Consider the following 72,089-nt stretch of genomic DNA (forward strand, 5'->3'; position numbering starts at 1 on the left):
TGTTAAAGTATTTGATGTGCTCTTGCAAAATCAATAAACAAGTAGTTCATAATACACAGATAAATATTTAGGGTTTTCTTGAATTGATACATGATAGGTTTAATAATATTGAAAGGCTACCTCCACAAGATCCAGGCGACGTAGCATCAAGGATATTTAATACTTCTTATTCTAGCCTAGCATACAACAGATTTGCTCTAGCAAGTCCTCATACTTCATCCTAAATAGGAGAGAACCATATTTGAAAGGCGAGAACCTAAGGTATGGCTTGAAAAATGTGAGAGATACTTTACACTTTATAGAACGATTAAGAAAAAGAAGTAGAGGTCACTACTCTTTAATTGAATTGTTTAGGTAACACATGATACCATTCATTAGTTTTGAGTAGGGGTGTAGGACTTGGACTGAATTCAAAGAGGAGTTATGTAATAGATTTGGTGTAGAACACTTTGATGATATCGTATATGTGTTTAATATTTTATAATATAATGAACATTTGAATGTGTTATAGCGCAAATTTGATGACCTTAAGGATTAGATGCTTGTGAGAAATCCTGCTCCTGTTGAGTTTTATTCGGTTTCGAGGTTAATGGTGGCCTCCAAAGAAGATATAAGGTATTTTGTGAATATATTTTATATCACCTCTCTTAGGTTTGGTATTTATAAAGCTAGAATGCAAGAGAAGTCTATTGAGGTTGCCTTTACGAAAAAAAAACAGCTTTGACCCATTTTGAAATGTAATTGTTGTAAAGAGCGGTAGTATAACTTTAAATAGGACTACCACTTACAGGTCAATTCCTGAGGTTTATGAATACAGGAAGAACAATCACTTGTGTTTTAGATGTGGTGATAAGTATGGATGTGGCATCAATGCAATAAGAAATACCAAAACTAAGTAATAAGAGAACTTGAACCTAATTAGGTAGTTGACGAGGATAATGTAGAGGTTGAGTATGTAGATTATGATATAATCATTGAAGTAAGAATGAACAAGAGATAGAATAATTTTTCGTGTCTGATTACACTCTCTGGAAACATTATGGAGGTAAACACTAGTTTGGTCAAGTAAACAGTGAAGAATAGGCATTAGGACATACTTGTAAACTGTGGAAGGACATAAAAATTTATTAATGAGAGTATGGTTAAAGATACTTCTCAAAAAATTACCGTTGCGAATAGAAACTATGTCATATGTAGTTCACATTGCTAACGGTTTTCTATGAAGATACAGTACAAACCTAATTGTATTCTTTTAGGAATATAAGACATAGTAATTGGTAATGATTGCATTAAAACTCACAATTATTAATAAGAGAATATAAGAAAATATTGATAGTATTACATAATCTTAAATGTTAAAACTGTTATTAAAAAATTATTCTCAATAATACATTTGAAATGTAAATTTCTTTTGAGGCATAATAATGTTTTAGAAATAGACAAGAACTCTTAACATTTTGGTCTATAATCAAGAAAAGAAAAGTTTTATGCTCCAATCAGTACACAATAAATACAGACGCATTCCTGCTGGGTCAAGCTCCCAAAAAAGCTTGCAAGCTACCACCTCTCTCTTCTGTTTAGCAAAAAATGAGAATTTGATGAGAGAACCTGAGATTCTCTGATACACATATTATTACTATATTTTAGCTTCTTCTTCCACTTTATCCTTGTAGAAATATTTGAATTCATATCTACAAAATTATCAGCAACATCCACTATTTCAACAATCTCACATTAAAATTTTTCTTGATTGTTACCTTTCATCAGCTGAGCACTCTAGTTTTTATGTACTAACTAATCTTTACCTATCCTGGGGAAGATCTTGTATAAACCATTTTCAAAGGTTCTGCAACTATTGTATGTCATATGTTTTTAGTTACAACATATTTGTTCAGCTTAGTGCTTCAAAACTTAAATAGTCCACAACCAGTTGGCATTGTTTTATTGTTTCACCTTATTTTACTTTTAGGGACAGGAAATGCATAAGACCATGCCACATGCAATACTGACGCAGGGAGAAGATCTATCTTTTTTATCTGCCCATAGTATCGAGGCATAGTATCTTCCTCGTTATATATCTCCCAAAATTGACCAATGTTAAACTTCTCCGGTGATCTCTCAGTAGAAAATCTCTAAAACTCCGATTCAAGATCCTGATTAAGTATTGATGCAACCCAATTTTCAATAGAATCTTGACTCCATGAAATCAGTTGTCTCTCACCGACTAAGAGTATTTGCTAAAACTCAGTTCATCCTTTACCACTTACTCACTAATATTTCAAGGTCTTGTAAGTTCAAGTAAGACTTTCAGACTTAGATAGCTGAGAGAATGCTCGGAAAAACATAGAAACGTCAAAAGAGAGAACTTTGAAGAAGGCTTTGATTTATTTGGAGAATGGTTTACAACATTGCTTGGTGCCTCTGCAAATTAGGGGAACCTCTATTTATACTATTTCATAAGAAATAATGTGCAATTAATATTTAATTTACAAGTCCCTATGATATTTACCCTATGTCCTATTTCTAGAGAATTCTACATACTCTAGGATATTCTAAGACGTTCTTCAATTATCTATGGAGTTATAGAATTCTCCGCATGCCTCTCTTTAATTTTGAAGTCTTATACACCTTTCTAGATTAATAACTTTACATGACTGGTGGCGGAACATGAAACTCTCCCCCACCTAATCATGTGATTACCCCGGCGCACTGCTGCAACAAAAACTCTTACAATTGTTCTCGAAACTGCCATACGTCTTCATATTTCTCCCATGTGGCTTTCTCCATGTTTTTCCATTCTAATGCACAAGGAACGTGGTAGTGGCTTGTTGACCTCACTTTCGTTTTGCTTGATAACCTAAAATAGCCTGAATCTCTGGGTCACACGAGGTCGTGACAGTAATGGGTGCCCTTTGAGATTGGTATAGGCGAGGATCCTCATTGTCCTCATTGTAAGGTTTGAGTACGCTAGCGTGAATGACTGGGTGGATTTTGAAGTTTTGAGGTCTCTCCAACTTGTATGATATCTTTCCCGCCTTTACAATGATGTTGAAAGGACCATTATAGTTTTGCAATAAGTTTTGATGAACGCCCCTAGTGCATTGAACTTTCTTGTATAGAATTTCACCAGGACTATTTCGCCTTCTTTACAATCCGTGGGACAATGCTCTTTGTCAACAAACTTCTTTATCTTCTTGACTTCTTTTTCATAGTAAGACTTAAAAGTGTCAAGGTTCTTCTCTCATCCTTCGGCAAGATGGTATGATCCAAAACACTTTCCTTTAAAAGCAGCCGGTAACGAATATGGAGTCTGCGACATTTGATCTATCACTAATTCAAAGGGTTTTCTCTAGGTAGACTCATTCCTTTGCAAATTGTAGGCATATTTTTCCATATATATGATTCTAGACTTATCCTTTTTTTGTGCACTAACATAGTTAATTAGGTATTACTCTAGTAAGGCGTTCACACCTTCGGTCTACCCGTCAGTCTACGGGTGGAACTTGTGAAGAAGTGATCTTTTGTGCCATGTACTTTAAAATACTCCCTCAAAAAGTTCCCAATAGAGTGAGGGTCTCAGTCGCGAATGATATGTTTCCGCAGTCCCCAATATTTCACCAGGTTATTAAAGAACAATTGAGTAACCTTTTTTGTTTTACAATAAGATGTTGAAGGCAGGAAGGTAGCATACTTTTAAAACCTGTCCACCACGACCACTATTGTTTTATACAAATCAAACAGGGGTAGGGAAGTAATAATGTCCATAGTAATATTTTCTCATGGTCGTGCTGCAACGGGTAGTGGCTCAACTAGTCCCCCAAGTTGTCTTTTCTCCAATTTGACTTGTTCGCATACAAGACAAGTGTGCAAATAGCACTCGATGTAGTCTCACATGCGTAGCTAGAAATATATAGCCTCGATGAACGCCCTTTTCCTTCTCTTCCCTGGATGCACATTTTAATGTGTTGTGTCTTTCCTTAATTATACGCCGCCTTATTAATCAAAAATTGGGTACGTAGGCACTTTGACCTACGTTAAGCAAGAGGCCTTCTTCCACCCAATAGCGCCTTGTCATGCCTTGGGCAGCCAGCTCCATTAACTTTTTGTCCTGTAGAACGTGTTGCATGCCATTCTTGATTAAATCTTGAATGTCACAATGAGTTATGGTGATGTCAGCAACAATGAGCTTTCTTTTTAATGTGTCACCCACAAAATTGGCTCGCCGCAACTTATACTCTTAGACATAGTCATATTCTACTAGAAAATCTTGCCACCTAAGTAGGTTTAGGGTTATCTTCTTTTGTAAATGGAAGTAGCTAGTGGCCACGTTGTTGGTCTTGACAACTAACTTGGAGACGATTAAGTTGTGTCTCCATGTGCATAGGTAATGCACGATGGCCGTCATATCCTTTTCTTGCATTTTGCATCGCTGTTCGACCTTGTTTAATTTATGGCTCTCGAATGTAATTTGGTGTCTATATTGCATTAAGACTACCGCAATGGCAAATTAATATGCATCTGTATGTTTTTCGTTGTTCATGGAGAAGTCTATCAGCGTTAAGGTCGGGTATTCCGTTACTTCAACCTTCAGACTGTCACACACTGTTTGGCTCTTCTAGATCAAAACCCTCGACTTATTCTTTTTAACAACTCGTTCAGTTGAGCGTCTTTAGAGAAGTAGCCACTGATGAAACTACGATGATAGTTTGCATTACTAAGGAAGGATCACAGATAGGTCACGTTTGTGGGCGCCTCCCATTCTTGGGTTACCTATATCTTCACCTTGTCCTTCTGTAGTTCGCCTTTGTTGTTGATATGTCCTCTGTTGATATGTCCTAAGAAGTGTGTCTCGTGCTAGGAGAACTCGCACTTCCCCCACTTGATATAGATCTAGTTCTCCTGTAAGATTTTGAAATCTCTTGTAAGGTGTTCAATGTGCTCCTTCAAGGAGTTGCTATAGATGACTATGTCATCCAAGTACACCACGACGAACTAGTCCAAGTTGACGTGAAATATCTTGTTCATCACCATGCAAAAGGTGGTGGGTGTATTGGTTAAGACGAAAGGAATCACCAACCACTCATATGCTCCATATTTTTTCACGCACGTTGTCTTTGGCTCATCCGCCTATGCAATGCACACTTTGTAGTAGACTTTCCGGAGGTCCATCTTTGCAAAGTACTTGTCATGTCCAAGTCTATTGAATAAATGTGCAATTAGTGGGATAATATACTTTTTCTTGACAATTATATTATTGAGCACCCGATGATCGATGCATAATCAGAACGACACATCCTTCTTCATCTTGAATTGCAATCGTTTGTCATAAAGTTCCTTCGATGGACAGATGTTACTAACCTCAATGAACTCTTTTAAAATTTTCCTTAGATCTTTAAATTCATCAGGAGACAAGCGACAAGGTGCATGTGCGGTTTGCTGGGCTCCCACCTGCAGGTCTATCTTGTGATGTACCTCACGCGTAGGAGAAAGAGTCTTTTGCAGCTCGTTCGACATCATTTTTTTGTTCTCTTCAATGACTTTCTCTATGATTGCTGGAAAGGTATTCTCTCAAACTTGCAATTATATCCAGTATTGCCAGCTCTCCTTTCTACAGGACCTTCACATCTGCATGGCTGACAGGTGGGTGCGTCTTGCATCTTTTGGTACTTTGACTAGTGATATAATGCATGAACATTCCTGCTCCATCACAACGATTTTTTAGAGGTAGGGGTCGATCATCATGTGACATCGCCAGAAGAACTTGTGTCCATGAATGATATCAAATATATCTAAAGTAGTGACAATAAAGTTTGTCTTACCTTTTCACATCCTAATGTGACGCTCACTCCTTTGCCAGTTGCGCACACGGGAGTGGGTGGGTCATTAATCGTCTTGCGGTGGGTGCTACTTGGGGCGTAGTTTAGCCTAACCTCTCTGCTGCCACCTTGGTCATGATATCTGCTTCAGCCCGAGAGTCTACCATTGCACAAGTTGGTCGTCCATTTATGGAGGTGTTTGCATACTACGTGTTGAAGTCTCCTAGCTTCTCTATCTACTTGGCTATAGTACCATATAGTTCTACGATGCCCAGTTGCATCGTGGTCACGTCATGTCCTTAGTATTGTGCATCCTTCTCCTTCCGTTCGCTTTGGATTGCACAAAGATTCTTCATCTTGGGGAACGTGACATATTCATGCGGTCCAGCACATATGTAGCATCCATCTAATCTATTTGTATGCGCCCGCTTCTCTGTGTAGTTTTGGTGCACGAACCGTTTGTTGTCTTTTTGTGGGGGTCTGCTACTTGGCATGTTCCTGCTGCTCCTTGTCTCGGCTACGATCTCCCACACCTTTGGCATGACAACTCCTATAATCTTTTCCATTTTCCTTGTCATGTCAATCGTGCTTAATGTTTGTCATGGACTTTGCTTGGGTGATGGCTTCATCAATGTTCTTGAATTGTAGCTGCTCGTCCATGAAGTGGAACAACATATCCTAGTGTGTGAGGTTTGGAATTAGAAATTTTTTTATTGTGAACTCCTTAATGTACCACCGAATACTTGACATTGTTAGGGAAGAAGGCTTTCTTGAATTCCTCGCTCCCATGTGTTGATATTGCACGTCCCCTTCCCAATCTCCGCTTCTTCGCACCTCCACCATAGCATTGCCATCTTTGAAAGATACAACACCGAAGTGTTGCACTTATTCGTCACTTTTCACCCGACTACACTTGAAGTGATTCTCCAAGTGCCATAGAAAGTTATTCACCTCTTGGGCGTCACGGATGCCATAGAATATAGGTGGTTTGTTAGCCTCGACCCTGGCCTCCCTATCATGGTCAAGTGATGTAGATCCTCTAGTTTATGTACCTTTCTTGTTTGGTTTTACTTCAACATTCAGAGTTTTGGTCGTGCTTAGTGTCTCCGTGAGCTGACACTCCATGGAAGTGATGGCCTCCATCTCAAACTCGGCCCTCTGACGACCCTCCAACTCCTTAACATTTACTTTACAAGTCCTTAGGATATTTACCCTTTGATCCCCTTTCTAGATAATTCGACATATTCTAGGATATTCTAAGACATTCTTGAATTATCTAAGAAGTTCTAGAATTCTCCGCAAGCCTACTAATTAATTTTGGAGTCTTCTACAACTCTCCAAATGCAAAATATTACTAGACAAGTGGAGGTACATGACATGCCCTCTTTGGTATTGGTAAGTAGGTAATGAGGCAGGATCTCATTTAAAAGATCCTTTAGAAACATCATCTTTCTCCATGCCTTTCATCTTCATAGAAGGCCCTAAATAAATACTTCCTTTTGCAGTCACATTATCGACATTTGTATTCTGCAATCTCTCTTCACAGGACAAACTATCCTTTAATTTATTTTCTTTCAATTGAGAGTTTCATCATGAAATAAAAGTTTTACCTCAGAACCCTTAGTAGGATATGTATATCCAACCACCTTACATCACTAAGAAACATCTTCTTCATCTCCATCTTCATCTTCATTCTAAGATTATAAAATAATTGACACAATTTATATGCCCCATATATCATAGTTTGTTTTCCTCATAAATACACTGAAATATTCCCAAAAAGATGAGCAATGACTTCACAATTATCACTTGATTCTATTGATGTCCTTTTTCTATTATTTCCCATCATCTCTTCAGCCATGTCTCTAGCCTTGATCGCCTCTTCTTTGGTGCATTCCATCTAGCTATTAATGAAAAAAAATCAATCATTACTCATACTGATTATAAATTTATACAGAAATCAAACCCCAAATCATCAGATTAAAAAACCCTACAAATAAAAATAACAGATAAATGATCACTCTTTGATTTATGAAAATAAAAAAGAAGATTCCTTGACCTCTATACAAAAAAAATAACAAAGAGTTGATGAAAAAACTAACAATGAAGTTGGTAACTTGGGTTTTTTGAGAATACAAATGAAAAAGTATTGGAAGCAATGGAGATCGATGAAATTTGTATAGATAGGAAAATTAGCAATATCAGGGAAATACTTTATGTCTTGATGAGTAGGATCCATGAGGATTAGTTCTTTTTGATAATTCTTTATAATATTTTATTTGATTTATTTTGATGAGTAAGAGTAACGAGGATAAATTTTAAACTTTATTTTTTATTAAATGAGTGGGAGTTAAAAGTAGAAATTTCAATTTTGTTTCTTGTGATATTTTCTTAAGCATTTGAGTTGATCAGTAGGGGCTAGGAAAGTTAGATTGAAATCATGTTTTATTTACATTGTCGTTAATACATACATGAAATTTCATAAGTTCACTCGATGTGTATTCTTGAAATCAATTTCTTGGATCCCATGTAGGCAACCCTTTATATCTCGATACTGCTACTGATATTCAATAGACCTGAAATGGCAAAACTGCGGATTGAAGTTGACCTCACTAGGAATAAACATAGATCTGTTTCGGTTACGCAAGAAGATACTGATAACCTGCTAAAAGGTTTCTATCAACATTTGTAATATGTAGGTGTGCCAAGTATGGTAAACTTTTGGGTCATTCAATCCTTCAATATAGAGGGAAAAGAGTTAAAGAACAAGAAGAATGGTACTATTTCTATAGATAATGGGACCAATATTTCTATAAGGATTAAGGTTGCTGATTTTAATTAGACTTTAGCCAATAACATTGACAACACTATTGCTTCTACTTCAAAAGTTTAAATACCAAAACTTCACAAAATCACTAATGCCAAGCTGATAAGTTCAGAGGTTAATCCTTCCAATGTTAATGTGACAAAGGCTGCTGATATTCATACTACTCCTACACAAGCCAACATGATAGGTTCAAAGGTTAAGAATTCGAAGCCTAAAGGGGATAAGACAAACCAACAACCAAAGAACAAAGCCAAACAAACGGAATCCCAGAAGCACAATATTGATAACAAAACAAAATCGAACTAGATTAAATACGAACAAAGGATAAGGAACATCATAGAGAAAGGAAAGGTACATGAAAAGGAGAAGAGTACCATGCTCAACGATGAACAAATGTATTTTATGAACATTTTTCTTGAGAGAGGTCTCAGGATTTGCTTCAGAATAATTCCAATAATAAAATGAAAGAAAAGAAATAAGAAGAATAATACTTTTACTATATCGTATTCCATTTAGGCAATGAAATGTACAGTGTGGAACAAGAAGAGTACTAAAGGAAAGAAGGAGAAAAAGAAATATAATAAAGTATTTTAACATTGAAAAATACACTACTAAGATTCTAGAAGTGCATCACTTCTCCGACAATGAGATGTATGTACGCAACACAAGAAGAATTCAAGAACACAACAATAGCAATAGAGAGATTCAAACTAGATCTCTAGGAAGTACCAACCTAGTAGAAGATCTATTTGACTAAGGATTACATGTTACTCTATCAGGCAGTAATAGTTTTGACATATTAACGGGGAACTTATAGTGACTTGAGTTGTTGAAATATTATTATATGAGTGTCCTTTATCAACCCCGGCAAGGCTAATTTAGTTGTGGATGCCTTATGTCGGATGTCTATGGGCAGTGTAAGGCCCTAGCAAAGGAATTGGAAAAGTTGCCTAGGTTTGGGTGAGGTTGGAGAGTGCTCTAAATGGGGGTGCCGTAGTTCATCATAACTTTGAGTCATCGTTAGTGGTTGAGGTGAAGTCCAAACAACACCTTTATTTATCCTTGATGGAGTTGAAAGAATCGTTTCTTTGCAACTTGAATGAATCATTCTCCTTAGGGGGAGATGGTTTGTTAAAGTATCAAGGGAGATTATGTATTCTGGATATAGATGGGTTGAGGGTTCGGATCTTAGAAGAATCACATGGGTCCCGCTACTCAATTCATCTGGGCTCGACAAAAATGTACCATGACCTAAGGGAAATATATTGGTGTGAAGTTCTAAAAAGGGACAGCGGAAATTGATGCTAAGCGTACGAATTCACAAAAAGTAATGGCCGAACACCTTATGTCGGGTCGCCTACTAAAAGAGATCAAAATTCCAATTTGGAAACGGGTAGATATCAATATGGACTTTGTAGTTGGTTTACCTCAGACTTAAAGTCCTATGATTCCATATGGGTGGTTGTGCTTCGATTGACTAAATCCGCTCGCTTTATCCCCATCAAGTCTACATATTCGGCAAGGGATTATGCAAGAACCTTCCCATATGATATTCTTTATCGCCATGGCATTTCGTTATCTATCATATCAAATCGTGGTGCACAATTCCCATCTAGATATTTCAGGTCATTCAAAAATGGTTAGGTACTACGGTGAAGTTGAGCACCGCTTTTCATCCCAAAACAGATGGTCAAGCGGAGTGTACGATACAAACCCTTAAAGATATGCTTATAGCTTGCATTATTGATTTCAAAGGGAGTTGGGATAGGCATTTACCTTTAGTGGAGTTTGCGTGCAACAACAACTATCGTTCATCCATTTCCATGGCTTCCTATGAAGCCTTGTATGGTACATGTCTCCTATTTGATGGTTTGAAGTAAGTGAGCCATCACTTCTTGGTCCTGAGTTGATTTATACGACTTCAAAAATGTTCATATCATGTGAAACCAGTTGCGAACGGACTATAGTCGGCAAAGTCTTATGCCGATAATAGGACAAGGGATATATTTGGAGTTTTAAGAAGTTGATAAGGTGTATTTAATAATTTCACCAATGAAAGGTATGTTTAGGTTTGGAAAGAAAGGGAAATTGAGTCCTCGTTATGTAGGTCCCTATGATGTCTTGCAAAAGGTTGGTAAGGTTGCCTATGAATTGAAACTTCCTAGTGAATTGACTTCAGTTCATCCGGTCTTCCATGTTTCTATGTTGAAAAAGTGTATCGGTGACCCCGAGTACATTCTTCTTATTGAGGGTCTTGGTGTCAAGGATAACCTCTCTTATGAAGAATTCTCGGTTCAAATTCTTGATAGGCAAGTCTAGAACCTGAAGAATAAAGAGGTTGTTATTGTAAAAGTGTTATGGAAAATCAATTAGTTGAGGTTTCTACATGGGAGGCCGAGGCCGATATCAAATCCTATTATATCATCTTTTTGAGAATTAAGGTTAGCCATTCTTTTTAATTATACAATAATGACAAAGATTTGTGTTTTTAGAGTTTTTGGTGAAGTGTTGCAAAAATGATATTTTTTTGAAAACCTCTCAGTAAGTCTTACAGTGAAGTCATTGTACTATTTCTATTAAAAACTTCAAATTTTGCTTTTTTCTTGATTTTAGTTATGTTGTGCATTTTGATATGGTGAGTCTTCGTAAAATGATACGTAGCATGTTTTTATGTTAAACTTTGTGCTAATCGACTCATTTGATGTATGTTGAGCTTATAAGTATTGTGTGAAGGAAAAGCCTCATGATCAAGTGTTTTTATCCTTAGGTGTGGTAATATGAGTTTTGGTATTTCCTTTGTTGAAGTGATATGATTTATGTTAAATGGATATTGTAGATTGGTTGGGCTGCTAGTCCGCGATGTTGGTTCAAGGAGATGTTAGTGTGCCTTAGTCTTTTCACTAATATTTAGAAGTCGAAAAGTGTATGAAAATGGGTGAAAAGATATCTAATGGGTGTTTTAGTTGTTTAATGATTGGAACATTTGAGCAAAGACTTCCTAAGGACAAACCAAGGGCCTTGGAGGAGAACCCCGACAGTTTGATGCAGCACTGACTGGCAGGGTGCATCGACATGGCAGAGGACAGTCCGTAAGTGGCTCGATGGGTAGTCGAGGCCACCGTCGTCCCACACTTAAAAATATTTGATAAGGAGCTTGTTTGCCTAGCTACTGTTAAACTTGATGGAAAGGGATGACAGAGCATAATGGGCTCGACAGAGTGTCGAGGCCACCGTCATCCCACACTATGAAATGTTTGAGGAACCCTCGTATGCAAAGTTTCTGATAGCGACGACGGAAGTGCAGGACGGAGGAAGTTCTATCCGTCGATCCATCGATGGACCGTCATCAGGGTCTCGTCGGTGAGGGTGGAATTTCACTAATGGATTTTAATGATTTCATTTAAATTGATTAAATATTTTAGGAGTTAGTTAGTGCTTAAAGGGAAACGAATTAAGTTAATTAATCCCCTCTATAAATACCTTTAACACACATTAACAGAAAGTAAACTCTCAAAACTAAACTCTCTTACTTCTCTCTGTAAGAGAACTCACCATGGAAGGGTAGCAAGAACTAGGGTTTGGGGGCTGAAAAGGGTGGATTTTTCATCCAATTGTTTATAAACATTAAGTTATGGGTTCTACTCACTTTTGAGATCCTTTACTCAAAGGGTTACTTCAAAATGGATTTCAAAAAGTAATGTTCTCTTATTGATTTCATTCAATTACGAAATTGAAGTTATGGATTGAGTTGTTAGTGAATTCTTAGGGTTATATTTATTAGATTTACATTAATTCAACTTGTTTATAATAATTGTTGATGGTTTGTTAAAATTGAAGAACATGATCCTCTATCCATAACCCTAGGTAGTGATCTTTAATTATATTTTATGTTGATCATTCATTTATGTTTTTTGTTGATTAGATTACTATCCTATGGTGCTACTATTGTGTAATTAAGATGAATTATAGGCCTATAATGCTAGTTCTAGAGATGTGATTTAAGTTATGAATTATAATGTAAAATTAGTCTATGTATCTTGTCTCATGTTCTGATCTAAAGATGAATTGTTTTATAGATATTAAATTGGCCTTATTATTCGATTGATTATCATTGTTCTATGATGTTACTCCCCAAGTTGGGTTGAGTTATGGGTTGATGGTAAGACCTTTATGATAAGCTATGAGAAAGACTTGGTAAGTCTTAGAATCTTTATCTTTACTTCCAATTGTGACTAATTGTTGTTAAGTCATGATATTACATTAGAGTATACCATATATTAGGATTATAGGGTGGTATGATGTTTAATTGAAAAGTCTTGGTTATGTTGGGAGGTTGATTAAGGTATATGTGCCAAAGGACTGTGAAAACCATCAATGTTTCTTAAAATTTTATGAAATGTTGAAGTGTTAACCTCACTTATATGAATTGTGATGAAAGGACTTAAACTCATACAATTCTTATTGAGCTATTGAAGATGATGATTATACAAGGGGTAGACCGTGTAACCTAAATTAAGTTATGATTGATAATTAAAGGCTTAGAGACATTTCAAAAAGGGACTCTAGCTTAGCACCAAGTGAACTAGATAGAGTAGTGTCCATTCCCACATAGGGAAGGTAGGAGCACTACATTACTCTTGAGATTCGAGATCATAATGCATGACACATAAATAGGATACCAACTAAATATCCTAGTTCTTTAACTATGTTACCCCTATAAAAATTCAAGATAGTGGGTATACGTAGTTGCGATGTTTTATCTTTCTGTAGTACCTTGGCAAGTAGTCCACCTTCTTTTGGTGTAGGGTTTTATGACACCGGATAGCACACTAGCTCATATGGTTTGTGTCGGTTAGTGCAAAATGTTCCCAAAAGTTTAAACGAATTAAAGCACTTTAACTCTAACTTGGATAACCTAAGGGGTCTAGCTTAGTCTAGGTTGGTGTATGGGACTCTACCTAGACATTGCACTTGTTAGTCTTGAAGGCAGTCTTAGGAGGAGGTTCTTATATGTTTATGTTATGATAATATATGATGTATATATATGACGAATGTGTCATACTATTGATACTATATGTTTATTAGTTCATTTATGAGTATGCCTTAGATTATAATGATAATATAAGATGAAATGTAAGCCTAAATGCCATAATAATTAAAGTTGGACATTGGTGATGTTTTCTTGCTGAGAATACTTGATTAAGGTTATGGAGCTTTGCTTAGTCATTTGCACTTGTTGACTTGATAAGAACTTGTGAGTAGTTGTTTTGCTTATTATGATATGTTTAACTCTTATTCATTCTTGTGGTATTATTCCTTGATGTTAGGGTTATAGTAACTCATGATTCTAAGTTTGTTGAGATAAATATTACTTGTTAAAATAGTAAGCATGTTCGGTTGATTCGTATGATTTACTTGACTTTGCATTAAGCCAAAGAGGGGTAAAATGACATGTATTGATAAAAGCCTCTTTTTAGCATATTTACCTTGTGTATGTGCATAAGATCTCATAATTAGTGCATGTGCAGTACTAACCCCATTTTCTTCCCTTGTCCCAAAATTTTTTTGTTCTGGTCTTTGAAGAGTTTGGAAAGCGATATCGTTGAAGGCTTCAATTCTTCCTTTCATCCAAGTAGAGTAGGTCCTCAACTTTCGAGGGAAATGACATATTCTTGATTTGGTCTTTGTTATGAGCTTAATAAATTTATAATTCCTTTCCTTGTTAATTGAATATTGTACTTTCGTATGTCATATAAATAGTCTTGTTAAATTGATGTAAGGGTTGTGCCCATATTGTGATATTCGTCTAGATGGTATGAGACGAGACAATTGTTGAGACTATTTATATATTTATATATATATATATATATACATGGTCTTGTTAAATGTATCTAACGACTATGCCCATAATGTGACATTCGTTTAGATAGTATGATATGAGACTATTGTTGATACTATTTATATATATGTGTGTGTGTGTGTGTTCAATAAAAGTAGAATGCTATGTAACCTTGCTATATGAAGGCTGTATTTATACTCGATATGAATATATTTTTTGTGTATTTAGAGGTCTGTGTAAACCTCAGAGTAGAGACGGTAAATTTTTTAAATTTTTCCACATTTTTCAATCTATGAATGTAATGATATGAAACGAAGAGGCTAGTCTTAGTACTTAAAAAGGATGATGAAACCGGTTACATCTAGGGCGTATACCAAGATGTGACAGATGTGATAGATGGCTCCTAAATCAACAATCCACGAGGTTTGTTGCGGTAGTAAACCGAATGTATAATTGTCTTTGGTTTCGAATTGATAGTGAGACTTCGAGCGGAAGACATTGGTAGTGTGGCCAATCCTGTTACATAGTTGAGAGCGATTAACATTGTTTGTATTTAAGTTGGATTGCCATTTTGGTGAAGTATTTTGACTTGATTTCTGGCGGCATTGTTGAGAATTGTTGCACTACCTACGACTATTACGATTATTAATCTACGATTTGGTGGAAGTAGCAAGTGAAGTTGTGATAGTATTGGACAGTTTCTTAGCATCGTCATGGTTTAGGAAAAGTTCATAGTCTAGTAGTTTTTCAAACAATTCCACATAGGATATAGTCGTATCACGTGCACGAATGGCACTGGAGATTTTAAGAAACTTGGGACATACACAAGTGTGTATTTTGAAATGGGACAAAGGAGTACCAGTAGTGGCTATCTCATCTGAAAGAGACCGAATAGCGTGAATATAATGACTAATAGAGCAGGATTCGTTAGTGACACATGCAAGCTTGTCATATAAAATATAGGCCTGACTTTGAGACCTATTCGAATAAGTGGTATGTAAAGCATCCCAAACTGATTTAGCTAAGTCAGTGAGAACAACAATAGAAGTAGTAGTGGGTTCAACAGAATCCATGAGAGAATTCTTGATGAGTTTTTCATTATTGAACTTAGTTAAATGGTAGGATTAAGATATGTGTTTGTGCCAAGGGTAAATGTGCTACTGGGGGCTGGACTGGTCCTATCGACATGGACGAAGAGGTTGTTGCCCTATACAAAATGGAGAATAAGACTATCAAGGTGGCGAAGTTGTTACCATCGCTTCATTTTACTTGTAATCGGGATGCTAGATTGAACTGAATTATAATATTTCTACAAATAGTGTTACCAGCATTGACAACTCTAGGATTGTTGCCATAGTTGTTACAATTGTGATTGTTCATGTATCCCATCTTCTGTGAGGAGAAAAAAGGAAAAAATTGGATTGTTCTCGTTAAAGCCTACACTTTGATACCATGTAAAGACTTGATACTTTATAATGAAGGCTGAAATTTATTAAATAGAGTTACAAAGAACCAAATAAGACTCCTAAACTAACTATCTAAACTACATAAATAATATCTGCTGATACAATTAATGTTGATTTCCGAACAAGCAAGGACTATGAAAAACTAACAAATAAATAATTATTAATTACCATCTGAACTAACTATTGATTCTCCAATAGAAATACAAGATTGCAAAGTTCCAACAATGTATCACAAGACTCTCTTTGCTGCCCGATAATGTGCTTTTGAAGGTTGTTTCATAAACCTAGATATAACACCAACATGATATGAAATATTTTGTCTAGTATGCGTCAAATATATTAGAATTCCAACCAAGCTTCTGAACCTCTTTGCATATGTCAATTCTTCTTAATTTACCTGCTGCAATTTCTCACTGATATTCATTGGAGTAGCCACAAGTTTTGCAATTAAGCATGACAAATTTATTGAGTAGGTCTCTACCATATACTCTTAAGTTTGATGGACTTGAATGCCAAGAAAGTAATTTAATAAACCCATGTATTACATCTCAAACTCATTTATCATTTGAGACATCAACTCTTCCTGAAGAGAACATGAAGAACTAGTGTAAATGATATCATCAACATAAAGGAAGACAATACTGAAATCATCATATTCCTTCTTCACATATATGGTTGGTTTGTTCTCACATCTTATATATCCATTTTTGTGGATGTATCTGTCAATCATGTTGTCCAATGCTCGAGGGGATTTCATCAAGCCATACAAAACCTTTTTCAGCTTGAACACCTTTGTTTCATCTCCTTACTTTGTGAAACCTTAGAGTTATGTGACATAGATTTTTTCTTAAAAGTCACTATTCAGGAATGTCGACTTGACATAAAATATATATATATTTCCCAGCAATTGTGCAGCGAATGCTAGAACAAGCCTCAATGTTTCAAATTGAGCTGCTGAAGAAAATGTTTCTTCAAAACCAACACCATAATGTTGTGCAAAGCCTTTTGCTCCAAACAAGCTTTGTGATATTTTTGGTTACCATCTCCAACAAATTTTGTTTTAAACACCCTCTTCAGACGAACTGCGTTTTCCCCTTTTTGTAACTACATCATTTCTCATGTTTCTTCAATTCTTTTTTTTCCTGCATGTTCTTCATAATTTAATGGATCAGAAACATAAAAATCATTTTGAAAAGTCGCATAAAAGGTTTTAGTATACTTGATCTATCGTTCTAAGCCTTGTTATTCTTCTTAATGGAATTTTTAAAGACTTCTCATTAATAAATGAAATCGGGTGAGGTTGATAACTCCATGGAAGAACCTCAAAGTGAATTTGCAGAGGTTGAACCTTTTTCTTATTCTTCAGTGATTCCAAAAGGCATGGAAATCTATTGTCAAACAATCTTTTTACTACATTCCTAGCTTGTATTTTCATCAAATATTACATCTCTTCTAATTGATATCATTTGATTAAGAGGATTATACGATCTAGATGCTTTAGATTGCGTACAATATTCTGATTTCTCATAAATCTTTTGACGATCTTGTGAGTATAACAATTCATAAGCTACAAATCAAGAAACCCGTGAGTGACATACTTTTGGTTTCCTAAAATGCCAATTTTCATAAGGAGTTTTTTCATAAAAGCTTTTGGTAGTGAAAGATTCAGCATTTAAATAGATGCTTCGACAACTTCTGCCCCAAACTGATTTGCAAGTTCCTATGCTTGCAATATGCTCCTTGCACTCTCCACCACAGTAGGGTTCTTCCACTCAGAGACACATTTTTTCTCCGGGGTATAAGGAGTTGTTAACAAACCATGGATGCTATTTTTTTCACAAAACAAATTAAATTCGTTGACACAAACTCGCCTCTTCAATCTGTGCAAAGAATAGTGATTCTGCAGCTATTTTGTTTATCTACAAAAAGTTTAAACACCTAAAACTTTTTCAAAAGTTTCTGTCTTGTTTTCCAGAAAATACACCCAACTCATGCGACGATAAACGTCAGTAAACAATTAAAAAAACGATTATGGTGATGGTGATGTGAAACTTTTTGCCCTTGCAGAGCTTCTAAATGATTAGAATTAGACAATTCCATAGCTTCGAGTCGTGCTTTGCCCTTGCAGCGAGAGCAAAACTTTCCATGTTAGATACGTCCACTGGAAACGTATTATTCAGTGTCACGGTGATGTGAACCTTTTTGCGCCACTTTTTGTTTGTAATTGTCACATTCAGGAAAACTCCATAGAAATAACATGGCGTACTTGACCTGTCGTAAGTCTTATAAAATCCCATAGCTATCATTCATCGCATTGTCATATATAAATTTAGCATATAATTTAAAAATTTCTTAGCACATCATATTCTAGAACATTACTTCATATATATATATAATATATTATTAAATATATTTAAAGACTCTAACCCCTTTGACATCCTACACTCAACATCATAAGAATACTGTAAGGACACAACCCTTATAACATAATACATAAGTGTAATAATTTAAAACCTTGCAGTAATGACATGACATCACGAATCCTTATACTGAAGGATTCCTTTCCTTGAGAATGAGAATCATCTATCAAGATCTTCACCATTTAAGGCATCCTTTACGCATCCATAACCTATAGTTTGTGTAAAAAGTAGAGGATAATGTAGTTGGTTAAAGAATGCACTAATTATGGTAACCATGCAAAAATATGCATTTGAAAGGGACATTTTCTTTAAAATCATACTTCTTTCCTTTTCAAGTAAATATTCATAAAACCTTTATACAATAGCATTTAAATCATTTACATACTTCATATATACATATTCTAGGGCCAAATATCATATAAAATCACATATACAATTTAAGGCACATTTGAGGTCACTTTACAATGAGCTCTTTTCTTTTTACAGTAAGTATTTTTCTTTAACAGTGAACATCTTTCTTTTAACATCTTAATCTCCTAAGTAATCCTCTAGTGATACTTGGTGCAATAACCTTAAGGCCATAAGGAATCATTCATACAGTTTATATAGGCCAACACATACCATCATATAAGTATAACATATTAGAAGTCACATTGAAGTCAAGGTCATAAGTCATTACAGTAAGCTACATAAACTTGCATATATTTTTGTTTCACTTCACATAATTCATTATAAGATCTTCATCATATAGTTATTTAGACCAACATGGTGCATATAAGGACAAGACCATATCATATGGATCTACTACGACTCATACCATACACTCCATCAAAAAAAGAAGACAATTACTACAAACTCATGCATAAGGAACATATACATAGACACATGCATTAAAACACCTTCCTAGGACTTCCCTAAAGAGTCGCTTGTACGATGCATAGGTGAAATCCCATACCCCCACCTATACTAAGAAATGACTCTTAGGTCATCGTAGTTAAAGTCTTTACTTACTTCCATTGTCCATCTTACTTAGGTCATCGTATGATCATCATGACGACTCATTCACTTATTAATCCATTTCCCTTCAAGGAAACGGTAAACACATATATCATGTAAATAAAGTAGACACCACCAAAGTAAGTCAATCATACCACACAATGTCATACAAGGCTTAATCAATTATAATAATATAGAAAAATAGAGAGGAAGAATAGATTTACCAATTCATAAACCCTTTTTCATCAACATTGATCAATACACCCTTTCATCAATAATACATGTATAGGGAACTAGCTAAATGTACATTATGAATGAAATAAACCATGTGTAAGTATTCCAAAGATCATGATACAACTAGTGCAAAACATCATCATTGTTTTAGAGAATAGATAGGCATATATCATCAAGTAACTTCCCTAATTTTTCTCATCATGTCTTAATCATCCTTTATTCATCATAGGATATAGGTCACATCACCTACATAACATTTTCATTTCTTAGACTAGGAGAACCTAAATCAACTCATGCTAAGCCTTTTTTACTTTGATCATGCAACATTTATACTTACAGTTAAATCATGATATTAACATAAAATAGTAGCTACAAGAATCTCAATATAATCGAATTCCACTTCTATACAATTAAAGACCAATTTTACATTGATAACCAGATTAAGAATGCTGAAATCATCATATATTGATCGACATGTATCCTTTATCATCAGTTCATCATCAATACATGTAAATAAAATTGTATATAAATAATTCAACATAACAGAATCGCAATTCAACCATTAATATGCAACGAACGCAATACCTATGCAAGGGCTAAATTGATTTTTGAAAGGGTTATGGCGTCATAATTTATTTGGGTTAAATTGAACGTTAAAATCAATACATTAACATCAATTCATCAGTATTAGGCCATTAAACACGTTTTTAGAAAGAACCCCAGGCTAGATTGAAGAAGAAGAAGGTTGATCATGAAATCTCTTTTGAAAATTTGAGAATAACTCTCTAGATTGAAGGATAACTAGAGATTAAGGATAACCATAACATTATCTTATTTAAAACCTCTAAAAATTGATGAATAATTCATGATAATCCAAGCTTTAAGTTGTTCTTTATCTTCACGTTCAACGGAAGTTTCTAGGGAGAATTCGTTTTGGGAGGAAAGTTTATTTTGTTTTAATTGGATTGTAAATGGGTTGATTAATTTTTTGGTCACTTATATACTCCCAGAAATAGATAAATAAATAAAGTAGGGTAAGGTTATGACGTAGGGTGAATTTTCCATTCACCCTTTTAATGAGCATTCGTTAGGAAGTGATGTACAACCCTGCATCGACGGACCCAATGACGGGGTGTTGATCCATCGACGGGCCATTCAATGCCCTCCCTCGATTGGATCTGAGGCCTTCATGTAGTCAAGAGTTCTCAAGTATAGGTTCCCATCGACGCCTCCCCATGGACGGGGCATAAGTCCACCAACGGGGGCAGTGTCTCGACAACCCTAGGGTTCTTCTTGTGGGCCCTTTTGCAGGGCCCTTGAGATGTTGTACCCGTATGTTTATGACGTAAATATTCAGATTGACAATTAAAGGACCTTACATTCAAGTTTCAAAAAAATGAAAACATAAAACACTTCAAAACATTCTGGGCCCCATCAAGAAATACTTCACCGTCTCAAGGGCTAACTTTCTAACGTCTTAGACATTCTTGAATGTTTGACCTATTAACTTTATAAAAATTCATATACTTCATATAAACATCATTATAGATAACTTTAATACTTCACAAGCTCCTTACATACAAATCTAAGTACGTACAAATCTAAGCACGTATAGACCTAAAAGACACATAGGTGACTAGTCGTTGAACGTCTTGGTCGTCCCTTATGGTTGACTTCCAAATCACCTAAAACTTTACACTCTAACTCAAAACAAAATTATAAATAATTTTATGACCATAGACATTTAGGATGAACATGTAATTCTCTAGACACCCTAACTCAATTTGAATGTCTTACAGTAATGTCACAAGCATCAAATTAAAAAAAAGAGAATATTACTCAATCAATAGTTGTCCATCATTTAGTAGAGTGAATCCTAAATTTTGTAGGAATTGAACATCATCCAAAAAATTTACTTTGTCGTGGCTAGTGTCTATAACCACATGGCCTTTTGCTACTACTTGCGTCTATTTTGTGTTGCCAAGTTGCACCTTGTTCTTTTGTTTCTCATCAAGATCTCTGAACATAGATTAGGCCCCAATCATATAATTTGAACAAAAGCTGTCTATGAACCATCTATCAATTGCATTATTTTTTGTATCAATTCAAGCCATAAAATTATAATTTTCTTCCTCCTTTCCTTCTGCTGCAAAATTTATCTTTTTGTCTTTAAACAAACTATCAGCCTTTATATGCCCATATCCGTTTCAATGATGACATTGAACACCATTTTTTGTGTTTCCTTGATCATAAAATTTCCTATTCCCATTATTTATTCCTTTTCCTCTTCCATAACAATGCCCTGGACCACCTCAAAATCCTCTTATTCCTCAACCTCTACTTGTGGGACGATTCTTATCTACATATTTAGTGGTTGCATGTTTCACTTGAAATGACTTATTTTCATTCCTATATACTAAGCGATTGATTCTCGCCCCATGAAGCTTGGAGATATACCATCAGCTCAATAAAGGAAAAAATTGGTAGATACTTAGATTATTTTATTACCACAACAACGTAATCATATTTTCAATTTAAGATTCTCAATACCTTTTCCACAATAATCTGATCAGTAACCTTCTCTCCATATGAACGTATTTGACTGACAGTTGTAATTGCTCTTGACAAAATAACTAGCAAGAGATTATCCACTTCCCATGATCATGGTTTCAAAGTTACATAGAATGTTATTGCAGTCTCAGCAAAATGACCTTTGAATTTCCTTGAAACTCTTTTACCGGAATGGACCAGGATTGTTTAGATGGAGTTGCTATTGCGACACTTGAAAAAATGTTGTCATTGATAGCCTACTGGAAAAATACTAGCGCCTTAGCATTTTTCTTATTGTTGTCTCTCAAGCTATTTTCTTCATCAGGATCTTTATATCCACGTTTTGAATGTCCCAAAGATCTTAAGTCTTGAGTATATTTTCATACGTGTACTCTATAATATGTAGCTTTGTCCCTTGAAGACATGAGTAAGTTGTGGTGCGAAACTCAATGAACTACATTAATTTGCCATGAGTGGCTCTGAGGCCAAATTAATTGGAAAAGAAGTACAGAGAAATCTTTAAATACTTAAAAAGAGAAAGAAATTGTGACTGTGTGTTATTTTTTCATTAATTGGAAGTACTAAAATACTAAAATACTCGCACATGATATATAGGCTTAGACATAAACAACTAATCCTAAAATATAGGTCATACAAACAACTGCACACTTAATCAACAATACTAATTAAACTAGAGTAAGTATAGGAAACGACATAAAAAAACTCGAAGACCTTTTCTACTAATCTACCCATGACCAAATTAAGTAAATCATTTTGAATCACTTCTTAACATAATAGACAAACATTTTTATGCTACAACATTTATTTAGTTGATTTAGAACTGCAATATCTATTTCAATGTTTTATGCATTTCTTTTTTCAGTTATTTAGGAGTAGTTACCATGGTTAGCACCATGACATAAAAGTATGTTTTATGTCTTTCTGGTTCTTTTTCACCAAAATATAACTCTCTACATAAGTTTTTCTCTTAGTAATTTTTAAATTTCAATTCCTTGTATTCTCCTACATTCCTTTTTGTATCAATCTAGACATTGTCTTTATCATGTTATTTGTGATCAGCCTTATTGAAACTAGCAATTCGTATCCCAGCTCTCGTGATAAGAGATCTGTGACCATCTTGGAGAAGCGATGGATGTTGAAACAAGTTTCTTAGTAATTTCTCCGCTGGTTTTTGATGGAGATTATTTTGAAGATTTTTGTTGTACGAATGGAGACGTACTGTGATGCTTTATATATCTGGGTAGCTTTAGAATAGTTACGATATCCTGTCCATACCTAATAATTCTACCTTTGTTCATCTCAAAGAAAATAAGGAAAAGAAGACAAAGAAATCGAAGGCTAAGGCATGTTTATTGGTTCTTATATCTTAATAAATTTACATGCGAATAATGTCTCTAAAAACTGTTAAAGAAGTAAGAGAATATATCAAGGAATATTATTCTTGAGTTTAGCGAACAAAAGGTATGCATGTCTTAAACATAATTTGGAAATTTGAATTGAAAACATGAAGGAATCTAAAATAGTGAATGAATATTCAAATAGACTTCTAAATATTGAAAGTAAAGTGAGGCTACTAGACTTTGCATTTACAGACTCGAGAATTGTTTAGAAGATTCTTGGAACAATTCCTTATAGGTATGAAGCAACAATTACAGCCTTTAAAAGAATTGAAGTTATTCAAATTTTAGGTTGACAGAGTTTCTCAATTCCGTGAAAGCTCAATAGCAATGAAGACTCATGTGACAGGAGTTTACAACAGAAAGGGATCTTTTCAATTAGCATCAAGTTAATAAAATTCAGAAGAAGAAACGGAATCAAGTAATGTGTGAAGCAGAAACATCAGCCAACAAAAAAACTCAGGGAGGAAGCACGAAGAAAAGTTATCCCTCTTGACCTTTGTGGAAGAAAAGGCCATGCACCATTCACGTTCTGGAGGAAACCTGATACTAAATGCATCAAATGCAAGAAGATTTGACACGAAGCAGTGATTTGCAAGAATAAGACCCTACAGCAGGAAGGAAATGCTCAGGTTGCTTATCAAGAAGAAGAGGATCAGCTTTTTCCTGCAACATGATTTTCAAGTAAGATCTCAACATATGCTTAGTTATTTGATAGTTGTTTCATAAACCACATGAATCATGACGAGAGTTTATCCACGGAGTTGAAGCATATTTAAATTTCCAAGTTTCGGATAGAAAATGTTGATCATCTTCCTGTCAAAGCAATTGGAACCGTAGCTATCAAAACGAGTAGTGGCACAAATAATGTTTAGAGGTTCTTCATGTTCCTCAAATTTATCTGAATTTGCTAACCGTTTGACATCTAATGAAAAAATGATTCAAGATTTTCATCGAAGACCATCACTTACAAATCAAGGATACTACTGGAAATGAAATTTTAAGGGTGAGGATGAGAAGGAATGAGTTTATATTTTGATCCAACAGAGAAAGAGAAACTAGTTTATTCCATGAAGGCAACTTTAAAAGAAACCTGGCACAAGAGATGTCACATCCCAAAACAACACATTAGAAGTTAAGGCCAATCTTACACTGCCACCGGTGTACTTTACCTCTCGGAGGTCATGTACAAGCCCTTTTCGTATCGTTCATCGCATATACATAATGAAAGTAGTGCAAAATATTAATTTTTCAAAAAATATTATAATATCTTTAATAACATCATTCATTATAAAGCATAGGAAGTACTAAGTCTTAATGTCATAAAACTTTGACACAAGAATAATTTGGGACACGGACAATACTTCAAAATATAAAAAACTTAGTCTATTACAATACTTTGAAAAAAAAGCAATATATGTATGCCTCTAGTCAATTGAGGACATACTTCACTTCACTTGAACGAGGGTAGAATCAAAAGCTTTCCTTCACCGTACTTCTCACCTTCCACCGACTCCTTTAGAGATAAACAAATGTATGGAGTTAGTACAGACAATTGTACTAAGTATGCTTTTATTCATGAAAATAGACATTTTGTTAGCAAAGTGTATCTTTCATTTTAAAATCATATAATAATTATAACAACATTTACCAACTTAGAAACACATAAGTGAACCCTTCAACCACCTATTATATTTGTTTGGAAGAACTTTACAGTAACTTCACTTCATTGTACAGTGAAGTTCTTCACTGTTACAGTGAAGTTACATACCTTCACCTAAGACACCTTCTAGTATGTACTTACCTCACTACAAGCTATCCAAAGACTCACTTAAGTCATAAAAAGAGAGACCGCCCATAAACCCTCTCTAAGCATTCCTAAATGATCCTCAAGACTACTTATAATGAGACACGTGCACATTTACAAGCAAACATACACATGAATCATGAGATCCTTCTACCAAAGGTGATTTTAAGTGTCACTCTAGTGAATTGTAACGCGACCTCCCATACAATCACTTACACACACATCGACACTCATGTCATTCTCCTTACAAAGACTATGAAAAGACTTACTTAAGTATATACAGAAGATAACATCCATGATTGGCCTCTTCAAGATTACCTAAATAATACTTAAGACTACCTAAGTTTAGATCATGTCTACATATTCAACATCTTCCCTAACTATTAATCATTCTTGATTCTTATCTAGGTAAGATATAAAGTGATCATTCCTATGCCCCCTTCACACCTAGACAACCCTTAACTACTTTAGGTAAGTACTTATTTATTTAACATGCTTTCTTAACCTAAGTCATTATATTCATTAGTTCATTTAATACTCATTCGTCACATAAAGTTCATTTAAGTAATTGTATTGCACCAGACTTAGGGAATCCAACTAACACCTTCAAATCCTATTGTACAATGTCTAGATAGCGTCCCATACCATCACCTAAACCTCATAGAACTTATCTAATGTTAGTAGGTATCCCATGTGATGAGAATAGGCAATAACTGATAGAACCATGTAGAAAAGCATGGAATCCGGAGTTCTATCCTACTCTAATGAGGTGCTCTACTGGCCCATGGTAAAACTTGGACACATCCCATGAAGGCACATGGTTCAGGAATATGAAGGGTATGCTTTATACTCTAGTCTCATTCTTTCACGAGAACTACTTCACTTATCATACTCACTTGGTGCTAGACTGTGTTCTAATAGAATAATTTACATTAAAGGTTCATATAATGGGGTTCCATATCTAGTTTATAAACCAATCACATTTACCCTACCAAAGAGGTCCACTAGGGCTACCTTACAATGGCGACAAGAAGCCCATAATGACTTCTATAATGTTTGATATGATGTCGTTCCATCCAGTCAACCTTAAGTATATTATTCCTTTACTTGAAGGTACTATTAATGATTTCGACTTCAACATTCCTATCTTTACCACTAGGTTCTAGGTTTCACATAAAGGACTCTCTTAACATCTTTTAAGGTCTTATGTCATTCATACATACAAGACTAAGAGGATTTAGCATCCTAAGTCAAGGCATATCATATTCACATATCACTCATACATGTATCAAGTAAGGGACACGAGTTATGAAGACAAGACACGACATATTTAATTTTAACACATATTACATCTCATTATAGAAGCACATAGGAATAACCATTATCATCTTTGAATTATCCTATACACTACCATACCATCATCAGTATAACCATCATAGATTCATATAGTCAAGTAGGAATAACAATGCATTAAATCTAAGACTAAACACACAAAGACATAGTCATAGTATAACATGATCACCCAGATAGCATCAATAGAAGAACATATATATTTTCACATTACTTATCATAAAGATTGATATTATCCAACTTCACATTCTCATCATAATACTTCAAGTATTTGATGACAAGTCCATGATCATCATATTAGATTAAAATAACGTTTACAAGGATACATCAATTACAATTAAATAGATAAAACTGCCACCATTAGTGGACCATAACAATTAAACATAATTGAAGTCCAATAAACATAAAATAAAGGGAATTAGGTGTATTAAAACCACTCCATCCTCAAAACTCCAACCCAAAGCTAAATCATCAAATTCAATATCATAAGTCCCTTACCCATGACCATAACCATTCATTAAATACAATGATAGCAATGCTCAATGAAACTAGGTAAATTAACTACATAGTCAACAATCTAATACAACCAATATATTAATTCAATATAAGTATCACATCATTCAATAACCCATAGAAAACTACAATAGAATTCATGAACGTTACATTAATATTACATTATCGATAACTTAGTCAAAATCAAGGGTTCATCAATTTCATGATTTCATACGTTAATTGAGTTAAAATAATCTAATTAATAACAATTAAATCAGTATAAAATGCTTTAAAACCTTTAATGCAAGAACCCGTTGATAGATCTTTAAATTGGACAATTCATCTTTGAAAATTTTTAGAAGACATCTTCGAAAGTTGGGTTTGGTAATGAGTAGAGTTTCAAGTATCAAAAACATACCTCAATGAAGCTAATTATTAAATTTGATGAATAATATCCACTCAATTCCCCAATACAAGCCATTCTTGAGTTTTGGCTCCAATGGAGTTCTAGAGAAATTCTAAGGGAATTTAGGTTTTGATTTTGAAGAATGAAATCTTATAATTTTTTAAGGATTATAAACATATTTAAAATACCCAAAAGAACCTTTAGGTATATCCCTATATATTATTTTGAATGTGGGTGAATTTATAATTTCACCCCTAAAATTACAGTGAACCTAAGCATAAGAGAGTCCTCACAGGCAGAGGACCATCGACGGCCCGTCCCTTGACCAACAGACCAACCTGTTTGTCCATGGTCTGGGACTGAGGCTGGACTTTGTCCTCTCCTCTCCAATCATTAAATAACAATAGATGAGACCTCACCTACACAGCGTCGATTTCCTTCCGTAGTTAGGCTGTCTTAGCTAGAAATCATAGGTCCTTTCTTAAGTACCCTTCGATGGTACATGGGAATCTTTACCCGAGATTTTCAAAAGCAAAAATGAATTTACATGAGTTTAGGACGTCTAACATTAATTTCATACAAAATTAACACATAAAACTTGACAAAACTAGCAAAGACACACAAGGTCGTTTCATGTAAAACCTTTCGAATGTCATGCACGTTCTTGGTTGTTCGACCTCCAAACTTCACGAAACTAGACACACTGCCTATATACACCATAATAACTCATTTAAGGACCTTATAGCCTTATTAATAACACATAAATACATAAAACCACATATATTTCACATAGGTGACTTAGTCGTCAAATGTCTTAGTCATCCCTTGACATTGGACTTCCAGTGCACCTAAACCTTTAGGCACTGCCTCGAAATCAAATTTAGACGAAGTTAAGAAATTATAACATCATGTAAAATATGTTAGGATCTAGCTTCACCTAAGACATTTTTGGATCTTACAAGAGACTTGGCCATTATTATCTACAAGCACTATTGTTGCTGAAGAAGGAAGATATTACAAGAGGCTACCAACTCTAATTGATCACTTACCAAGTTTTCATAATTGTTTTTTGTAAGTAGAATAGGACGTCCATTCCTAAAACGACATGGCATACTTCTCAAAGGTTGCAACTAATTAACACATATGTTGTATGACCTCAAAGAACACTATCCCTTAATTGTTGTCTATAGTATGTTATACATATGTTTTATCGGATAAATCGACAAGTTTATTTTGTTTTAAGAGATTTCAAATTTTAGGGAGTCGCCACTTAATTTTTTTTAAAAAAATAAGAAAACATGTTTTCAAATAACTTAAACAGAAAATTGTTTGAAAACCTTAAAGGGGTTCGGGGATTCTTATTAATGTCTTAGGAAGGTTTTGAAGGCACCTAAGACATTCCGCTTAATGCAGATTTTCGACAACTAACCATTTGACTAATATGTTTTTAAGATTTCTGAATTTTATTTTGAAGTTAAACTTCCTAAAACATAAATTAGGCGAGACTTACGAGTTTGTAAAAATTATCGCTTTTACATTCAGTTTAATTTCAGGTTTGATAAAATAGTATGGCGTTCGATGGGGTTGGAGTTCTATTAACTCTAAACTAACGACAATTAAGAGAAAGCATATAAACAAGTAAAAGAGGGAGGGAGAGAGAGAGAGAGAAAGGTAGGGTCCAATTTCGGATTCTCTCCGCCTTGACTGAAATTTGAACCCACCTGCTTTTAGGGTTTTTTAACCCATTTCTTGTTTGGGTTTTCGACCCACTTCACCTGTCCTAATCTAAGCATACAAGAATAAATTAATGAAATCAAAACGACAAGGGCTTATGCCTAAAATAAATACATCATAATAAATATAGAAAAAAAATCTTCTAATCCGTATTCTTCAAGTTTCTTTAATCCTCATGGAATTTCGAATTTTGAATGTTTGTCTTGATTGTTTGACTCGCTAAAGTTTGAACCTTAATGGCTCTTCCAAGATGTGCGGAGTAAAAGGGAGTCCTAAAGAGGACTCGGGAGGAATTTCACATGCAATCAAACAGAATGGAGTAGCACACAAGAAAATATAACAACGGAACGAGTCATAAACAAAAGCAACCTTACAGATCGTTTAACAATAAGCAATTACCAAGGATATCTAATTTCGAAGGAAAACCAAGCGCCAAGGTGGCATCCTTTAGACCTCAAAACAAGAAAGATAACAAAAGAGAAACAATAATAATGCATATACTGTCAATGTATAAGGGTAACATAAACTAGAAAATGGCCAAACGTATATTTCGAATAAATACTAGGCATGGTCATGAAACATCAAACATGCTATGTATGTCTTGTTTTCACTATCTAAACAATGCAAAACAAACACAAATAGATAACCACTTTAAACCATACCAAGACTTAGACTATTCAAACAGAGGCTATGACTTCCTTTAAATGAAGACTCACAAATAAGTTATACCAACATTTACCAAACCAATTCTAGACAGAAGATCATGATACGAAACTATACCAGTAAGAAATAAGAATAGAACATCAAGAAATCACGAAAACACTGACTAACATGAAGCTTACTCGATTTTTTATTTATTTATTATTATTATTTTTTAAAAAAAACATAAAAACACAAGAACCGTTACATCAAAGAAATGAAATATGCACACCCTTAGTAGCTTAAAGAAACTTTAGCATCACTAATAATCCTAAGGGAAAGAGGCAACGCAACATTACATTATCGAACTATGGCTCTTCAGGAACAGAACGAACTACGATTAAAATGATAAGATCGATTGCAACTAACCATGAAAAACTCAAAACAGAGAGCAACACAAAACCAGCAAACATAACAAAAAAGTAGAACCATAACGCAGGACATATTTCGGATTCCAGCCAGCAAAAAAGGTGTAATGTCTCATATTCACAGCAACACACGGTTCGAACCCCATAAAGAAAATTGATAAAAATGAAAAATATACCTTCTTTGGAGCAGCGAAACAGGGCCAATCAAGCAGGGAGTACTTCTTTGTCACACCATTCGAGCTCGAACGATATTAAGAACTCAACAACAACTCGTACTCGAACGATATTCAAACTCAGTGGGATTTCTAGTTTGGACAAGAATCTGGTTGATATAGATGTGTATAGGTGCTGGAACGAATGTAAAATCTCCCTATGGAAAAATTTAATTCCAAAAACTTGTTCCTTCTCTGTAAAAGGAAACAAGAAGATTCTTCCTTTTTTTTGCTAAATATATCCCTATAACTACGTCTAGACGAATTTCTTCCAACCTAGATTTTTTACAACCCCTGACCTAAGGATGGTGGGAGGTTTATATAGAGAAATCGTCAGGGTTTCTTAAGGGAAAAGGCTTCAAGGCGCCCTTTCAAGCCCAAAACAAAATTTGCAATTTCAATAACCAAATCTTATCAAAAACTGAGGAATATACCAATTGGATGTAAAATTCCAACGGATTGGGAGGCGAGTTGGATAGGAGAGATCATTTCGTGGTACTAGACAGGCGACGTGGAGCTATCTCACCATAACGAGGACGAAAACGCGTCGGGTTGTGCGCAGAGTCGCGTACGGAGCAGCAAGACCGCAAGTGTCCGTTGCACTGCCTCATTCCTCCACACGCTAGAGAGAGGAGGAGCGAGAGGAGGACATAGGAGGGAGAGAGCGTGGGGGAGACGCGGGGTAAGGGAATTTCGCGGCTGATGTTTCTGGGAATTTGACGTTTTCTGGAAATTCCGTGGCTTCTGTTCTATTTTTCTAGGGAAAACGGGTAGGGGAGGAAGAAGGTTGGGTCAGGTTTAAATTTAAGGGTGTTGGCTTGGGTTGAAAAGGGGATTGGGTCGGGGACGGGTGAAATGAATGAAGGGGGGGAAGGAATGGGCCTTTGGTGATTATATTAGGGGGGTGGGTTTCCCATGGGCTGAGGATTTAAGGTGGGAATGGGATGGGCTGGAGGAGGCAAATGGGGTGGGCTGGAGGAAAGAACATAAAGGCCCCACTTTGGTCTTTAATAAAATCTTGACGGAGGGTGTTGGGCCGCCTTGGAAATAAAAGAATTGGGTTAATGTTTAGCTTTAGTGAGCCGGGTAAGGGGGAAAATAATGGGAAAAGGATTGAGGTGGGCAGCTGAAAGGGAGAGATTGGAGTGGGCTTGGGAATTAATGAAAATTGAGAAGGGAATTGGATTAATTTAACAAATAGCCAATTGAATTAAAATGATAAATTTAATTAAACATTAAATAAAACTAATTTTCATTAATTATTCAACAAGTTTTTTTTATTTTAGTAATATAATTATGAAATAGCGATTCAAAATATAATCATAATCTTAAACTAAGAAGAAACTTACTAAAATTATAATATTTTGTGATAATTTTTTTGAATAATCATAAAATATACCAATTATACACATAACTATGTAAACATACATATTATCTAAAGTTATGATAAAAGGTAGCCGAAGTGACATAAAGTTCATGTGTTAGATTATTTATTTCAGCAAAATTTATAAAACTAATTAATTTAAATTGTTTGGAAAAATTATGAAGCTCGATAATTAATTTATACCGATGCGGGTCAAAATTGGGTGTCAACAATTGTCCCTCATTTAACATGGGTTGATGCAAGCAATTCGAGGAAAATAAAATTGACCAAACCAATTTTGACCAACCCCATTCATCTTTAAAGGAAGGATTTGGCGAAGGGTTTAGAAATTATGGTCGAACCCTTGAAACGGGTTTCCTACATATCTAAGACTATATGAGAATTCAGGCCACTTTTAGTTCGATAAGCATTATTTACCGCATGATTTTGAAATAATCAAAATCCACGTCGATACTGAATTATAAAGGTAACGAAATGCTCGAGAATAGAATTCGAGAGAGAATGTTGGAATGCAGTCGAGTTTTAAACCTCGAATCCGCCTACATATCCAAAAACCTTCAGAATCAGGCTGTATGTAGTTCGACTCGATCAGTTGAAAAGGAAATCTATTATGCTAGATAACCTTCGGTTTTGTACAAGGGACAAATGTGGCGCGCTTCACACCCATAATTAAGAACTTACACGGACATAATTTCCAAAGCTCTTGGCGCATTGTCACTTAGATTGGAAACTTTTTGCTGACAAATCGAAACTTCCGGATGCGAGACTGAAACTGTCAGAACTAAAGAAAAAACCCACATGCTTCGATAGGGGTTGTTCGATTGTTGTGGAAGTCGCTCCTCTACTCGCGTCCTAAGAGTTTGAAATCCTCATTGTACTGTGTCCCAGTTCGCTGCTAAGAAAAAGTTTCATGTTGTGCTGCATACTTTTTTGATGTCGTCCGCACCTGTGTTTTTTTGGAGAATTCATCCTTTTGGATTCTCTCGATAAAGACTGAGATAAAACACGTCAGCTTAAAAAAGGCAATTAGGATGGGAGACAGTGTCTTCTACCATATCGACACTTCATTGTTCTCCTCCATATTCGACGTCGTTTCGATCGGTGTGACGTATAACAAATAATATTTATACCTTGTGTTTTGCAATATAATCTTCAATGTACTCTATACTTGATGTCGAAATAATTAAATCAATAAATGCTGATGCGATATTGATATTTCTTTTGTCATCATCTTCGACGCTCTTCTTGATGTTTACTTTTATCAAAAATAACTCAGTTGAGGACGAGAGATAAATATTGCTCTTGGGATACACGAGCTCCCTTTCTTTATCCGTGTATGTCCCCTTGCGGGGCATGAATATCTTCCCGCAATACGTAGATTCCTGCGAGTTATGAAATCTTTTCGCAATGCATAACTTTCATTGAGGCATGAAATCTTCTCGTCGCGCATAAATTTCGGCAAGGTATGAACTCTTCTCGCGATGTCTAAACTTCAGCGAGGTATGAAATCTTCTCGCGATAAATAAATTCTGACGAGGCATAAAATCTTCTCGTTGCACACAATTGTTGACACGCGATGCATGATTTTCGGCGATGCATGATTTTTCGCGATGCTTGATTTTCAACGAGGCATGAATTCTTCTCGTGATGCATAAATTCCAGAGAGGTATAAAGTCTTTTCGTGATACATAAATTTAACGAGGCATGAAATCTTCTCGTGATTCATAAATTCCAAACTCGCGATGCATGATTTTCCTCAATGCATGATTTCTCACTATGCATGATTTCCGCAATGCATGACTTTCCGCAATGCATGATTTCTGCGATGCATGACTTCTCGCTATGAATGATTTCTCGCTATGCATGATTTTTCTACAATGCATGATTTCTCGCTATGCATGATTTCCGCAATGCATGACTTTCCACAATGCATGATTTTCGCGATGCATGATTCTCCGCAATGTATGGTTTTCTGCAATGCATGCTTTTTAACTCGTAATGCATGAATATTTATGACGTCTATGTTGAGATAAAGGCAAGATGCATTATCTTTATTGACAATAATTATCTTGCTTGATAATGTAACACAAATAGCGTCCTTTACGGAAATCATGAAATCTTTGTTGAGGTTTTTGTTTGATTCAACTTTGAATCTTGCTAGACACTCTTTGTAAATTTCATATTGTTGGAAATTGTTTGAAATAAACAAACCACATTACCAAGTCTCATGACACAAACGATATGAACTGTTTCCTTCTCTCAGTAAAATTACTGATTTTGGGGATAGTTTTCTACTCTTTGGGAGCTTTCCATATTCATTCGTCTGGAGAATTTGGCCGATTTTAAAACAAAGATATTAACCTGCATCCACAGAAAAATTTTCAGTTTTAAAACATACTGATCTGTGTCGATTCCTTTGGTTGTTTGCCCCCTTGTGTTGATATCTCCGGTTGATCTCCCGATTTCCCAACTCTTGAAACTAAGACAAAATATTTTATGCTAAATAAATGAAACATAAAAGGGAAAATTTGAGAGAAATGAGAATCTTTAAGAAATAGTATCTTAAAAAAGTCACTTCCAAGTCATGTCATATCAGGCTTAACAAGCTTCTTTGAAGCTGACACTCGAAAGGTCTATCTGATCATTCGTTGATGGGTTTTAGGGTCACTCCGGGCTTGTAGTGAAGATTCTAACGGAAGTTTGAGACCATTCTCAAAATTTCTGTCCCAGTTTACTATCTTTCACATTATTCCACTGTAACTGAACAGATCGCGGAATTTTTGAGATCTTCTACAAAATTCTGTCCCAGTTGCAGATCTCGAAATGTTTTTAGTTTGACTTGCTGAAGAGAAGGCTTCTTCTGGAGAATTTTGAGTCCCTCTCAAAAATTCTGTCCTTGTTTATTGTGAAAAGGAATGGAGCTTACGAGAGATATGAACAAACCCTTGTGGTGCCTACGTATCCCATTCAAGCAGGAATTAGATTAAACATAGTTCCCCTTAAATGTTAACAAGAATAAAATTTACAAAGAAACCGACCGAGGCCGATATAGGCCGCCTACGTATCTCCTTTTTGAGAATTTAAGTCGAACGTAGTTCAGATACAAAGAAATAATTAAAGGGAATAAATGGGGTCACTGAAGCCGACTTCGGCTGCCTACGTATCTCGTTCTTGAGAATTTAGGTCAGACATAGTTCATTACAAGAGGGATAAGAATTCAAATTGAACAAATAAAAGCTAACAGAACGATTACAGGTAAATGATAGAAAATGCAAAAATGAAACTTCACACATAGTATCTCTTGACAGCATCTGAGTTGATAGGTTTAGGCCATACACTGCCATCCATCTCTGATAACACCAAAGCACCTCCTGACAGTACTTTACAAACCATGTAAGTACCATGCCAATTTGGCGCGAACTTTCCTTTGTACTCGTTTTGATGAGGAAAAATACGCTTAAGAACAAACTGACCAACTTCAAAATCTCTGGCTCTTACTCTTTTGTGAAAGGCGCGAGTCATTCTCTATCTATACAACTGGCCATGGCAAACGGCAATCATTCTCTTTTCATCAATCAAAGTTAGTTGATCCATCCGTTTGCTAACCCATTCACCGTCATTTAATTCAGCTTCTTGGATGATGCTCAATGATGGTATCTCGACTTCAAGAGGTATACTGCCTCTGTTTCGTACACTATCAAGTATGGCGTGGCACTTGAGGATGTTCTGACCGTCGTTCGACAACCTAGTAAAGCGTATGGCAACATTTCATGTCAACCTCGATGTTTGTCAATCATTTTCCTCAAGATCTTTTTGATATTCTTGTTAGCAGCCTCTACATCTTTGTTCATTTGGGGGCGATAAGCAGTTGAATTTCAATGAATAATCTTCAATTGTTCACATATCTCTTTAATCAAATGACTATTGAGATTTGCACCATTATCAGTAATGATGGATTCTAGAACTCCAAATCTGCATATCAGATTATTGCGGACAAAATCGGCCACCAATTTCGTGGTTACCAACTTATAAGAGGCTGCCTCCATCCTGATTGTGAAATAATCAATGGCAACCAAAATGAATCTGTGTCCATTGGAAGAGATCGGCTCTATAGGACCAATGACATCCATTCCCGAAGCTACAAATGGCCAAGGTGAACTCATAGCATTAAGTTTGTGAGGTGGAATCCATATCAAATCACCGTGCACTTGACATTTGTGGCATTTTTGCACGAATTTGCAACAGTCATTCTCCATAGTCATCCAGAAATAACCGGCTCGTAGAACCTTTCTTGCAAAAGTAAGCCCATTCATGTGTGTACCGCAAACTCCAGCATGTATCTGTTCAATAAGCCTCACAACTTCAAAAGCATCTACACATCTTAAAAAACCCATATCTGGAGTCCTCATATACAAGACTTCTCCATTTAGGCAGTAATTGAGAGCCATACGACGTATCGACTTCTTCTGATAAGATGTAGCATTTTCTTTATATGTCTAGACTCCAAGTACCTCTTTATATCAAAATACCAAGGAAAACAGTCTGGTTGTGATTCTACATGTGAACAATGGACTGGATGTTCTTTCAACTCTAAATCCAGCGGGTCGATTTAATCAGTATACGGATGTTTGATCATCAAAGCGATTGTGGCAAGAGCAACACCTAATTAATTCTGTATTCTGGGAGTATGTTTGAACTCGATCTTGTGAAACCTTTTACACAGATTTTGCACATACTGTACGTAAGGTATAATTTTTTGGTTCTTCACAACCCATTCACCTTGAACATGATGGATCAAAATATCTGAGTCTCCAATGACAAATAACTCGTAAACATTCATGTTGATGGCCATTCTGAAACAAAGAATACAAGCGTCGAATTCAGCCATGTTGTTTGTGCAATTAAATCGGAGTTTAGCTGCCATAGGATAGTGCTGACCAGATTCTGATACTAAGACTGCTCCAATACCTTTATCTTGGTGATTCGCCGCTCTGTCAAAGAATAATCTCCAACCTGGATACGCTTTAGAAATATTTTCACCCACAAATGACACTTCTTCATCTTGAAAATACGTCTTAAGTGGTTCATATTCTTCGTCAACGGGATTTTCTGCAAGATGATCAGCCAAAGCTTGTGCCTTTATTGCAAACTGAGTCAGATACACGATATCAAACTCACTCAACAGCATTTGCCATTTATAAAACTTTCCAGTCGGCATCGCTTAATGGAAATGTACTTCAATGGATCCATTCTGGAAAGGAAATATGTAGTATACGAAGACAAATAATGTCTCAATTTCTGGGCAAGCCACGTCAGAGCACAACATGTTCTCTCCAACAGAGTGTATCGAGACTCATACGGAGTAAACTTCTTGCTTATATAGTAGATAGCCCTTTATTTCTTCCCTGTTTCATCGTGTTGACCAAGTACACATCCCAACGCACTATTTGAGACTGACAAATACAGCAACAAAGGACTCCCATCTCGCGGAGGGACCAATAGCGGTGGGTTAGACAAATAGCTCTTGATAGCATCAAAAGCAGTTTGGCATTCCTCAGTCCACTTAGTCGGGGCATATTTCATCAGCAACTTGAAAATAGGCTCACACACCACTGTTGATTGTGCTATAAACCAGCTAATATAGTTTAATCTCCCTACGAAACTCATCACCTCTTTTCTTGTTTTTTGCGGGCGTAACTCTTGAATTGTTTTAATATTGGAGGGGTCAAGCTCAATACCCCTTCTGCTGACTATAAATCCCAACAACTTCCCATCTGGGACTCCAAAAGCATATTTGGAGGGATTTAACTTCAATTTGTAACGACGCAAACGTTCAAAGAATTTTCTCAGGTGTGTCAAATGATCTGAACTCTCGCGGGATTTGATTATGACATCGTCCACATACACTTCAATTTCCTTATCAATCATGTCATGGAAAATAGTCATCATGGCTCTCATGTAAGTTGCACAAGCATTCTTGAGGCCGAACAACATCACCCTGTAGTGATATACACCCCAAGGTGTAATGAATGCATTTTTATCCGCGTCTTCTTCATCCATCAAATTTTGTGATAACCTGCGTAACAGTCCACAAATGACAGCATCTCATGTTTGGCACAGTTGTCAATCAAAATATGGACATTTGGCAACGGAAAACTATCCTTCAGACTAGCCTTGTTGATATCTTTACTATCAACACAAATCCTGATTTTCCCATCATTCTTGGCGACCGTGAAGACATTGGCTAAAAAGGTTGGATATTGCGTTACATCCACCAATCGAGACTCTATTTGCTTGGTGATTTCTTACTTAATCTTCAAACTCAGTTCAGGCTAGAATTTTCGAGTCTTTTGATTCACCGGATTGAACCCTGGGTTGATTGGTAGCTTATGAGATACGACATCAGTACTTAACCCCTGCATATCACTAACTTCCCAAACAAACACATCACTGTATTGGCAAGCAAATGAACCAGGCTTTCTTTCTGAGTTCCATTAAGGTAGGTGCTGATCTTAACCTCTTTGACATATTCTTAATCTCCCAAATTCACCGTTTCCATCTCCTCTAAATTCAGTTTATGCTGATTCTCGAATTGTCAAAATTCCTCTGCAACATAATATGGTTCCCCACTTTCTTCTTCATAGTCTTCAACCTTGTCATCATTTGTCTCATTTTGTTCATGCAGCTCATGACATGACGTTGGCAGGTCTGTAACTTATGTTACTGAAATCATAAATGGACAAAATTAGGAAAGTAAAGTATAACAAGCAACTAAACAAACAAAATTTAAAAATAAAATAAGGAGGCTTTCATTTAAAACAAAAAATGCAAACTTTGGTCATTACAAAGGGCCATGTTGCCTTTTTAAACATCACAACGAAAATTCAAAATTCGAAAAATTAGGAAAAATGCAGAAATGATGAGCCTCAGGACTTTTCCTGACAACCACTGATTTTAGTGTGCATAAAATAACTCTTTTATACCAAAGAGTTCGCGGCATCAGGATCGGCGTGGAAGTCCAATTCTGCAGCATCTCCCCTGGTTCAGCATCACGAATACAAGTTGGCTCGACCTCCTCTTCGATAATAGCATTGATCTCCTTGAAGAGGTCATATATTCCTTCCCCATAGTATTCAGGCTCGGCGCACTCCTTGATTGGAAAGGATTGAGACAGATGCGGTATCGGTTTATCCAACTCTTGATCCTTTTTCTTCTTCATCTTCATGCCGTCATTTGTGGGGATGTACCCCAAACCAAATTTGGATCCTTTAGCAAGGACCAGAACAAGTTCAATAATCCGTTAGAATCTTTCTCAATCCGAAACCTGGATCGAACCCATTCTGTAGCATTACCGTGGTGATCATTTTGTACACGATTGGCATGGGGGTCTGCGGGGCCAAAACCTCATCGATGGCATTTACTAACTCCAATGTGTAAAATTCCGCACCTTGCGGCATCTTGTCAAACACCGGAACCTGTTTGCCTGAGTGACTTCTCTCACCGTGAACAGCTAACTCCTCATTTTTCCATACCAGCTTCATCATTTGATGGAGAGTGGAGGGGACGGCTCCAGCCATGTGAATGAACGGCCTTCCCAAAAGAAGGTTATAGCTGGTGTCGATATCCAACACTTGGAATTTCGCATTGAACTTCACGGGGCCCATTTGGAGGGTCAGGTTCATTACCCCTAATGTATCTCTTTGCACACCGTCAAACTCTCTTACATTAACCTGGTTTTGCTCCAATTTTTTGAGGTCAAACTTCAGTTGTTTCAATGTCGACAAAGGGCATATATTCAAACCCAATCCATCATTTACCAAAACACGATAGACGACCTCTCCACCGCATATAACAGTGACGTACAGAGCTTTGTTATGGGATCTCCCTTCGGCTGGCAATTCATCATCACAGAAGCTTATGTGGTGTCCTTGAATGACTTGATGAATCATGGCAGCTACGTTATCGCTGCTCGTACCTAAGGGCACGTACATATCATCAAGAGCTTTCATCAAAGCCTGCCGGAGGGACTGATAACTCATCAGTAGGGCCCACACGGAGATCTGAGCCGGAGTCTTCTACAAGTGTTTGACAATGGAGTAATCTTTCTGTTGCATCCTCCTCCAGAACACCTTCGCTTCTGCTTCGCTTATTGGCCCTTTGGCTTGGTATTTCTTTTGTCCTCCGAGAGCAAGCTCATAAGGAGTATTGCATCCTCTCGACCTAGTCATGCCTTGGGCAACGATAAATTCTATTACAAACATGGGTTTGGCGAGAGTTTTTCAGGGCACCAAGGCAACAACCTTTGTATGTGTCAGAATAAAAAACTCTTTCTCTTCCTTGACGCTTAAAGAAGAAACAGCCCTTTCCAAGTCATCTTGGGCAACAAGAGTAATCCTCTTGGTTTCACACTCATCTTCATCTGTTTCTATCATATTAAGGTTTCCACCCCCATAATTTGGCAACGGATTTGTATTGACGTTCGGAACAGCAGGCTGGAGAGAGACTACTTCCTGGTCGATCAGATCCTTGATCTTGTGCTTAAGATTGATACAGTCTTCTGTGTCATGTCAAAAACTGGTGGAATGATAAGCACATCTTTGCTCTGGTTTGTAGAACTTAGAGTTGACATCCGCGGGCTTTGACCCAACAGGGTGGATGTATCCGACCGTGGATAGTCTTTCGAATAGCTTGGTCCATCTTTCAGCCTATGCGGTGAAGTTCCTCGAAGGCCTTTTTTCAAACCTGGGACGAGAAGGATCATACCCGCTTTGCTGAGGGGGATTAACCAGTTGATAATCAAGGGCATTTGGGAGAGGAGCTTGGGTTTTAGGGTAGGGGTTTGTCTGGTAATTTGGCACTGGAGCTTGGTAATTCGGGAGGGAGTTTTGATATGCTAGAGCTTGGACTTGATATGTGGGGGAAGGTGCTCGATAGCTCGACAATACATTGGCACAGTTGGGAGTGATATTCTGATAAAGGGGTGGAATTTGATAAGATTGGGGGTAATTTGGATACATGGGGGGGGGGAATTTTGGAGATTTGGGGGTGGACTTTGTTATGACAAAATTTGGGCATCTGGAAACGTCTTGGCAGCATTGTAGTTGCTGGAATGATAGGATTTTGTGCGATAGGTTTGGTGAGATTTTTGTTGAGGCTTGGAGCAATCTTGAGGACACGATGACTTTTTGGGAGTTTTTCTTCCCCCGTATGAAACAGCGGCAACTTCCTCTCTCTTCTTCCCCATCAATCCGGAAGATCCAGGCGATGTGGATACTCGGGCTTTCTTCCCCGACTTCACACCGTCTTCGATAGTCTCGCTGACTTTGACAATCTCGGCGAATTTGGCTCCGATTAAAAAAATTATTCTGTCATAGTATTCGGGCTCTTGCAGTCGGACAAACCCTTCAACAATCTCCTTTTCAGTCAATGGAGGCCTCACCCTTGCTGCTTCTTTTCTCCATCTGTAGGCAAATTCCCAATAACTTTCCGTCAATTTATGTTTCATTTTCTCAAAAGAATATCGATCAGGGACTATCTCAACATTGTACGCAAATCTGTCAAGGAAGTCATTAGGTAGCGCGCTCCAACTGGGCCATTGCCTGGTTTTGTGTGACGTAAACCATTCTAGAACCTCCCCGCACAGACTCCGGCTGAAAAGCCATATCAATAAAGCCTCATCTTTGCCAACTCCCATGAGCTGGTTGCAGTACACTCTCAAATGCGCCATGGGATTGCCTACTCCTCCGAAAGTATCAAAGTTCGGGATTTTGAACCATTTGGGGAGGGTTCAAGTCTGGGTGGATATACAATTCTGCATAACTCAGTCCGGCGATGTCCGGGATGCACAGCAACTCTTTCATAGCCCTTTTAATCTCCTCCTTTATGTCGATCTTTGCTTCATCCCTTGCCTTCTACTCTTTCTCCTACACCTCATAGTGATCTAACTCGAAACCATGCACCTCATTCTTAGCAGGAATGGGAACTTGGAAGGTGGTTCTTTTTGGGAGGGGTGGAGCTATAGAAGGACTTGGGACGTTTTGGGCTGTTTGGTAGTTTTGTGGGTAGGTTTGATGATTGGTGTTTTGGTTTAAGTGGGGATGCGGTGTTTGGGTGTTGAAGGTTTTGGGATTTTGATTTTGATTCGGGGGCAGTGGGGCTGTTTGAGTATTCTAGGGGTGTGGTGGGATTTGAGGAGGGTTATTTGGAAGCGGTGAGGGAGTTTCATAAGATACAGAAGCATACTAGGGGTTTTGGGTTGTTAAACCTATCACAGAAAGATTATGCACAGGTGTTGATGGCTGAATCTGAGTTGGATCCATGTTTGACAAGGGAAATACATCGGGGGCCTTGCATCAACAAAATTAGGTCCAAATCCGGGTGGGTGGCTAAGCCACCACAACGTCTGTGAGACTAACTTCATCGTTATTGTCTCCCATAACTGTATTTTCTTTTTTCTTAGTTTAGTCTGGGGAAGGAATCTGTAGGATCTTTCAATCTGGTGAAGTAAGGATGATCTGTCAGCTTTGATCGACACAGACCAGTTAAAAGTACCTGAGAAGTTAAAGAACTCCAAGACAGATTGGCTAGTGCTTATTCGGAGCTCAAAATGCATAATATCACACAGAAAGCAGATAAACACACAAGTCGCTTTGTTTGAGGATATCTTTAACCCACTAATGAGGACGGGAATACATTTTTAAACAAACAGGAATTTGCTTGTTTTTTCTTCTAGCTATCTCGGGAAGGCTAAATCACGTTGAGCTACGGTCTTCTTGCAGCTACTTTTGATGCTCGTTGATCTGATCTTCATATCCTTCGCAACATGAAGGAGAATGAAAATTTTTTAAAGATAGGGGCCGGTCCGGGAAAGGCTGCCTACGTATCTCACAAGGAGAATTCAGGCCTAACGTAGTTCGAGTTAGGATGACATATTTTCATTCATTCTTGCATTGCGATTACAAGGAAATTTAAAGACAACATTGAAATTCCTAAAAGATGACACTAACATTTTTGTCATTTCTCCTCCTATTGTTGTGTCACTCCCTTCCTTTCCGACAATCAGAACTGGAGGCTTGTAGAAAATTTCCTCCTCATCGTCCTCCTCAATAAATTCGTTGTCAGAGCCATTGTTGTCTGCTCCCTGTTTACAGATGAGGTATTTTCCGCCCTTCCAATTGTTATGGGTCGTCAATTCCTTATCAAGTGACGCACTTTTGGCCAACAGTACGGTAGTCTCAACATGTACCTTTGCCTCTCTCGCCTTTCCTTCATGCACGTTAAAACGAAGCATGTTGAACCTTTTCCTCAAGCTTTTGGTTTCCATCTCAATCTCTTTCATTCTTTTTATTTGCGACGCCAGATCCTCATCCAATGTCACGACTGCAGATTTGTAGATTGTCGTGGTCTTGTCAACTTTGATTCCTTCCTACTTAACCTTTTTTATTTTGTCGAGCGAGTCATTCGATCATTCATTGCAACTCCTCTTCAGTGAGCTTCGTCCTGATGTTCTTTCCCTTGTCCATAGCGGTGATTTGCCTTTCCTAAGACGATAGAACAGTATTTAGGATTTGTGGTATAGGAGATATCCTTTTGAGTGAGAAACTTGAGACTTGGGAATTTTGGTCGGAAATTTGTAATAGTGGCTTCCGTGTATTCTTTGGAAATTTTTTGATAGGAGTTGGTTTACGATATCCTCATTCATAGCAACATAACACATAATTATTTAAACACACATTTATATCGCATCCTAAAACATACATGGGGACCCTTTTATGCCTAGGGTAGGCCGAGCACATTCTAATGATGTACGTGTGAATTTAAATTAAATAAACAATTCCCCCAAAAATAACATTTACTAATGAATAATAATGTTCACTAAAGGGAAACAAACATAAAGACAAACCCACGCATGGGCCATTCGAAAGTGCAACAAAATCAGGCACACGCAGGGGCTAAAGCAGTGTAAATATATGTAAAAGACCCACGCAGGGGTGATGTCCACTATGCCGCTCTAGAAGATCCTGCTCTGTCGCCGTCTTTCTGAAGTTTGTGTTGCTGAAACATATACCTCTGCATCAGTAGAAAACCTTCACCCAGGCGCCCTTTGTCTTCCAAACTTTCGTATCGTATCCTCTCGATTTTCTCCTGGATCCAGTTATCAAAGTCATTGTAGCTACGCCTTAGTGTTCCGACCTCTCGTGTAGCCCTCTCAAGAGCAACCTGATTCTCCACAAACATAGTGTAGACCTCCTTGGCCTCTTCATTTATCTCTTGTAGTTCGGCCACTGTTTTGGCTTCTCTTTTTGTTACACTGCGAAAGCTACGCGGAGTCTGAAATGAGATGTTTTGTATGTCCTTCTTCAGCCACTTTTTATAACCCTTGTCATACCATGTATTGAATCGGTCAGGGGCGATGGTGTCTTCATCCATACACTTTGTGTTTTTCCATTCTCTGAACATTTTCGAAGCGTAGTGCACTCTATCCTCTCAAATGTCATACACATAAGCGCCATAGTACGCTTCTCTGTGCACGGTTTGTTTTCTTCCGAACTGGCGCAATACTTTAAATGGTGCGTAAGAGAGATTTCCTTGAATGCCTGGTAGAGGGAGCATGACATATCTTCGACTCTCCACGACAACTTCTTTGGATAAAAAATGGTCGAGCATCCATTGGAGGTCTTCTTCTGTCAATTTGGAGAAAATTTGGGCCCATCTTCCCCTTGTTCTCCGATTGTCCATATTTGCCAAGTATAATAAGTTGTTTAAGTCCTTGAGAGTGTTTTTGTTGTCGGGGGTGTGTAGTTCCCGATTCCCCGCACCCTTTGCCAAATGGCTGAGGATCCACCACTCTAGGAGTAGGTTATATCCCTTAAAGTATCAGTGTCGTTCTTTGCACCTTACAAAGGCTCGAGATAGTATGACTGGAGCTACAGGGTAGTATTTTGTTGTTCCTTGATTTTCATATCCTTTGAACAAAGTTTTGATGATTGTTATGACTCGGGTGTTGATGCTCAAACTCGGACCCTAAGGGAAGACCATTGTTCCCAATAATGCTACGGCAAACGCTAGGGGACGGATCTCATTCCACCCTCTGTAGGAGATCTTGAAACTCTCTATTGTACGTGGCGTAGAAACTCGCGTTTCCGAATCGAATATAGAGATCTCTGAACACCACGTGCAAATCCTGGCACCAGTAAGCGAATTCTTTTCTTAATCCAAACCAATCCGCAATATTCTCTACGGAAGTTTTGTTGGGGATGAAAATATCTTCTTGTTTTTTGGCTCTTCTCTCTATCCCGGTGCCTACGGTAAATATACAATTTCTAATTTCTTCCAGCGTCAGGGTAATTTCGGCTGTTCCAAAATGAAAGACCATCTTTTGACTGTCCCAATACCCCGTAAGTACCTCAATTAGTTCTGGCCAACCATTCATGTTGGTCAGTTCGGTTAAGACACCTACATCCTTGTTAAGGGTTCTTCTATGATCCCCATCCAAATCGTTGTACCACATCGTAAGTTCAGGTGGTGCTAAGACAACTATATCGAATTTCGGGAAATGATCCATGTCTGTAAAATAGAAACCCGTTAGATTTTTCCCCACCCCCAAGTTGGTTTTCACACATAGATTATTCGAATGTCAAACAATATGAGGTGTCATGAAATCGAAGTCCTTAGACACAATTTTGGCGGTTTTTTCTAGTGAATGGAATTAATACGCCTTAGGTTTAATTCCGTCTTAGGCTGATGCTTAATATTGTTTTGGGTTTTCTCTATCTTAGGCTTTCTAGAGGTTTTTTCAAATTGACGGTTACCCGAGTCGGAAAAATATTGGGGTGGAGCTACCAAACAACGTCAGATGACCGCATTCCGGCTATTTGTTTGATACTCCCAAATGAATTCTTGGGTATTTCTGAAGAAAGTTGTGGTAAGCCACGTAACATTCATTTCATAATATAAACTATTTGCCGTTTGGCGGGAATATTCCATGAAATGCAACTGTTTCAAAAACTAAAATAAATAAGCAAATAAACAGTTAATCGCAAATAGTCAAATAACGTTAATCTTAGGGTTAGAATCCTTCATTGTCCACAGCAGAGTCGCCATTATTTTTTATCGGAAAAATCGATGAGATTATTTTGTATTAAGAGATTTTGACTTTTAGGGAGTCGCCACTTAATTTTTTAAAAAAAAATTCAGAAAACTTGTGTACAAATAACTTAAACAGAAAATTGTTTGAAAACATTTAAAGGGGTTCGGGGATTCTTATTAACGTCTTAGGAAGGTTTTGAAGGCACCTAAGACGTTCCGCTTAATGCGTCTTTCCGACAACTAACCATTTGACTAATATGTTTTTAAGATTTGCAAATTTTATTTTGAAGTTAAACTTCCTGAAACATAAATTACGTGAGACTTACGAGTTAGTAAAAATTATCGCTTTAACATACAGTTTAATTTTAGGTTTGATAAAATAGTATGGCGTTCGACGGGGTTAGAGTTCTTCTAACTCTAAACTAACGAAAATTATGCAAAAGCATATAAACAAGTAAAAGAGGAAGAGGGAGAGAGAGAGAGAGAGATTGGGTCCAATTTCGGGTTCTGTCCGCGATGACCGAAATTTGGACCCACTTGCTTTTCGAGTATTTTAACCCAATTCTTTTTTAGGTTTTCGACCCACTTCACCTGTCCTAATCTAATCATACAAGAATAAATGAAAGAAAGCAAAACGACAAGTTTGAATTTTGCATGTCTATCTCGATGCAATTTCGAATCTTACATCAATCCTCATGGAATTTCGAATCTTGCATGTCTATCTTGATGGTTTGAATCACTAAAGTTTGAGCTTTCATGGCTCTTCCGAGATGCGCGGAGTAAAATGGAGTCCCAAAGCGGACTCGAGAGGAATTTCACATGCAATCAAACAGAATGGAGTAGCACATGAGACAACATAACAACGGAACAAGTCATGAACTAAAGCAACTTTACAAATTATTTAACAATAAGCAATAAACAAGGATATCTAATTTCGAAGGAAAACCAAGCGCCAAGGTGACATCCTTTAGACCTCAAAACAAGAAAGATAACAAAACATAAACAATAATGCACATACTGTCAAAGTATAAGGGTAACCCAAACAAGAAAATGGCCAAAAGTATATTTCAAATAAATACTAGGCATGATCATGAAACATCCAACATTCTATGTATGTCTTTTTCATTGTCTAAACAATGAAAAAAAATACTAATAGATAACCACATTACACCATACCGAGACTTAGACTATTCAAACAGAGGCTAGGACTTTCCTGAAATGAAGACTCATAAATAAGTTATACCAACGATTACCAAACCAATTCTAGACAGAAGATCATGATTCAAAACTATACCAGTAGGAAATAAGAAGAGAACGTCAATAAATCAAGAACACGCTGACTAACTTGAAGCTTACTCAATTTTTTATTTATTTTTTATTTTTTAAAAAAATAGAAAAACACAAGAACCATTACATCAAAGAAATGAAATATTCAAACCCTTAGCAGCTTAAATAAACTTGAGCATCACTAATAATCCTAAGGGAAAGAGGCTACGCAGCATCACATTATCGAACTATGGCTCTTCAGGAACAGAACGAACTACGACTAAAACGATAAGATCGATTACAACTAACCACGACAAACTCAAAACCGAGAGCAACACATAACCAGCAAACATAACAAAAAAGCAGAACCATAACGCAAGACACTTTTCGGATTCAAGCCAGCAAAATAAGGTGTAACGTCTCATATTCGCAGCAACACAAACCATGGTTCGAACCCCATAAAGAAAATTGATAAAAATGGAAAATATACCTTCTTTAGAGCAGCAAAAAGGTCCAATCAAGCAGGGTGTACTTCTTCGTCACACCACTCGAGCTCGAACGATATTAAGAGCTCAACAACAACTTGAACTCAAACAATATTCAAACTCAATGGGGTTTCTACTTTGGACAACAATCTGTTGGATATAGATGCGTATAGGTGCTGGAATGAATGTAAAATCTCCCTATGGACAAATTTAATTCCAAAAACTAGTTCCTTCTGTGTAATAGGAAACAAGAAGATTCTTCCCTTTTTTTCAAAATATATCCCTATAACTGCGTCTAGACTAATTTCTTCCAACCTAGATTTTTTCCAACCCCTGACCTAAGGATGGTGGGGGGTCTATATAGAGAAATCGTTAGGGTTTCTGAAGGGAAAAGGCTGGAAGGTGCCACTTCAAGCACAAACCCGAATTTGCAATTCCAAAAACCAAATCTTATCCAAAACAGAGGAATATACCAATTGGATGCCAAATTTCAACGGATTGGGAGGCGGGGTGGATATACGAGATCAATTCCTGGTACTAGACAGGCGACGTGCAGCTATCTCACCATGACAAGGACGAAAACGCGTCACCTTGTGCGCAGAGTCGTGTACGGAGCAGCTGGACCGCAGGTGTCCGTTGCACTGCCTCGTACCTCCACGCGCTAGAGAGAGGAGAAGAGAGAGTCGGAGAGAGGAGGGAGAGAGCGTGGGGGAGATGCGGGGTAAGGGAATTTTGCGGCTGCTATTTTTGAGAATTTGACGTTTTCTGGAAATTCCGTGGCTTCTGTTCTTTTTTTCTGGGGAAAACGGGTAGGGGAGGAAGAAGGTTGGGTATGGTTAAAATTTAAGGGGGTTGGGCTGGGTTGAAAAGGGGATTGAGTCGGGGACGGGTCAAAGTAAAAGGGGGGGGGGAGGAATGGGCCTCTGGGAATTAAATTTAGGGGCTGGGTTTCTCATGGTCTGAAGATTTAAGGTGGGAATGGGATGGGCTGGAGGAGGCAAATGGGGTGGGCTTGAGGAAAGAACATAAAGGCCCGACTCTGGTCTTTCAAAAGATCTTGAAGAAGGGTTTTGGGCCGCCTGGGAAATAAAAGAATTGGGTTAAAGTTTTAGCTTTAGTGGGTCAAGTAAGCGAAAAAATAAAGGGAAAAGGATTGAAGTGGGCTGCTGAAAGGGAGAGATTGGAGTGGGCTTGGGAATTAATTAAAATGGAGAAGGGAATTGGGTTAATTTAACAAATAGCCAATTGAATTAAAATGATAAATTTGGCTAAAACTTAAATAAAAAGAATTTGTATTAATTAATCAACGATTTTTTTTATTTTAGTAATATAATTATGAAATAGAGATTCAAAATATAATCATAATTTTAAACTAAGAAGAAACTTACTAAAATTAAAATATAAAGTGATTTTGAATAATCATAAAATATACCAATTATATACATAACTATGTAAACATACATATTATCTACAGTTATGATAAAAAGTAGCCGAAGTGACATAAAGTTCATGCTTTATATTATTGAATTTCCGCAAAATTTATAAAACTAATTAATTTAAATTGTTTGAAAAACTTACGAAGCTCGATAATTAATTTATACCGACGCGGGTCAAAATTGTGTGTCAACATTATATACAGGATTCTCCTGGATTTTATTTTTGAAATATAAATTAGAAGTGGCTGGAATTTTCTTGATGTTCAAAAAAATGGTGTAAAAAAAGTTTGTTGCAGAATCCAATCCTTTCAGTCTGACAATGGAAAAGAGTATATTTTTTGAAGAATTTAACAAATTTTGTTAAGAAGCGAGTGTCAATGATTATCTTACTACTCCTGTACTCCGCAAAAAAATGGAGTTGGTTAAACGACAAAATATATATATAATGGAGATGTCGTGGTACAGGTTGCATGATAAGGAGTTGTCGAAAACTTTTTGGGCTGAGGCCGCTAATACAATAGTATTTCTTGAAAATTGGGTTTTTTACTAACGCATTGCTAAATAAAACTCCATTCGAGGCTTTGAAAGAATTCAAACCATAATTAAGATTCATTAATGTATTTCTTTGTGTTTGATTATATCATGTGCAACAGGTTAAAAGAGAAAAACTTGACAAGAAGGCACTTCCTGAAATATTTGTGAGTTATAGCTTATCCTCCAAATCCTAAAAAGTTTATAATCCACAAACCAATAATATGATTGTTAGTAGAGATTTGCACTTTACTGAATAAAATAAATAGGACTGGACGGAAGCATCTGATCTATAGAAAAATGAGTCGTTTGATGATCTTCCAATTAGAGGTACAAGACTATTCTTTACATTTACGAACAAAATAATGTGGTAGTTTTTGAGCCTGCAGGACACGATAAAGAACTGGAAGATAAAAAATGGAGAAATACCACGGAGTAGGAGATGCAAATGATCAAGAAAAATAAAACTTGGGAGTTAGGTGACCGAGTGAAACATAGAAAGGTCATTGGAGTAAAATGGGTGTTTAGAACCAAGTTCAATTTTGATGGTTCTATCAATAAGTACAAGACTAGGATAGTTATCAAATATATTTTCAAATATTTGGTGTCAATTAATCAGACACCTTTGCTCCAATAGCCTTATTGGATACCGTAAGATTGTTGCTAGAAATAGTACCAAAATAGGGCAAGAAAGTGTTCCGTCCAGATGTGAAATCTTCCTTTTTTAAAATGGTGTACTACTTGAAGAAATATATGTAAAGCAACCCGAGGTTTTCTTTGACCAAGGAAAAGAAGAAAAAGAATGTATACTTTAAAGCTCTTTATGGATTAAAACAAGTTCAAAGAGCTTGGTATATAGTAATTGATGATCACTTGTTAAGTTTGGGGTTTATACGAAGTGTATCTGAAGTCACTTAAGCATAGAGTAACTAATCTTCTCATTGTGTCCCTTAATGTTGATTATCTCTTGGTAACAGAAAATAATATGTGGATGGTTGAGTAGTTTAAGAAGCAAATGATGCATGTCTTTGAAATGAAAGACTTGAGGCTAATGACATACTTTTTGAGAATGGAAATCAATCAAGGTTGTGATTAAATTTTTATCTATCAAAAGAAGTATTATAAGTTACATTAAATGTATTATAAAATATGGTGTCAAATTCAAGAAGTGTGAGACTTTCAAATTGTATGGATTCTCATGCAATGAAATGACTAGAAAATTTAATACCAATTTGTTTTTCTCGAGGGATGTGCAGAAAAAAGTAGAAGTGATTCTTGTTTAGAAAAAATCTGAATATCAGCTAGTAGATGTATTGAAGATATCCCTTCCTATCATTAATTTCAAGTTCCCGAGGGACCCATTTTGAATTTTCAGCTCCTAATGCTAGAAGGAGTATTAGTTAGTTTATTTATGATTGCAATATCTAATTAAATGTATTCTGTATTTCTTCTTTAAGTTATTTAAGGAATATTTATCATGGTTAGAATCATGATATAAAAGTAGGACCATGATCTATTTCAATTTTTTAATTGTATGTTTTATGCAGTTTCTGGTTCTTTGTCACAAAAATATAACTCTCTGCATAAGTTTTTCTCTTAGTCATCTTCTCATTTAAATTCCTCATATTCTATTTGCTTTCCCTTCTGTAAAAAAACTAGACATTGTCTTCATCGTGTTATCTTTCCCATGTAGGAGTATATAAAGGGTGAGAAGATACATTCAAATGCATACGCAAGACAGTCTACAAGACAGAACATTCAAGAAAATCCACAAACAAAACCACCGTTCTGTTGTCTTATACAGTGATCCCAAGTTCACATCTGAAATCACTCAATACTTGGGTGGGTAAATTTTTTTTAAAAAAAACATATATCCATTCAAGGGTTAGAAGAATCTTTATCTAGTCCAATGAGAAGGAATAACATCTTTTTCCTTAGAATTGAAAGATATGTACATCTTCCTTTCTTTAGAAAAGAAAAATTCATGTTCTACCTTTCCTTAGAATAGAAAAAGTTATATCTTTCTCCCTTACCTTATAATAGATAAAGTTCAATGCATCTCGGTTTCCTTAAAATAAAGAAAGACAGATATTTCTCCCTTTTACCTTAAGAATTGATTTTGAGCTCTAGTTTAATGTGGGCTGGGTAGGGACCATGAAATTAATTACCTAGACTTCCTATTATGAAAATAATTGAAATTCATTAATTTGAATTAATTTTAGCATAATAAATTACAAACTATTCCATCCGAAATCTGTAATGGCACTCCTTTATTTATATTTCAAAATTCTCCATTAGACATATATGTAATTTCCATGTTAGGATTACAAATAGAAATCAATAAATTAAATTAGTGATGAACTTTATTAATGATCAATTTCCTTTAGATCACTGCTTAACTTATTTCACGTGTCAGATTAATAAATACAGTTTCAAGGTTTAATACGAGGAAAATTATTAAGCTTCTCAAAAAGGCATATCATCAATCTCTATATTGAGACATGGATTTTGTAAACTAACTTATTATTTGATTAATATATATTATCATCATCCAATCTACCAGGAATATTTAACCATCTTAGAATCTCACATTATAATATTATAAAATTATATCTAAAAAATACAAAATATAATTATTATATCCGGAATAAGAATATAAGTACATTTAATAGTTTAGAGAATATGTTGTTGTTACTCATTAAAAAGAACCAATATTTATTCGGTCCCGTTCAATATATACAAAATGCACTAGAACAAGAAGTTGACACTATACGAATCTCATAATTATGAAAAATTACATATAATCTTGAAATACAATAGTACCGATGGCATGCTCAATTCCCACCTAAGATTATGAACTAAAGATTTATACTTATGAGAACCGATGATTTAATTTTTTGCGAATAAACATAAACTATATACACTAAATCATCATACATTATTATAGATGGGAACAACACAAATGAAAATTTGAAATACCAAAATGGCCTTGTTAAATTAAATGACTCTATTATCATTTTTAAGGTAAAAATAACCGATTTTCCAACTTAGTCATATTTTTCACTAATTCATTTAATTTTATTTAACGAAAAATACATCAAATCCCCCTGAACTTGGCAGAAAAAATTAATTTAGTACTTTGACTATACTGGCATTCAATTAACCCCTTTAACAATTTTTAATAAATTAAATACCACCATAAGAGCTCTTGTGGCAATGTAAGTGTACTAAATGTCCTCAAAGCACTTGAAATGATTAATTAAAAAAAACACTGAAATGTAAAATTGCAGTCACGATATTTTTTATTGGTCAAATATATAACTAATGATTATTTATATTTTTTTTCAAGTTAATGTTAAAACAATGTGTGAAATTTCTTGTTAAGAAGTAAAGGAAATTTATGGGTTCAATTTTTTTTTAAAAAAATATTTTATATTTTTGTTCTCTCTTTATTTTGTTTTCTTCCTAAAATATTTTTCCCCATTGAAACACTCATACCTTTCTTTCTTCCATATTTAAAATTTTCGTAGATCTTCATCCGTCACCTCACCTACCATTCTTTAATGTAAAAACCGAACATCTAATTCATAGTATTGAATATAAACTTTTTTGAATTTAAAGTAACTCATTTTAAGATCTATTACTTGTGATGCAAAAAAATTGGGTCTATCAACTTTCTTACAAAATCTTTATTTTTCATTTAGGTTGTTAAAAAAATAACGTCAAAAAATATTATTTTTCAAGGGGAAAATTAGTGGAAGAGAGACGGTTTGAAAGAAAAAAAAGTAAGTATGCTATGTTTTTTTAAAAAAAATAAATGAATGTTGAAGAAGAAAACAACTATTCAATGCTAAAAATTTGAAAAAAAAAGGAGTTACTGAAGGTTTTAAATGGTGAAAATCAAGAAAGAAGAAGGTGGGTGTAGAAGATAAGGGGTGGAAGAAAATATTACAATTTTTATTTTAAAATGTAATTTTAATTAATAGATTATTTTAATGAATTTTAAGAAAATGATTAAGAAAAAAGTGAATGAGAAAAAAAATTAAAATTAATGACGTGTTTCTTACATGGCTATGACGTGATGTGGCACGTGAGAATTATATTCTAATCTTGGGGTTGTATTTAATAAAATTCAAAGATGTTAAGAGGTGTTTTAATCCCCGTATGGTTTAAGTGCTAAAGTAATGTATGCGTCCAAGTTCAAGTGGATTTTTATGTATTTTCTCTTTACTTATTAAGAACTCCAAAAGTTTATGTAATGTGAGTAACATCTTATAACAAGAAGTTCAACTATCACAATTGATTTCTTTTCAAATTAGTCATTTTCAATTATATTTAATTAATAATTAAATAATAACATATAAAATAGATTAAACACTCATCAAAATTCGTTCCTATTCTCTCCAACAACATTAGTAAACCAACAAGACAGAATTCCTGGTCAAACAACAGTATAATGTCATTAGGTAAAAACCTTTTATTTTCTTTGATTTATGTGTTCTATTTATGAATCCAAAAATAAATAATTTTACATTAACTATTATATTCAAAATTTTAGAGTTACTTTTTCCTCTCTTAATATCTCCTATTTATATTTAATCGTTTTTTTTTAATGAAAATACTTTTGTTATATAAAATTTTGATTTGATGTCTGATCATATATATGCTTGAAACTAAACTTATTTAGAGGAAATGATACTTCTATTATTTATTTATTTATCTCTCTAAAATACTTCTATTTCGTTGAACTTTTATTTAATGATTTCAAACTTGTTTATATGTAATTCCTTTTTTTGGTTGGTTCATAATTATATATATAAACAAATTCAAAGTTATTTCTTCTTTTTGTATTTATTTTTTTCATCACATAATTATTGGTTTATATTTCTTTCTTTTTTGTATCATATAATCAATATTCTCACAAGTGGTTGTATTGTATTTCATAATTCAAAATTTAAAAATGACAGAAGTGATAAGTTTTACTATTACAAAGAATACGAAAAGTACATATTCATGTCAATAAATATTTAAACTATGATTATTTTTATAACTTATAAATACTATTCCTTTTGTAGGTGTACACTATGAACTTGATAATGATCTACTAATCATCCTAAGAAAGATACATGCTGATCGAATTTCTATACAACTAAACAATAGCACATCGTCACAAGATAATCTTAAAGAGACACCATAAACATCTTAGGGACACGACCCTTAAATACATAAATAGTCTTTACAAGTCGTAAAAGAAGCAACTAAAGAGACATAGACTATGCCCTCAAATATCTGAGGACATAGTACGTCTTGAGAGAGTCGAACCCAAGCTTGCCTTCTAACCTTTAACTTGCTTCCCGCCTATACTTATAATGTATAAGAAAGTATGTGGTCAATATAAACATTGTACTAAGTATGACATATAGAAAATCATGCAAAAAGGGAAAATTTAGTTCAAACATACAAGTCATTCTATTTTGATAAAAAAATTCATGAATTAAGTTAAAAAAACGTCATATAGTATCATCATTTAGAACATAGGGTAAACCATCAATTTTATTCTTAACATAGGGGCATACTTACAGTAAACAAAAAAATCAAACATGAACTACTCCTATCCTATGTTTTCCTAAGGATCCCTTGAGTAAGACATAAGGAAATCGCCCATACAATATCCTTAGTACCTACTTATAAGGTCATAAAGATTAGTATGGATAAGTGTACTTCATTTCATTTACACAAGTCACCACTCAATATCAAGACACTATAGAAATATACATATACTTAGGAACTTCACATAAGAACCATCCTCCAAGAGAAGTCCCAAGTTACACTTAGTTCAATGTGAAAGTAGCATCCCATACTACTACGCCCACCCTAGTACTCCTTAAGAATTAGACTAGGTATATCATATTTATCGCATACATAGCTTCTTAATGAAAGACATAATATCAACATGCTTCCTGAACATTGGACATAATGTCACATTACTTTCATTTACATAATGTCATGACCCATCCATACATTCATATAAGGACACACAAAGACTCCCTTTAAATGTCTACTTGTGCAATTGATAAGTATTATCCCATTCCACCACCTATCATAAGTAGTACACTGTTTAGAATACTTATTTAACTTGCGTACATTTGTAGGGGCTAGCTTTATCAAACATTGATCATGAGATCTTGACATGAAATCCTAGTACTACCCATACCAGATGAGGGATCCCTACTTGACAAAGGTAGGGTCATAGACTTTAGCCTTTACATGGATTCTCTAATAGGTACACCTACAAGGGGGAATATTTAAGGGATAAGGAGACTTCTACTAAGTAAATCATTCTCTAATAACGAGGAGCACCAATCTCAAGACATACATTGTATACAACATCTCTACTCACGAATTGTACCCACTCTTCTTGAAATCCTCCCGCTGTTAAGCATAATTCTCCAACTGAGTCTTTAACATTCATTGATTATACCTAAGAGATAAATATTGGACACCCCTTCTCAACTCACAAAAGGTATCCACCCTCCAATATATCTTTGGGAAGCTAATCAGGAATTGTGAGGTTGTTACTAAACACTTCATCTCAACTTACAAAGAATGTTCACCCCAAAATCTCCCCTTTTCATACATAGGTATAGTAGGGATGGTCTAGACACTTCATCTCTACTTGTGAAGGGTGTCTACCTTCAAATCCCCCATTTTAATTCATTGACTTCATTCATGCATTGAAGTTTGTTTTTTTGTGTGAGTACATATGAGCACACCTTTGACATAATGGCGATTAATCATAACATTAATTTTTAGACATGCTAATACCCACCACATTTATCACAATTTACACATTATCATATTTCACAATTCAAATACATACTTCATTTAGACATAAACCCTTCAAGATATTTATTTCAAACTTCCAACACATATCATTCATATAGACATCAAAATCATCACTTCAGATCACACATCATGCCTTGAAGGCCATTTTCACAATACGTATACAATTTCATATATACTTCAAGTAAACACACCAAACAAAGATGGACAATACCACTAAAGAGAATTTCATAATAAGGAATAAACAACATAGTCCACTTACCATTCATCCAACCTTTCACCACCTCTCCACAATTTATCCAACAATTCATCATAAAATAGCCCTTAGGGCAGTAGCTAATACTCAATAAATCAACGAAGAAACAATAACTTTAAAACTCTCTAACCATGCTTATTAAACCCATTTCATAAGCTTATAGTTGGTAAAATGCATAGACATGATTCCTATTGCAGTATTGACATTAACATGATCATTTAAAGATAAGAACAACTCATTTTAATCATTAAAAGATTTTCTGGCAAAGATTCATACTTAGAGTCAAGGAGTAAAATATTTTGAAGTTAAAATCCTTTTTGAAATGGCTCGTTGAATGAATTAAGGTTCAAGGAGAAGTACCATACCTTAATTAGAATGAACCAACTAGATTATTGCTGAAGGAAATGTGAAGAACTTGCTCCTCTTCCTTGGAGCTTCTTCAAAATGGATGTTTTTGGAGAAAAGCTCTTTGGAGAAATTTGATTTTATCTTAAGTCTTTGAATTGGTGGGTTAAATGAAGTTTAAAACGACCTAAAGAAGGCCACAAATGGTTCCAAAAGTTCCCAAAATACCCTTACACCATTTGGACCCTTTTCCAAATTCAAATTTGATTTAAAAAAGACGCAGCCAAATCTCGGACTTCACTGTGCGTCGTGGAAGGAGATATTGATTCTTGATTTTACAACACAGTGAGGCCGTGTGCCTCGTGCTACACACGCATCATGAGGTTGGCTTAAAAATCTGCCCTTGCACGCTGCCTTGAGCAGTTCATTTGTATAATGTAAAGTCCTCTTTAGGGGCCCTTAGGGTTGTCCCCAAGAAGTCGTTCTCAAACGTTTTGACTTTTGGTACATCCATCTACGTAATAGGTCATTCCCCCTTGTTTTAGATGCAAAACACTACCAAAAAAGATTTAACAAAATAAAGGACACAGTAGCACATTCCAAGGCACATTTTTGAACGTCTTGGACGTTCTTGGACATTTGACTTCAAAACTTCACCATGTGACTTCTAATAATAAAATACTCTATTTAGTACACTATTAACTCATGGAACAAATACAAAGCTCTAGTTTGACCTATATCATTTTTAGGTTTTTTACAATCTCCCCTACTTAGAACAATATTCGTCCTCTAATCACACTAAACATTTGCAAGGACTTCAAGGAAACAACTCACATCAAGGACACAACTAGCATCATACTACACATGTAATAAAGGTCAAAATATTAATACTAAATGAAAAAACTCACAAGGAACATTACATATCCTTAAGCATTTTAAACAACGTAAGCAAATTTGGAACGTTTCCATAATTCAAAGCACACACTTACTTCTTCATTTACATTTCATTTATGGAGGAACTATCTTCTCCAACATTAGACATGTTATCACACCATCATAAAACTCAACATGAACTAACCTTTCAATAACATATTGACACATAGCAAAAAAAAAAATTGAAGTAATTAAGGAAATACAGTAAGCTACACATTGATATGAGAAATATAGATTAAATAAAAATCTACTCGTGTGACTAAAATGTCATCAACATCATGAAAGACATATAATCATCAATGAAATTCATAACATAATGATACATGCAACTCACACTAATGAAATACCCCAAAATATAACAAACTACTTTGAATTTTGGCCTCAAGCTTGAGTAAGTATAGAAATAAAGATAAGGTTATCAACTACCTTGCTACTAAGTCCATTCTCCCCCACATAGGGTAAGCTCATCTAAAACAAATAAAAAATATCATAAAGAACCTAGGACTTACCAAGTCCTTACTGAGGATTAGCTTCTTTAGCACCGAGCACATAGAAACGATTCCTCTTTGAAGCATTGGAATACGAACAACCATGCGGAGCTTGGTTAAACTCCTTCCCTTTTGCCTTGAGGGTAGGACAATCTTTAATCTTATGACCCCTATTACCACATCTAAAGCAACCATATGCATCAGAAAGAAACCGACCAATGTGTTGCTTCCCACAACTAGTACACCTATGCCTCTCGAGAGCATAACCACCTCCTTGGGAATTTTAGTCGTTAACTCTATCCTTATTTCCCATGGAAGTTTTTTGATTATAGAACCTTTTCTTAGACCTAGGTTTACTGGACTCATCCGATATAATCCTCTTTATATATGATGATATTGATGTATAGTTTATGTTTTCCAATAAAATCATCCATGAACCCTTGACATTCACAAATCTCTCAATTTGATTAAAATATGTGTATTGTGATCATGTTTTATATTGAGGAATTCATGCGTAGATTGTTATAATCTTTTAATTCATGTATAGATTATGGTTAATTGGTTTATAGGCTGTTTCAATAAGATCATTGGAATATTGTACTTTCTAAAATCTATTGAATATGATGTTTATGATTTCTTATGTAGTTTTCTATGGGCTATCTAATGATGCAATAATTATATTCAATTGATATCTAGGTTGTATTAGATTGATGTGTATGTAATTAATTGATCTACTTTCATTGATTATTGATATAATTGTATTGAATTGTTTGTTATGGCAATGGTAAGGGCCTTATGATACAGAATTGGATGATTTGGCCTTGAAATCGAAGTGGCAAGATGGAGTAGGGGTATGTTGCCCTTATTCCTTTTATTTCATGTTAATTAGACTATTACTATATTGTGATATGTATTATCCACTTATGGTGGCGGTGCTATGTGAATTTATGTGGCCTTGTCATCATTACATTATGCAATCTGATGATTAGAGCCTTGTCATCTCTACTGGACGTATTATGATGTTTTTGTAGTTGTTTTATGTGAAGTATGATCATACGTATCTACATATGAAGTAATGTGAAAGTATGTGTTCTTTCTATGTATGTGAGGAGATCATGTAGACTATGACTATGTTCTTATATGTGTAGTCTTAGATGTTGATACATGATTGTTCCTACTTGAGCATATGAGTTGTCATGGTTATGATGATGATGATATAATAATGTATATGATATCATAATGATGATAAGGGTCATTCCTAATTTCTTAAAATAATGATATATTATATGTTATAAGTGAAAACAGTGTGGTGTCTTGTTTGGTAGACATGTGTCCCTTACTTGATACATGTATGAATGATATGTTAATATGAGATGTCTTGACAAGGTAGGCTTATTGCACCCTTGTCATGTATGAATGGAAGAGATGTCAGACCTTAGAGGATATCAAGAAGGTCATGTATATGGTAAAAGTTATGTATGAATTTTAAAGTCGAGAGTCGTAATGGTATCCTTCATGTAATGTAATGGTGGACTTAGGGTTGATTGGCTAGAATGACATCATATAATCCTTAGGAAAGTCACAATGAGGTATCGTAGTCATCATTGAAAGGTAGCTCTAGTGGACCTCTTTCGTAGGGTGAATGTGATTATGTTATGAACTAGATAAGGAACCCTCTTCATGTGATCCTTTAATGTCAATTACTCCATAAGAACCAGTCACTATAGGAGTCTAGACCCAAGATGAGACCGGCGTCGTTGACCTTTCATAGGTCGCAGACAAGACTACATACGTCTTCATTACTTCATTTAGGTTAATTTTGAACTTTTTTATTTCTTATCATGCATGTAAATCATTCTACTTACAATTATATATGTTCACCATCAACAATCTCACATTAAGATCATCAAATGAAAGAAATAGTACAATGAATTAAATGTATTCTTGCAAAAATGGCACCGATACAATGTCTGAAATAAAAAAGGGAAAGAAACTATTGTGAAACATACTCCACTAGCTCAATCCTATAACTAATCTAGAATGAAATGAGCAAGAGTACTTGAATGCATGAGGGCTTACCAAGTCCGGATGAATGATCCACTTTCGTATGGCTTCAGCGTCGACCTGTAAGATTCAACGTCCACCAGTGCATGCAGCTAAAAATATAGAGTTGTATGAGATTAGTACACACTTGTAATTAGTATGGGTATATTCAATCACTCACTATGGACATGCATGAGTAAGAATAAATCTTTTTAAACAACATGACTTATGTAAAGTCAAGTCAGTAGACTTGCCAAATTTTCATTAGGAAAGTTAGTGGACATGCCAAATTTGGATCAGGAAAATCATTGGACATGCCAAATTGGACTAGAAAAGTCATGCCATAAGAATAAAATGCATCATCATACGTATCATATTGCACAACAACACATAAAATCTTACACATAGCACATAACATATTGCATATAACACATAACATCTTTCATATCATTCGTTAATACGCCATGAGACTTAGGAATCATGCACTTGACATCATGACTTCCCAAAATTGAGGTCTCAATATATGGGACCTCAACTAGGGAGCCTTGATTAGCAAAAACAGAGTCTGCTTCATTCATTCATACGTACTTCACTTCTTACATTCATAAGGTAGTGTAGACACAAACTATACCTAGGATGTAGTTTAAGACTTTCATCGGGTTTGTTGTGCATTGATCAATAATGACCTTTTTACGTAAATATTCATTTCATCATATGTCAATGCACTTGGAATTTTGTATGTTTACACTCTTACTTTACCCTTATAGAGTTTAATCATTTCGTTACATACATCTTAGCTTTACACGTATGCTAGACTTATGGTTCTACACATACAAGCCATGAGGTTTCAATCATAGTTCGTTTAAGTGATTCATATCTTCCTATGATTATAGGGTAAAAGACTTATGCATCTTGCTAGTATGCAAAGATCTCGGTTTCAATCTATCCAGTAAACATTATTTTTGAACTTTATTCACGTATGACTTATGTATAAATACATAATTTGGGCAACAAAATCCAATTTTATATCCCTTGGACAACACTTATATTTTTAATTTATTTTAGTATGATCCACATGGCTTGGGGACCCAAGATTGAGCCCCAACGCCTTCATTTTATTTTTCCTTAATTTCTCTCTTCATTTATCGTTCATCGGAACTGAGAGGAATTGGGATAGAACACCCACAACCTCATTTTCTTTATTATCTTTTCTTTAATTTCTCTTCTTCTTGTCCGAGAGGGTGTGGGCTCGAACCCTCACAGCCCCACTTTAAATTTTCTCGTTAAATTTCCTTCATTCTGCCTAGAGGTCATGGGTTTGATTTTTACACGCCTCAACCTTTTATTATTCTTTTAACTAAATGTGACTTAGAGGTGGTAGGTTCGAATCCCACTCCTTTCATTGCATATTTTTTTGTACGTCGTTTTATGTCAAGGTCACTAGTTCAAATCCCCCTTGAAACATTCTTTTTAACTTACATTATTTCTATGACTTTTAACATGGTGAGGTCACGGGTTCGCTCCGCTATGACCTCACTTATTTTGATTTATAATTCATAACCTACTAAAACACATAGATTGACAGAAACTTATCAACATATAGCTGGAAATTCTGTACGTTTTTCAGCATACTTTACGTAACCATTACGCATTAGTTCTTACGGTAATTCATGGATCATAGAGTACATCATTGGGTACATTTTCATGGATTCATTTAGCTAATATTTTCCACTCAAATAAGTCACATTATACTTCATATAAATATCACGATTTATGCATGTTTGTGAACGTGAAATACAACCATAAAAGAAGTAATTTTCATGCTTCAATCCGTGTTAAAAGTCACAACTACAGATACTTCGCACACATAATTATCACATAGCATTGGAAGAACATACTTTAATTTTCACATAAATCCGAACATGCATAAATGAATGTGATCATCACTAAAACACATTGCCTCCCTAATTTCTACCAGCAAATATACCCAACCTATAGATCAATGGGAGCTAGTGGCAGGGACATGCAACGGGGAAAAACCCTAGTTTTTGAAAAAGATTCATCTGAGTCCTAAAGGTCTCTTGGTAAAGGGACCAAGAGTAAGAAAACCTATACCTTATTTTTATATTCCAAAATTGAACTTAATTCCCAAAGACCTCCTCCAACTCATGTACAAATCCGATATTCAACACTAAATTTCGACGGAAAAACCTTCCATTTGCCTAACGTTTTTTGATATGTTTTGATTATATTTTTAATCTGAATGTTCTTCAAGTGTGAAGAACTTTTAATGTACTTTTAGTGATGGAGCCCTACATGGTTGGACCCAACCTTTCCTAGCTCAACTAACTTCCCAAGTTAGTTGGCTTGGTTGTCACAAGGGTTCAGAGGTCTTAATCTACGCTCATCAATTTATGAGCTCGGTCTAATCATAGGCATTTTAGACACATTAAGAATTACTTAGCATATCTGTTTTTAGGGTTCATACATTATCTCCCTTTAAGAACATTCGTCCCCGAATGATACTACTAACTCTGTAGCAAATGCCAGTCAGATCATAACACCATTGCTTTTCACAAGCAACTATAGAAACAAAGAATGAAGTAATAAGGAAACTTAGACTTAAGAATAGGAAGTCTAACCTCAATGCTTGAAAAGATGAGGGTATCGGGATCTCACATCGGCCTCGGCCTCCCATGTATCACCCTCAATTGGATGATTCCTCCATAATACCTTTACTATGGAAACCTACTTGTTCCTTTGCCGCTTGATCTGTTTGTCTAAAATCTCAATAGGTACTTCCTCATAGGACAATTATTCCTCGACCCCCAAACCCTCAACAAGTTGAATCGATGTTGGATCACCTAGGCACTTCTTTAACATAGAGACATGAAAGACTAGATGAACACAAGCTAGCTCCGCAGGCAATGCCAACTCATCGGACACCTCACCCACACGCTGTAGGATCTCATATGGCTCAAAATACCTTGGACTCAACTTCCCTTTCCTTCCAAACCTCATCACCCCCTTCATAGGTGATATCTTCAAATACACCTGGTCACCCACATCAATCACTAAGGGTCGTTTTCTGTTGTCTGCATAAGAATTCTGCCGACTGTAAGCAGTAGCCAACCTGTCCCTTATAACTATGACTTTCTCTAAGGCTTAATGAATGATCTATTGACCCAAACTGGATGACTCTCCAACCTTGAACCACCAAACTATAGAACTACACGTACTACCATACATCGCCTAAAAATGGTGCCATCCCAATGCTGGTGTGATAGATATTATTATACGAGAAATCTATCAAGGCCAGATGGTCGTCCCAGCTACCCCTAAAGTCAATCACACATGTGAAGTGAACTGAGATCCTCTATTTGAAATTATACATAAAGGAATCCCATGCAATCTCATAATATCATCAATGTAGAGTCTCGCATAATCCTTTGCTCTGTAAGTAGAATTTACAAGGATAAAGTTGACAGACTTAGTCATCTTGTCCACAATAACCCATATGGAGTCATGTTATCTCCGAGTCTTCAAAAGACCAACCACGAAGTCCATATTAATGGCCTCCGATTTCCAAGTCGGAACCTCATAATATGAGTAAGACTGCAATGCTTAATATGTTCTTTCTTAACCTGTTTACAATTAGCACATTTTGCCACATATTCTGTAATGTCCGTCTTCATGCCATCCCACCAATAGATCTTCTTAAGATCATGATACATCTTGGTGGAACCTGGTTGTATGGAATATCTGGGCTTAAAGACATTTCAAAAAGGGACTCTATCTTAGCACAGAGTAATCTAGAGTTAGGAGTGTCCCTTCCAACATAGGAAAGATAGGAGAACTAATGTACTCTTGAGATTGGAGATTATGATACATGTGGCGTAAAGAGGTTCCCAAATATCTCTGTTAGTGCTTGAACTATGTTGCCCCCATAAGAATACTAGATAATGGATCCACATAGTTGCTATGCTTTATGTTTTGGTACTACCTTGACAAGTAGTCTGCCTTCCTTCGGTGTAAGGTTTTATGATACCAAATTCCATACTAGTGCACATGTTCTATGTTTGTTAGGGAAAGATGTTCCCAAAAGGTAAAATGAATTAAATGATTGAAATCTAACTAGGATAACCTAAGGGGTCTAGTTTAGTCTAGGAAGGGGCATAGGACTCTACCTAAGCATTACACTAGTTAGTCTTTAGGGGAGACTTAAGAGGATGTTCTTATGTATGATTATCTTTATAATGATATATAATATGTATATGATGAACTTACACATTGATGACACTATGTGTTGATTGGTTCACGTGTGAATGTGTGTTGGTGCGTATTGTTAAAGTAAGATATAGTGTATATCTAAAAGTTATGTTATGTGAATATGGTGTTAGTTATAATTCTTGTTGAGTTAATTTATTGAGTAAGGTTAAGGGGCTTTGCTTGGTTATTGCACTTGTTGACTTGATAGGGGTTCATAGGTAATTGTATTTCTTTGTTCATAATGGAATGTACTCTTATTAATGCTTATTGTTAAGATGACTTGATGATAGAGTTACTTGAGTGTGTATCTACTTACATTGTATGAATGGTTGACTTGACTAGACTATATGTTGTAGTATTGTGATGAACATGCCTATAACCTAATGAATGTGAAATAATTAATGGTATGGTCTTTTTTAATATGCATAAAAGTTTTAAAGGAAAAATTCATACTTTATGAAATTTCCTTTTTCTTAGCATGATTTTCAAAGTATTTGTGAATATGGTCTCATAATTAGTACAAGTGGTGTATTAACCCCATTTCTTAATTTTCCCCAACATTTTAGGTTTCGGTCGTTGAAGTGCTTTGGAAGGAGACTTGAAGAAGACTTGGATTCTTTGATCATCCAAGTAGGGCAGGTCCTCATTTTCCAAAGGCAAGGCCAATATCTATCTTATGCTGCTATTTTAGTTCTTAGACTCTTATATTTTATCTCATTTCATTTTAGTACAAACTGTATTAAGAAATCTCTATTGGCGTAGGTCCTATCCGAGAACAATTAGCCGATTTAGATTCACAAGTTATTATAGAGAATTCATTAGTAGAATCGGAAGAATTGAGGGAACAAGGGCACAAAGTGAATGAATGGGAAGATCAAAAAGTAGAATGAGGAAAAGAATTTTTGGTTAGACACGTGGAATTGGCTAAGCAATTTATTCTAACAAATATAGAGCCCGAAAGGATTTATTTGTTTCTATTACCAGTACTTCCTCCAGAATTAAGATCTATCATTCAGATAGATGGGGGTAAACTAAAGCCTATATGTGGCTCTGTTTACATTGATGTATAGGCTATGCCCAAATTGCTAATCATGTTAGATAGTTATGATATGAGAGAATCATTGAACACTATGTTCTATCTTATATATATTTTCGTGCAAAGTAGAAAGTTATGTGAACTTCCTATACGAAGGGTCTCAGTGTCACACCCCGAGCTACCCCTGAGACGCGGACACACAACCTAGGACCACCGCTAACCATGCTGGCATGATCATGAGCATACTAATGATAATAAACTTTTGCAGAAGTGGAATCTTTCATAAAATTAAAAGATGGGGAATACCCATATTCTATAACTGAGATATTTGAAAAAAATGAGTTTAATACAAAAGAAATACTAACTCAATACTTAGCTGAATCTAACTATGTCTGAAAATGGCTTCTAAACTAGACCACAAATACTGGGACAAGCCCCAGCTAAATCTAAGAAAAACTTAAACTAAATGACTAAATACTTAAATAAAACTCATGAATGTTGTCCTCGGAGAATGAGCACTCACAACTGAATCTGCTGAACTAGAGATCGGGAAATCGATCTATGCGTGATCTGGATGCTGAGAACCTGAACCTACATAACGACAAGATGTAGCGCATGTATGCGTCAGTACTTGAAAAGTAGTGAGCATGTAGGATAGAGTAAAGCTGCAATAAAAAATAACTAAACAAGCATAAAAACAAGTATAATAATTTAAAAGTGATGTGCTGATTTTTGAGCTAACTAGATGCAATGACAAATTTATAACATGCTGAAACGGAATATTGAATATACTGATAAATTGTCAATGCACAGAGTCTTACTAAACTGTTGGAGCTACTAACAACCAATAATAAAATAACATGAGCTAAATGTGGAGTCCGATATATACGCCCCATTGAGAGGACCCAATATACTCGCCAAAGGTATAAAGGCATGTTTGCGTGATCACTAAACTGATTGCCCACAGAGGGGACTTAAAACCTACTTGGCTAGTAGTCCTTGGATAATTGGGTATGCTAAACCCTAGTCCTACTCTTTATTATTCTACTCCAATGAATTTTGTAAATTAAACGATTATATCTGAATTTATGTGAATACTGGATAGCTTGAATCTGAACATACAAACTGAGAATACAACAACTAATATGGTAATTATGCATTTTTTACCAAGGCATGTATATTTGAAGTGTATACATGTGTAATTCAAGAACTAAAGAAATACAAATCTAGGGTTCTAAAATATATGCGATAATCTGAGTAATTACATGATAATCAGATTTGGAACATATATTTAATAAATTCATGAACTTATATCAATGTTCTAGAAACCCTAGGTTTAATCATGATAAGGAATTCAAGAGCTTACTAAAACAAAGGACCCAATGGGTTAAAGGAACCCATTAGTCATATCCCACATACCCGGTTATGAAATTCATGGAAAAATACTTAAGTTTCGAGGCTGGAACTATAGGAGCTAGTGTCGTTCTTGAACTAGGTTTTTCGAGTTTTTTTCTCTTCTCTTGCTTCTAATTTTCTATGTTTTGATTTAATAGACTTTGATATGTTGTAATTATTTTTCAAGGCTTAAACTGACAAAAATATGATGACTTAGGGTCAAAACAATGTAACATAGGATTTAAATGGAGTGTGAAAGGTCAAAAAGACCCCTGCGAAGCTTTTATCGGGCGTCACGACAGCCAGGACTTATGGTCCTTCGTGCTCCCGACGCCCCTTCATTGGGTCCGTGGTGAGGGCCTATTCTATAGCATAAAGGAATGAATCTGGCCCTATTAAAGCTGCTTCACCTACTTCAAACCAACCAACAAGAGATCTACATCTACGCCCATATAAAGCCTCATAAGGGGACATCTGAATGTTGGAAAGGTACCTATTATTGTAAGCAAACTCAATAAGAGGAAGGTGATCATCCCAACTACCTTTGAAATCAATCACACAAGCTCTCAACATATCCTCTAAGGTATGATGGTACGCTCTGTCTCCCCATCTGTCTATGTATGAAGTGTGGTACTAAGGTTAACTTGAGTACAATGACCTTTTTGTAATGACTTCCAGAAATGAGAGGTAAACTGAGGACATGTATCTTATATGATAGACAAAGGAACCCCATGTAACCTCACAATATCAATAAGGTAAACCATGGCATAGTCCTCTTTTAAAAATGTAGTCTTGACCGCCAAAAAGAGAGAAGACTTAGTCATCCTATCAACTATCACCCAATTTGTGTCATGCTATCTACGAGTACGAGGTAACCCTCTGATGAAATCCATATTGATCACATCCCACTTACAAGTAGGAATATCGATCTCTTGAGTCATAGATCCTGGCTTCTACTCTTCTACCTTGACTTGCTGGTAATTGCGGCACTTACTCCCAAAGTCTGCTACATCCTCCTTCATGCCATTCCACCAATAGACTTCCCTAAATGGCGGTACATCTTAGTGGAACCCGGATGAATAGAACACCTGGAGTTATGAGCTTCTGCAAGAATTTTCTACCTCAACTCTCCCACGTCAGGTACACACAATCTACATTGGTAGCAAAGTACACCATCTCCCCCTTGGGAGAAAACCTCCACTCTCTTATTGTTGATTGCACCCTTTAGTTCAAGCAAGATCGGATAACTCTTTTGCTTTTCCTTAACCTCCACTACCAAAGACGATTCTCCCTCATTCTGATTTGTTACACCGCTGTCTAATATGCTCATAAGGCGAACTCCCAAGCGAGAAATACTGTGAACATCCTTCAGAAGCTCCTTTCTTTTTTTCTCAACACGGGCTACACTACCAATAGATAATCTACAAAAAGCATCGTCCACTACATTCACCTTTCCAAGATGATAACGCACACTCATATCATAATCCTGAAGGAACTCAAGCAATCTCTTCTAGCAAAAATTTGAATCTTTCTGGGTAAACACATACTGAAGGCGCTTATGATCGGTGAACACATCTACATGAACACCATACAAGTAGTGTCACCATATATTGAGTGCAAACACCACTGCTGCATGCTCGAGGTCATGAGTTGGATAGTTCTTCTCATGCACCTTAATTTTTATAGAGGCATAAGAAAAAATCTTATCTCTTTGCATCAACACACAACCAAGGCCAACTCTTGATGCATCGCAATAGATCACATATCAATCTAAACCCTCTGATAGAGTCAAGAAAGGAGCTGTACCCAATCTAGTTTTCAATTCTGCGAAGCTTTTCTCACAATCATATGACCATTGGAACTTTACCATCTTATGTGTCAACCTACTCAATGGTGACACTATGAATGGAAATCCTTTCACAAACCTTCTGTAATAACCTGCTAGATCTAAGAAACTTCTGATATCTATAGGAGAGGTAGGTCTGTGCCATTGTTTCACTGCTTCTATCTTTTATGAATCTACGCAGATCCCTTTGATAGATGCAATGTGACCAAGGAAAGCAACGGATTACACCAAAAACTCACATTTACTAAATATAGCGAATAACTGGCAATCTTTGAGAGTCTAGATAACAAATCTCAAATCACTTGCATGTTATTTCTCACTCCTAGAGTAAATGATGATATCATCAATAAAGACGATAATGAACAAGTCTAAGTACTGTTTGAACACTCTATTCATCAAATCCATGAAAGCTGCAGGAGCATTGGTTAGGGCAAACAACATAACTACAAATTCATAATGGTCATGCCGAGTTGTGAGGTTGTTTTCAGAATTTCACTATTTATGAATTTGAGCTGATTATAATCCGATCTAAGGTCTATGTTTGAGAAATGACTAGCACCGTGAAGTTGTTCAAGCAAGTCATCAATCCTGGGGATGGAATACTTATTCTTGATTGTGACCTTGTTCAACTATCTATAGTCAATGCACATTTTGAGAGAACCATCTTTCTTATTTACGAACAATAGTGGTACACCACATGGTAAAATACTAGGTAAGATGAAACTCTTATCTAGAAGGTCTTTTAATTGCTGTTTTAATTCCTTATGCTCTGCAGGAGCCACTCTGTAAGGAGGAATTGTAATAGGTTGGGTATCTGGAAGGAAATTAGTTACAATGTTTATTTCCCTTTTGGGAGGAACCCCGTGAATATCTTTTGGAAATACTTCTACAAATTCACAGACTACTTGAACCAAATCAAGAGTTGGGTTTTCAAGGCGAGAATCCTTAACCCAAAGATAATAGTGATAACCCTGAGATATCATATTTTTGGCCTTAAGGTAAGAAAGAAAATCGACCCATAAGCGCTAGGATACTACCCTTCCATTCTAAGATAGGTTCGTTTGGAAATAGAGAACGAACAATCCTAGTTCTACAATCGACTAAGGCATAACATGAGTGTAACCAATCCATGCCTAGAATGACATCGAAGTCTACCATTTCAAACTCTACTAGATCTGCAGAGATGACTTTCTGAGAGACTGTGACAAGGCAATTTCTGTATATCCGTCTAGCTATAACTAGGTCACTGACTGGAGTACATACTGAGAAGGGTTCTGAGAGAGTTTCAGGACTAATACTGATTTTGACTGCTCTACGTAGTTACAAAAGACAAAGTCTTGTCTGTTGTCTTTCCACTAAGTGAACTATGTGTGACTCACATCCTTGAAATTGTAATATGTCAATCTCAACTATTATTACCAGTTACTGACATCACACCAAATATTTTATTGACCTCATCAATGAACTTCTGTGGGTTCTTACCAACTTGTGATCCTAAAAACTTAGGCGTATTCATCCTCACAAAATCAAAAACTCTGGCTGCCACTAATCGGTCATTTTATTTACTAGGATGTAGAACCTACTAATTATTCAGGTTTGTCATACTTTGAGCCAAAAGCTGAATTGGCATTCTGAAATTCTGCATTTGAACTTCCTTATCAGGTACTAGAGGAACTACGTTAGCATTTTGTGCATTAGCATTCCATGCCTAAGATCTACAAGAAGGCATGATCTTAAGTGCACAACGTCAAGTTAGAATTGAATAAGATCATACCTTAGGCATGATGAGAGTAAACACAAAAAAGATGTTTTTTCCTAGAACACTTTATAACCTCCCTGACATTTGATGTGGTGCACTTCACACCCATGAAAAGGACACTACTTAGTGCGGATTTTTTAGACATCTTAGGACTCTTGAACCTAGTGCTCTGATACTAAGTTTTGTCACGCCCCGAGCTACCTTCGAGACACGGACATGGAACCTATGACCACAGGTGATCCCAAGCTCACCTTGCTGGCATGATCATGAGAATACTAAAGATAATAAACTTTTGCGGAATCTAAATCATACTTAAAATGAAAAGATTGGGAATACCCATATTCTATAACTGAGATATTTGAAATAATGAGTTTAATAAAAAAGAAATACTAACTCAATACTAAGTTGAATCGAACTATGTCTGAAAATGGCTTCTAAACTAGACAAGATTTACTGGGACAAGCTCCAGCTAAATCTACCAAAAACTGAAACTAAATGACTAAACACTTATATAAAACTCATGAATGTTGTCCTCGGAGAATGAGGACTCACAACTGAATCTGCTGAACTAGAGATCGGGAAATCGATCTATTTGTGATCTGGATGTTGAGAACCTGAACCTACATTACGACAAGATGTAGCGCACGTATGCGTCAGTAATTGAAAGGTAGTGAGCATGTAGGATAAAGTAAAGCTTAAATAAAAAATAACTGAACAAGCACAAAAACAAGTATAATAATCTTAACGTGATGCGTTTATTTTTGAGCTAACTGGATGGCATGACTAATTTTTAACATGTTAAAACTGAATATTGAATATACTAATAAATGGTCAATGCAGAGAGTATGACTAAACTATTGGAGCTACTAATTAACGATAATAATACCACATGAGCCAAATATGGAGTCCGATGTATACGCCACATCGAGAGGACCCAATATACCCAGCCAAAGGTATAAAGGCATGCTGGCATGATCTCTAAAGTGATTGCCCACAGTGGGGACTTACAACCTACTTGGCTACTAGTTGGGACTATTGAGTACGCTTAACCC

General features: G+C 35.8%; 1 protein-coding gene across 1 annotated transcript; it reads right to left on the bottom strand.

The window, feature by feature from the left end:
• Positions 1-36,684: 36,684 nt before the first annotated feature.
• LOC138337461 (uncharacterized) lies at positions 36,685-37,236 on the bottom strand. Its single transcript, XM_069287376.1, has one exon. It carries the CDS (start codon positions 37,234-37,236, stop codon positions 36,685-36,687), a length of 552 nt encoding a protein of 183 aa, XP_069143477.1.
• Positions 37,237-72,089: the final 34,853 nt, after the last annotated feature.

This window comes from Solanum lycopersicum, chromosome 7 (genome assembly GCF_036512215.1).
Source record: "Solanum lycopersicum chromosome 7, SLM_r2.1".
Lineage (NCBI taxonomy): Eukaryota > Viridiplantae > Streptophyta > Magnoliopsida > Solanales > Solanaceae > Solanum > Solanum lycopersicum.

Bases quoted from the DNA above. Each gene is read 5' to 3' on its own strand.
- LOC138337461 (XM_069287376.1), bottom strand. From the start codon at position 37,236: ATGCCGACTGGAAAGTTTTATAAATGGCAAATGCTGTTGAGTGAGTTT.